Source organism: Myodes glareolus, chromosome 3, assembly GCF_982192425.1.
Source record: "Myodes glareolus chromosome 3, mMyoGla1.1, whole genome shotgun sequence".
Classification (NCBI taxonomy): domain Eukaryota; kingdom Metazoa; phylum Chordata; class Mammalia; order Rodentia; family Cricetidae; genus Myodes; species Myodes glareolus.
In genome coordinates this window covers 2,076,768-2,148,856 of record NC_142028.1, presented here as the reverse complement: position 1 = coordinate 2,148,856, position 72,089 = coordinate 2,076,768, and the positions used below count along the sequence as shown (strand labels likewise).

Below are 72,089 nucleotides of genomic sequence, written 5' to 3'. Positions count from 1 at the left end.
TTGTCCAGGTATATATTGCCCTATCTATTATTGTTGATACATAATTCAACATTTATGCACAGGTTTATGCAGTATATTCTTGTCCCTTTTATAAAATCTTTTAATGCAAATTTAATTTTTTCAAAGCTGAGAGAAGATACACTAATCCAACAAAGTAATACAATGAGTAATAGCAGCATATTGAGATTCCATGATAAAATAATATAAACATATTCACTATTTCTACAATTGAAATATGTTAAGAAAATTAAGTTATTAAAGTTGATATAGAGATCAATATTTTATCACTTTTTTCTTCTTCATTCTGAGAAATATACTTTCTTTCAACTATAAATATAATATGCATGATTGAGACAAATATAGATAAAAGTGAATTCTATTCTAATCAAGGGATAAAAAGCTAATAAAATTAGTTTAATCAAGTATTGAATAATTGAAATAGATTGCTTGTGGTGGAGATTTCATGAAACAAAAAGTATTGCAACTCAATTATAAGAGTTGACTCTTATAATCTTTCCATGCTTTCTTCTGTGACATTCTCTGAACCATAGATGTGGGAGCTTTAATATAGAGTATTCATTTGGATAGGATTTCTTACACTCTGCTGGCCTTCACTTGCTGTACAGAGAGTCCTTTTTGATGGATGATATTTATCTGTAGATATAATGTTAAGATTTAGAATGTATTAAGGAATTATTCTGGTGTAGACAAATGGAAGTAGTATAATATTATATAAATTCATGATTTCACAAGCTCCATGAAGCTGACAAGGTTTCCGGTATTGAGTATAATTTCATTCCTGATAGTTATTACCAATTTGTTTACATCGCTATTGTACATTTATGAGTATCTTTGCCATGCTGGTTATTATTGTGTATCATAGATGTAACAACTATGTTTCTTCCCTCCCTTGGCAGCATGTATAGAACATTTTGGTATTATAGAAGCTAGGCCAGAAGAAGAAAACTTTCAAAACAGATGCAGCTAGTTCTGTGTCCCACGTGTTTGTTATCTTCATCAACAGTAGTTTACCTTCAGATTTATAGAGGTAGTAAAGGGAAAAATAACAGCCTTTATATTTTAAAGAATCTTTTGGAATACTATAACTAAAGGGAGCTTTCTTTTGCCCGGTACTGGCTCATGTGGGAACCATTGTCAGTCAAAGTGACAGTATTTTATGTAGTTTTTTAAATTTTAGATAAATATAGAATAATATGCATTCTTGGGACTTTATCAGAAAACCTTGGTAATATTATTTGACCCTCAACCATTCTTCTTTTTCTTTCTTGATCTACCTTTCCCCCCTTAGTCATATCTACATACCTGTTTTTCAAGATTCCTCTTCACATCTTCTTCATTCTGATATTTTCAAATAGAGAAATGTTGGTCAATCAAATCCACCTTTATTTATTATTGGACAGTCTGTGGATATCTCTGCTTGAATATAATAAATGCAATGTTACTCTGCATATATATATATATATATATATATATATATATATATATATATATATATTATACCCTTGTTTTTCCCTCCTCAGGATTTAAAAGAAGAATGACTTTTGAGAATTGTTCAGTTGTTACTGAGTTCATTCTTTTGGGATTGACTGATTGCACTGATCTGAAAGTGGTGCTCTTTGCCTTATTTCTGGTGATTTATGCTGTTACCTTGGTAGGGAATCTGGGCATGATTATCTTAATCTGAATCACTGCCAAACTCCACACAACTATGTACTTTTTTCTCAGTTGTCTTTAATTTGTAGATGCCTGTTATTCATCAGTCATTGCACCAAAAATGTTGGTTAGTTTCTTGGTAGTGAGAGAAACCATCTCCTTCTCTGGCTGCATAGTACAACATTTGTGTTTTGGAGTTCTTGTTAGCACGGAAGGCTTCTTGCTCTCAGTGATGGCTTTTGACCGCTACATGGCCATTGCCAACACATTGTTATATACCGTGTCCATGTCTAAGGGAAAGTGCACTCTGCTGGTCATTGGATCTGTCATTGGTGGAACTATTAACTCTTTGACACACACCATAAGTTTGGGTAGGTTGTCTTTCTGTGGGCCTAATGTAGTGGGTCACTTCTTCTGTGACACCCCATTGCTGCTGATACCCTCATGTTCTGATACCTCCATGAATGAGTTTTTGCTCTTGATCTTCTCTGGAGTTATTGTCATTGGCACACTCTTGATTGTTGTCATATCCTACTTTTTCATCGCTGTGGCCATTTTGAGAATCCGCTCAGCTTCTGGATGAAAGAAAGCCTTCTCCATCTGTGCCTCTCATCTGACTGCTGTGACTATATTTTATGACACATTAAGCTTTAATTACACTCAACCAGGCTCCCAATATTCTGTAGAACAGGAGAAGGTTGTGTCTGTGTTCTATACACTAGTAATTCCCATGTTAAACCTCATGATTTACAGTCTCAGGAACAAAGAAGTGAAAGAAGCTGCAAAAAGAGCCATAGAAATGAAATTCTCCTCATGCCAATTACACAGTAGAAAAATTTCTGCCACATTTATCATTTAACCTTCACATTAACATTAATTCAGTAAATTCTATTTTTTCTGTTTAAATTATACTCTCAGTACTTATTTTTGACATGAAGAAATGAGATTGAGAGTCAAAAATTTTAATGTGTAATTTCTTTCAAAAAGAAACTTAAATGCATTGTGTTTGAAATACCATCATTATTTGAATTAATCAGTAAATAAATTGTTTAAATGTTTTAAAGTTTGACAATTAAATAAATATCAGAGTGCTTGATGTCATTTGGTGATAAATAACAACTTTTCTAATATAAAAGTAATTCTATATTTATGTTGATTTTGTTTTTATAATGTATATTAATTTTTAAATATTGGTAAAATTTCTATTTAATAAGGTAATCAAAATGTGATATTATTCAACATATTAGACAGGCATTTGTTAACCTAATATCAGTTCTCTTTAGACCAAAAATAATTAGCAACCAAATATAATAGCATAGATGCAAATAATAATGCCTTATTTTCAGCTTTCTAATGAGAGATATATGTGGGATGACAACTCTTTAAAATAAGTGTAATTAGGCATCCTTTTAATCCTTATTTATCTTTAAGAATTGCTTTCATTTATGAATATAAACATACATTCAGAACTTTTCAAATATTTTGCTGGTATATTATTAATGCCAGTGTGTTATAATTACTTGCTTATATAATCACATAAAATCTAATTATTTAAAAGCACATATCATACTACAGATTTTTAAATAATATACACTGTATTTTGTCTTACCTGGAGTCATCCCTAGAATTATGTTTTCCACAAGCCTCTGCAATGTTGGGGCATCCAACTTTTGCTTATATGACTACAGATTTTTAAATAATATACACTGTATTTTGTACATTAAAATACATTACATTATCTATTACTTTCTACTTTTTAAACCACTAATAACATTAAATTCAGAGCTTGGCCTGGTGCTTGGTTGTGAATTTTTGCTTTGGTTCCATCAGATGCTGGATAAAGGCTCTATGATCATAGTTGGGGTATTCACCAATCTGATTACAAGATAAAGCCAGCTCAGGCTCCCTCTCCCTCTCCACTCTTGCTGGGAGTCTTACCTGGAGTCATTTTTAGAACCATGTTTTCCACAAGCCTACAGTAGCTCTCTCTATCAAAATCTCTCTTTCATTGCTCTGGGGATAGAGTGGGAGAGCAAATAACTTTCAAAAATGCAGGAAATTACAGAAACAGCTGGCTTCCTAGATAGTCACCCAGAATTTCTCTGCAATGTTGGGGCATCCAACTTTTGCTTTTATGACTAGATTATCTAACAGACCCTTTTCAGAAGCAGGGAAATTTGAAGGACTGTCCTATCCTGTCTTGGCAAAGTTCAGCAATTGCTTTTCTTTGTGTCCTGTTTGTCCACATTGAACAGCATGCTTACTGTTCTCTATCTTTTGTTGTCTTCTTTGATTTTTTAAAGATGTGAAGCTTTTATCACACAAGCGTTTCACTTGCTTTATTAAAGTTTCTTCAGGTATTTCCCATTACTTGAGTTTTTGTGAAAGGCATTATTGACCTGGTTTGTATTCACAGTAATTGTTTGAGAGCTTCATACAATATGTTTTCATAAAGTTCAGACCCTCTGTCTGCTCCAATTAGATCCATCCACTTCCTTCCTCACCAACTTTGTGTTCTCAGTTTCTAAACCCTGGTGCCCCTGCTGCCTATATAGTCTAGAGTGTGTAGACTTACATTTTAGTTTGTTGACCTACCAGGGATCACACCATTGAAATGCAGTTGGCAAGGACCTTAAGACAATAAACCATCTCAATTACATGGTGATATTATTTTTGTCCAAGAACTTACTAATTTTGTGTTATTTTAATGGATTTCCTTGATTTATGAGTAACAATTTCTAGGTAAGGTATTCCTTCATTATTTCATGTTCTTCTTACTTATTAGTGTTTTTTTTTCCAGTAGAATGCCAATAACATTATTGGTTTCTTTGTATATATATATATATATATATATATATATATATATATATATATTCCTTGAAACTTTAAGAATTCTGTACATTTTATTTTTATATCTTTCTTATAGTATTTATGATTACTTTTCTGCTTTGAATTTAGTAAGTTGTTTCTCAGCTATTTAAAAAGCTTATATATATATATATATATATATATATATATTAGAACCTTATATTCGAAAAATTTAGAATACACACTATTCTGAAGTACAGAAGTAATAGGGATATTATATTATTCAAGTTAGATCATATGGTAAGACACAGAGTAAATTTTAAAATTGTAAAAAATTAAAATTTATTCTTTTTTAAAAATTTCTAACTTTTTAGTTTACATCCTGACCACAGTTTCCCCTCCCTCTTCTTGAAGTCTGTTGCTTCTCCCTCACATTTACACTCCCATCAATTCCTCCTCTTTTTCTATTCAGAAAGAAGCAGGCCTCATGTGGACATCAGAAAACATAATGTATCAAGTTATTTTAAGACCTCCCCTTGAATTGAAGCTGGACAAGGAAACCCAATTTGAAGAATACAGTCCCAAAAGTCAGCAAAAGACTCAGAGACCATCTCTGATCCCATTGTTAGGAGTCCCATAAGAATACCAAGCTATGTAACTGTTAGATATATCCAGAGGGCCTATGACAGTCATAAACAGGGTCCACGATGTTGCAATCTCTGTGAACTCATACGAGCCCAGGTTATTTGATTTCTGGGAGAGAAGAGCCATGGCGTCTGCCTGACTCTGCTTTCTTTCTCCCAGCACTCTGTTCGGTCTACTCTGCCTATATAAGGTGCTGTCCTATCAAAAGACCAAGGCAGTTTCTTTATTTGACCAAAAAGATAAATCAAAGCAAATTGTGTATAAATATGCCTCAATGAAACTTGTTCTTTGTGTGCTAATTAAAATATATTTATGACAATAATGCTAAATGTATTTCAAGTAAAACAGCAATAAGAATACTTATAAACATATTTTATGGAACCAGAATTACCCTAATACCAACAAATATTCTGCAAGAAAGTATACCTGCCTGCTATTTTTGGTGTTCATAGAAAGCTAATTGTCCTACTGACAAGCACATATTTGCAGCACTCAGAGGATTCAGCGGGTTTAGAAAAACATACTTTCTGAAAGAAAAGTGGCAGGGTATGAAAAAAGTTAGAAGGGATTGAGTTGGGGTACATTTGAACTCAAAATATTATATGCTTATATTAAAATTTACATACAGGTAGCATTATACAGATTAAACAACTTATATTTAGGGATATACAGGTATACACATATATGTGCATGCAATAGCAATCAATGAAGAAAAATGGCAATGGATTTTAAGGAAACTGTAAAGATTTATATGTGAGAGTGTGAGGGAAAAAGAGAATAAAGAAATGATGTGATAAAATTAAAATCTCTAAAATAAAACAAATTTTCAAACAATAAAGGTTTAAAAAGAAAATATCATTAAAACACTAACACAAAAATTTTAACAATATTTTAAATGAGATCACAAGGCTTAGTAAGCATAGGAGTAGCCCTCTTAGTGGGATAAAAAGATATTCTTATTGAAATGAGGAGACTCATTTAGACTCATAGAAGATGTGCCACTTGGTGCAACTACTGTGGATATACAGGAGAGAGAATAATTCAATTTATTATTGAATAAATATAATTTAAATATTATATTTAAAAACACACCATAAGCTAGCACTCCTCCTGTGAGTACACAGCCATGAAAGTGATGTCAGTCTCAAAAATAATAATCTAATAAAGATAGCTCCTTCTATATTAACTTAAGCAATGCACATCTATACACTTGCATAATGAATTATTATTCAACTTTCAAATAGAAAGTAGAAACTTCAATTTGTAATAATTATCGTTTAGAAAATCTGCAAATGAAAATAAGATACAGAAGAGAAATACTACATGATGCACACGGAAATTCAATTCAAAATAATAACGAAAAGGTTACTAGAATTGGAGGCAGACAGTGAAGAAAATGCAAGGCATGGTGCAGAGTTTATTGTATAGTGAACATTCTAAAGAGCTAAGATATAGCTTAAATTCTATAGATAACAGAATGCTAAAATTTCACAAAAGAAGTTTTCCTGTACAACGATAGAAGCAACATGGCATGAACTGAATGGGCCATAGTTATGAATATTTGTGTGTATATATATGCATAAATATATGTATGCAATAGCAATTCGTTTAAAAGAGGCAATGAATTTGAAGGAGAATCAGGAGAATTACATGCATGGGTTTTTAAAAGAGAATGGGAAATCTCAAAAATGTTAAAAATAATGGATAGAACAAGAAATAAATGAAAATGTGTGATGGATATAACATATTAAGAATGTGAGAAATATCTAAGTTATCTTAGTGTAATGATTAAACAAAAATTGTAAAAATAGTACTTGTGTTTTTATAATTTATTATGATACATAGTACTGAATATTAGCCATTAATCTTAAATTGATTCTATACTACCCTGTAGAAGGCACTTTTTTACCTCCTTGTTCCTTAAACTGTAGATCAAGGGGTTAATCATGGGGATCACTAAAGTATAAAACACAGAGGCTATTTTATCATTTTCTAAGGAGTGAATAGATTGAGGTTGCAAGTACATAAAGAGCAGAGTCCCGTAGAATACCACAACCACTGTCAGATGGGAACCACAGGTAGAAAAAGCCTTTTTCCTGCCTTCTGCAGAATGCATTCGACATATGGCTATCAGAATCAGAATGTAAGATCCAAGGACTACCAGAAGAGAGGAGATCAAGTTCAATGCTGAAAATAAAATGATCAACAATTGTATTTCTTGAGAATTTGACAACAGCATAGGTAGCAAGAAAACATCATCACAATAGAAATGGTTGATGACGTTAGAGCCACAGAAGCAGAGTGTGAAAATCGTACTAGTGAACAGCAGAGTCTGGAAGAAGCTGTAGAGGTATGGCATGCCCACAAGCACATGGCAAAGTCTCCGAGACATGATCACATTGTACAGCAGAGGGATGCAGATGGCCACATAACGGTCATATGCCATGACGGAGAAAATAGAGAATTCACTGATGATAAACATAAGGAAGAATGACAACTGTATGGCACATGCATTGAAATAAATAGCTTTGTGATCCACAAGAAAATCCACCAGCATCTGGGGACAGATGACTGTGGAATTCCCAAGATGAATGAAAGCCAGGTGTTTGATGAAAAAGTACATAGGTGTGTGTAGGTGAGAGTCCAGCTTGGTCAGAGTGATCATGCCCAGGTTTCCCACCATGGTTACAGCATAAATGATGAAGAAGACTCCAAAGGGGAGTTGAAGCTCAGAGCACTTTGTGATTCCCATCGGGATGAACTCAGGTAGAGAGGTTGTATTCTTTTGCCCCATTTCATCCAATTATATCCTTGGGAAGAAGTAAGCATTGTTTTTAATTTTATTGAATTGTAATGGTAGGATGAGTGGCTATTTTTTAAATACTTGTTACAAACAAAATTTGCACATGACCTTTTAAATAAATGTACATACCATTCTACTTTGCAAATGAGTTTTTTCAGAAGACATATGCTGCCGTATAAAAATTTCCACATATTTATATTTCAGTCATATACCTATGTAAAACATGGATATTAATATGCAAATGATACATTATACAAAGTGCTTGGGTCTTTAAATGAATCTTCATTTTGTCTGATTTGTGTATGGAATTTTGTTTATCTTTGAAGATAGGGAAATTAAAAGGATAAAGCTAAATTTTGACTATTATAGTTACTTAAATTTTTCCAAGTTTGGGGAGACCTATTAGACCAGAAATACATAATTTTATATCTTTATAAATATTCCCAAATAAATGTGTAATTATTTTAATATTCAGTGACAACTTCTCATGATATTCAGGGTAAATTGGTGAATGAAACTGCACTGTTTTCTGGAATTTCATAATGTTGGATTGCAAGAACACTTATAATTCAATAATAACTTCTAGTCTGTTAGCACAATATATGGAATTGTGCTTGATATTGTATAAGTAAAATACCTTGTTAATAAATATGGTGTGTGTGTGCTTCACTATGATTTATATGTTGGTTGCTTGTGTCTCAACTTGCACTTATGCAGTCAAATTTTCTACCACTGAGCTATACCCTCTCAACTTGCACTTATGATTTGATATTTGCTTATTTCAATAGAATGGTCACTTATTTTAAGCTTTCAGATACAATGCTTGGTTACATTACTGTTAAGTATTAGTATTTTGAATTAAGTATTCAAAATTTTTCTTTGTACATTTTTGCATAATTATTTTATGATGCCATGTAGAAAAAAAGACATATTTGCTTAACATTTTGTACATGTTAAAAGATTCATTTTGAAATGTACTCTTTTCAGTAGGAAACTTTTATCCTGTATAAGTTTCTTGTGTTACTATTTAGGGTGTGGATCTATAGCTATTCTTAAATAAAGTCACTTTATTAAATCTAAAAATAGCATTTTTCTGTTTATCATTATATAGGATTCACATGAAAATTTAATCTTTCTTTATGTGTAAACCTAATATAATGTGCCATTCTATTTCGCTTCTGAAAATAATCTTCTGTGTGAGACCAGTGAAGAATTACTGGTATATCTCGCACTGCTCCTCATAAATATAGTAGATCTGGAATACCTGCTCAAATGATAAAATTTAATGTCATAAGGCTACAAAGCAACTACAGGAAACACAAGTTAATGCAGTGTTTTATCATGTAGTTCAAGAACTCAATGAATGTCAATAGCCAGAGACCAGGCATGTTATGAACATACTTGTGTGCTACAGTCTATACCAAACAATAAATTGCTTACCTTTGACAAAGGGAAATTTCTCATATTCTAAATCCATTGTACTTTCTCTTTCAGTTGCAAAATTTATGCTTTTGTTTGTTCTCTCTGTTGTTCCCTGGAGAAATATCATAAATTTGTTCAAATGATCACATCTGGATCATCTTAGAGACCTAAGATATTGTTGTGTCTTTCTAATTGTCTACAACACACTATGTACTCTCCAAGGGGAAGATAGAGGGGACTGTGGAGGAGATAAACAATGTGAACATTCTGTGTGAATTCCACAGGGCCTAGAATAACTTAAATATACTGTATCCATTTATTTAAGGACAGCTAAATACTAAAGTTATCATGGGAAATCATTTGAAATGTGCTTTAACTCTGTAGAAGTGTAACACTTTCAAAAGCATAATATAATTATGCATGCATTATTGTTGCCACATAAGATGACTTTCATTTAGACTATTACTCAGGAAAACATATAAGAGACATTAGCCTTATCCTTCAACCAATATTTGTGAGATATTACAGTTCCTGAGCATCCAGCTATGCCCTTCTGAAATCCACATTATAACAACTAAAATATTTAAAGTGCGTCTTTTGTCTAGAGTTTGAGACACATGTCTATCCTTGCATATGAGAAATCTTTGTAAACCATTGCTGCAATAACTGTTTCAATGAGTACCAAACTATTGGGCACCCTGAATAAAGACATGGGTCCTTAAGAATAATAGTGTCATGATATCAATATTAATTCTGATATGACTTCCATGTGCTTAAGAATTGAGGTGCATTTACATATAATGGAACATAAAGCATACAAATTGATGTGTTAAAAAAACTCTATCCTATTTGAACTTACTGTGAAAAACCTTAATCAATATACAAAATATTTTAAACGTCAAAGAAAATTCCCTCCATGTCCTATTTCAGATCCATTGATTGCAAACTTATTTCATCCTTTAATTTCCAAATATTTTCCTAGATTCAGGTACTGATCAACTTTATATATGTAGCAATACTATTTTATATTAGTAGTGAAAATAAAATATATACTTATTTTTTTCAATAGTATGCTTAATGTTAAAATTACTCCTTTTTAAATTTTGCTTTAGGACACTATTGAACAAATTACTGCAATATTTTACTTTTTCTATTTTGTTGAAAAATAAGATTCTCTTCTTATACAATATATACTCATCACAGTTTCCCCTTCCATGACTTATCCCAGTTTCTCCTCACCTTATAAAGTTCCACTTCCTTTCTGTCTCTCATAAAAATAACATGCTTCTAAGATGTAACAACAAAATATAGCAATATAAAACATAAGTTAAAAACATTACAATGAAGTTGGACAAGGCAAACCAACAGAAGAAAAGAACTCAAGAGAACGCACAAGAATCGCAAACTCCCTTGTTGACATACTCAGGAGTCCCATTAAAAACACTACACTAAAAGCCATAACATCTACACAAAGGGTCTGTAGATCTCCTCAGGCCCCGTGCCTACTGCTTCAGTCTCTGTGAGTTGATATGAGCTGTGCTTAGTTAATTTAGACGGCCATGTTTTTTTTTTTTAAAGTAAATTTTATTAAATTATAAAAGTTTCCATTTCCGCCCCTCTTCCCAACACCCTCCCACTCCCCCCACTCCCTCTCCTCCTCCCTCTTCATCCCTTAGGGCAGTCAGGGTTTCCTGCCCTGTGGGAAGTTCAAGTTCCTCCCCCCTCCCTCCAGGTCCAGGAAGGTGAGTATCCAAACAGACTGGATCCCCAAAATCCAGTATATGCAGAGGAAACAGGTCCCAGTATCATAGTCAATGGCTTTTCAGAAAGACTTCAGGCCAGCCACGTTCAGAGAATCCGGCCAAATTCCGAGAATCTGGTTAGATCACTTCCTCGTTCAGTCCCAGTCCAACTGGCCTTGGTAAACTCTCATTAGATCCGTTCCATTGTATCAGTAGATGATAGCATCCCTCGCAGTACTGATTTTGTTTTTCATGTTCTTCCTCCTTCTGTTCCTCATTTGGATCTCGGGGGTCTCAGTCCGGTGCTCCAATGTGGGTCTCCGACTGTATCGCCATCCTTCGCCAGATGAAGGATCTATGGTGATAAGCAAAATATACATCAGTATGGTTATGGGCCACGGCCGATTCAGGCACCCACTCCTCTGTCCAGAGAACAATCTGGGGGATCTCTCCTTGGACCTGGGATCCCATATATAATCAAGTCTCCTGTAAACCCTAAAATGACTCCCTTAGTTGAAATATATTCTTCCCTGATCCCATATTCATCCTTCCTCCCTCCCCCCCCATCCCAGGCCACCGAGCTTTCCCCATTCCTCCCCTACTCCCTTCTCTCTAACCCTCTCCCCTTCCATCAACCCTCCCACCCCCCCATGCACCCGAGGTTACCTGGGACTCTTGTCTATTTCCTACCTCCTGGTGGATAGGTAAATAATCTTCATCAGGTTCATCTTCTTATTTAGCTTCTCTAGGATCACGAATAATAGGCTCAAAGACCTTTAATTATGGTTAGAATCCACTAATGAGTGAATACATACCGTGTTCCTCTTTTTGGGTCTGGCTTACCTCACTCAGTAAAGCGTTTTCTATTTCCATCCATTTGCATGCAAAATTCAAGATGTCATTGTTTTTTACCGCTGAGTAAAACTCTAATGTGTATATGTTCCACACCGTTTTTAACCATTCTTCTATTGAGGGGCACCTAGGCTGTTTCCAGGTTCTGGCTATTACAAATAGTGCTGCTATGAACATAGTAGAACAAATGCTTTTGTAGTATGTTAAGGAATCTCTAGGGTATATTCCAAGTTGCTCTTATTGTCTGTGCTACTGTGTTTTTGACTTTAGCTATTCTGACAGGTGTAAGATGGTATCTCAAAGTGGTTTTGATTTGCATTTCCCTGATCGCTAAGGAGGTTGAGCATGACCTTAAGTGTCTTCTGGCCATTCGAAGTTCATCTGTTGTGAATTCTCTGTTAAGTTCAGTACCCCATTTTTTAATTGGGTTAATTAGAGTTTTAGTGCCTAGTTTCTTGAGTTCTTTGTATATTTTGGAGATCAGACCTTTGTCTGATGAGGGGTTGGTGAAGATCTTCTCCCAGTCAGAAGGCAGCCTTTTTGTCCTACTGAGAGTGTCCTTTGCTTTACAGAAGCTTCTCAGTTTCAGTAGATCCCATTTATTCATTGTTTCTCTTATTGTCTGTGCTGCTGAGGTCCTACTTAGGAAGAGGCCTCCTGTGCCTATATCTTGTAGACTACTTCCCACTTTCTCTTCTATCAGGTTCAAAGTGGACGGATTAATGTTGATGTCTTTAATCCATTTGGACTTGATTTTTGTGCATGGTGATAGATATGGATCTACTTTCATTTTTTTACAGGTTGACATCCAGTTATGCCAGCACCATTTGTTAAAGATGCTTTCCTTCTTCCATTGTATACCTTTAGCTCCCTTGTCGAAAATTAGGTGTTCATAAGTTTGTGGGGTAATATCTGGGTCTTCTATTCGATTCCATAGGTCGACTTCTCTGTTCTTATGCCAATACCAAGCTGTTTTCAATACTGTAGCTCTATAATAGAGTTTGAAGTCAGGGATGGTAATGCCTCCAGAAGTTCTTTTATTGTATAAGATTGTTTTAGCTATCCTGGGTTTTTTGTTTTGCCATATAAACTTGATTATTGTTCTCTCAAGGTCTGTGAAGAAGTTTGATGGGATTTTGATGGGGATTGCATTGAATCTATAGATTGCTTTTGGTAGAATTGCCATTTTTACTATGTTGATTCTCCCAATCCAAGAGCAGGGGAGGTCTTTCCATTTTCTGGTATCCTCCTCAAATTCTTTCTTCAAAGACTTATAGTTTTTGTCAAATAGGTCTTTCACTTCCTTGGTTAGAGTAACCCCAAGATATTTTATGCTATTTGTGGCTATCATGAAAGGTGATGTTTCTCTGATTTCCCTCTCTGCTTCTTTATCCTTTGTGTAGAGGAGGGCCACTGATTTTTTGGAGTTGATCTTGTATCCTGCCACGTTACTAAAGGTGTTTATCAGCTGTAGGAGTTCTTTGGTAGTGTTTTTGGGGTCACTTATGTAAACTATCATATCGTCAGCAAATAACAAAAGTTTAACTTCATCCTTTCCAATACGAATCCCCTTGATCTCCTTATGTTGTCTTATTGCTATTGCTAGAACTTCAAGCACTATATTGAAGAGGTATGGAGAGAGTGGACAGCCTTGTCGCGTTCCTGATTTTAGTGGAAAGGCTTTGAGTTTCTCTCCATTCAGTTTGATGTTAGCTGTCGGCTTGCTGTATATTGCTTTTATTATATTTAGGTATGATCCTTGTATCCCCAATCTCTCCAACACCTTTATCATAAATGGGTGTTGAATTTTGTCAAATGCTTTTTCAGCATCTAGTGAGATGATCATATGGTTTTTTTCTTTCAGTTTATTTATATGATGGATTACATTGATAGATTTGCGTATGTTGAACCAGCCCTGCATCTCTGGAATGAAGCCGACTTGATCATAATGGATAATTTTTCTAATGTGCTCTTGGATACGGTTTGCCAGTATTTTATTGAGAATTTTCGCGTCGATGTTCATGAGTGAGATTGGCCTGTAATTCTCTTTCTTGGTTGTGTCTTTGTGTGGTTTTGGTATTAGGGTAACTGTAGCTTCATAAAAGGAGTTAGGCAATGACTCTTCTGTTTCTATATTGTGGAATACGTTAAGGAGTATAGATATTAGCTCTTCCTGGAAGTTCTGGTAGAATTCTGCATTGAAACCATCTGGTCCTGGGCTTTTTTTGGTAGGGAGATTTTTGATAACAGCTTCTAATTCTTCGCGACTAACAGGTCTATTTAGATTGTTTACCTGTTCTTGGTTAAACTTTGGTATATGGTACTTATCTAAAAAAATGTCCATTTCTTTTACATTTTCCAACTTTGTGGCATATAAACTTTCGTAGTAAGATCTAATGATTCTCTGAATTTCCTCTGTGTCTGTGGTTATGTCCCCCTTTTCATTTCTGATCCTATTAATTTGCATGTTCTCTCTCTGCCGTTTGATTAGTTTGGATAGGGGTTTGTCAATCTTGTTGATTTTCTCCAAGAACCAGCTTTTTGATTCATTGATTCTTTGGATTGTTTTCTCTGTTTCTATTTTGTTGATTTCAGCCCTCAGTTTGATTATTTCCAGTCTTCTACTCCTCCTGGGTGAATCAGCTTCTTTTTTTTCTAGAGCTTTCAAGTGTGCAGTTAGGTCTCCAATGTGTGCTTTCTCCGTTTTCTTTATTTGGGCACCTATTGCTATGAACTTTCCTCTTAGCACTGCTTTCATAGTGTCCCATAGGTTTGAGTATGTTGTGTCTTTGTTTTCATTAAATTCAAGGAAGTCTTTAATTTCTTTCTTAATTTCGTCCTTGACCCAGGGGTGATTTAGTAGTTGACTGTTCAACTTCCATGAGTTTGTTGACTTCCTGGGGTTAGCATTGTTGTTGAATTCTAATTTTAATCCATGGTGATCTGACAATACACAGGTGGTTACTAATATTTTTTTGTATCTGTGGAAGTTTGCTTTGTTACCGCGTATGTGGTCAATCTTCGAGAAGGTTCCATGAACTTCAGAGAAGAAGGTATATTCTTTCCTATTTGGGTGGAGTGTTCTATAGATGTCTGTTAAGTCCATTTGATTCAATACCTCCAATAAATCTCTTAATTCTCTGTTTGGTTTCTGTCTGATTGACCTGTCCATTGGTGAGAGAGGAGTGTTGAAGTCTCCTACTATTAGCGTGTGTGGTTTGATGACTGCCTTGAGTTCTAGAAGAGTTTCTTTTGCATATGTGGGTGCCTTTACATTAGGGGCATAGATATTCAGGATTGAGACTTCTTCCTGATGAGTTGTTCCTGTTATGAGTATGAAATGTTCATCTCCATCTCTTCTGATTGATTTTAGTTTGAAGTCGATTTTGTTAGATATTAGAATGGCCACACCCACTTGTTTCTTAGGTCCATTTGCTTGGAAGACCTTTTCCCAACCCTTTACTCTGAGTAGGTGTCTGTCTTTGTGGTTGAGGTGTGTTTCTTGTAAACAGCAGAATGTTGGATCCTGTTTTCGTAACCAATCTCTAAGTCTGTGCCTCTTTATAGGTGAATTGAGTCCATTGATATTAAGTGATATTAATGACCATTGGTTGTTGACTCCAGTCATTTTTTTGGGAGGTAATAGAGTGTATGTGTTTTCCTTCTTTGAATGTGCTAGTGAAGGGTTGCTAGATGTCTGAATTATTGTAGTCAGTGTTGGCAATGATGGATTCCTTGGGATGTAATTTTCCTTCTAGTATTCTCTGTAAGGCTGGATTAGTAGTTACATATTGTTTAAATTTGTTTTTATCCTGAAATATTTTGTTTTCTCCGTTGATAGTGAACGAAAGCTTAGCTGGGTAAAGTAGTCTGGGCTTGCATCCATGGTCCCTTAATTTCTGCAGTACCTCTATCCAGGACCTTCTGGCTTTCATGGTTTCTATAGAGAAGTCTGGTGAAAGTCTGATAGGTTTACCTTTATAGGTTACTTGACCTTTTTCCTTTGCAGCTCTTAATATCCTTTCTTTAATCTGACTGCTTTGTGTTTTGATTATTATATGGCGAGGGGATGTTTTTTTCTGATCCAATCTATTCGGTGTTCTGTATGCTTCTTGCACCTTCATAGGAATATCTCTCTTTAGGATGGGAAAGTTTTCTTCTATAATTTTGTTGAATATATCTTCTGGACCTTTGATCTGCAATTCTTCTCCTTCTTCTACTCCTATTATTCTTAGATTTGGTTTTTTTTTTATTATGTCCCAAATTTCCTGAATGTTTTGTGATGAGAATTTGTTGGATTTGCTGTTTTCTTTGGTCAGGGCATTTATTTTCTCTATGGTGTCTTCATAATCTGAGATTCGTTCTTCTATCTCTTGTATTCTATTGGTTAAGCTTGATTCTGTAGTCTCCGTTTGTTTACCTAGGTTTTCCATATCCAGCCGGCCCTCGGATTGTGTTTTCCTCACTGCCTCCATTTCAGTTTTCAATTCTTGAACTGATTCCATTACCTGTTTGATTGCTTTTTCTTGGTTTCCCAGGGTATCATTTACGAATTTACTCATTTCTTCAACCTTTTTGTTATATTTGTCTTCCATTTCTTTACTCATTTCTTCCATCTTTTTGTTATATTTCTCTTCTAATTCTTTGAGTGAGTTATTCATACCCTGTTTAAGAGACTCTATTGCTTTCATAATGACACTGTTTTCCACTTCTTCCGGAATAGGGCGTTCAAGTCCTTCTGTCGTAAGATCGCTGGGATCTGGTGTTTTCATGTTGTTTTTCAGATTGTTGGAGGAATTTTTGCCTTGGCGCCTGCCCATCTCTTCTTTCAGATGCCCTCCAATGGCTCTTCCCTCCGCTGGGTCTTCTTCTACTGGATTAGTGTCCCTTGCTAACCAGGAATCACTTTGCCTGCAGTCTTAGCTCACTGCAGGCAGGCTCTTAGAACCAAGGGACTTCCTTCCCTTTGCACTCACCACCTGTCCCGACCCGCGGTGCCCACCCCGGCTGAGATGGAGGAATTTAAGCCCCGAAAAAGGGAGAGAGGATGGGAGGGGTTCCGGGCCGAAAGCTGGGATGGCGTAGCAGGAGAGAGGGATTAGCTGGGGGAAGCTGCCCCTGTGGAGCAGCCAGGGAGATAAGGATGGCGGGAATGACGGCCATGTTCTTCTGATGACCTCCATCTTCCCTGACTCTTATGCTATTCTTTTTCCTCTTCTGCAAGGTTCCCTCATCTCTGAAAGAGGTATTTTATAAAGACACATCCCATTTAGAGCTAAGAATTCCAAGCTCTCTCTCTCTCTCTCTCTCTCTCTCTCTCTCTCTCTCTCCTGTATATGTGGGGATATCCATATTTATTCCCTCTGCTGCAGGAGGAAGCTTCTCTGATGATGGTTGAATAAAATACGGATCTAGGATTATAGCAGAGCAGAATATCATTAGGTGTCATTTTATCATTACTTTGCTTTGTAATACTAGTTTGATTTTAACTTTTAGGTCTCTGGGCTCTCTAGTCTCAGGTTCTTGGATACCCAAACAGCATTGGGTATGGGCTTCATTTCTGGGAGTGGGTCTTAAGTCAAATTTCTTATCGATTAGTTATTCCCACAAGGTTTGTACTGCCTTGGCTTAGAATATCTTTCAAGCAGGACAGCATTGTAGATCAAAGGGCTTGTGACTGAGTTAGATATGTTTCTCACTGATAGCCTGCAGAGTACCTTCCCATGACAAAAGCTCTAGATTAGAGGGGTGAAGGTTCTATGTAGGCACCAGCTTGACCTCTCTATGTTCAATAAGTTGTGTGGGCGTTGTCTTCAGCAATGGGATTTGCTGTCAGTTTGTGAAGTGCAACCTCCTGTCTGCAACAACATGGGTCATTTTCAGTTTTTTGTGGGGCCCCTTTGGCCAGCAACTCAATTGGATGTAACCCAGTTCTGGTACTGGAAGCTTCGTTTGGTGACAAGTGTTGGCCAGTTGGGACTCTGTCTCCCCAGTTACTTGGAGATTTCATTAGTCTCTCCCCACATTCCCCTTCCCTTCCCACCTGGTTCTCCCATTCCAGTCCTCCCACTCTGAGTCCTTCCATAACATTTATTCTATTGCCCCCTCCCTTAATACTATTTCCATACAGACATAGTACTTTTTATGTTTTTTTTTCTGTTTTGTTTTGTTTTTGAGACAGGGTTTCTCTGTAGCTTTGGAGCCTGCCCTGTAACTAGTTCTTGTAGACCAGGCTGGCCTCGAACTCAGAGAGATCTTTCTGCCTCTGCTTCCTAAGTGCTGGAATTAAAGGCATGTGCTACTTCAGCCCAGACATAGGATGTTTTTGTAAAGTGAAATAGTGGCACTTATATCTTGACAGTAATTAATAGCTCTCTGAGCTTAAGGCTAACTCAACCAGACAGAAATAGTGACCGTAATCACAGCTAATTAACTTTGGTTAGTGAGATCACAGATCTTAGAGGAAACCAATGATTCTTTATTACTTTAAAAAATGGTAATGGGAGTCAGGTGCTGAACATCTTTAATTGCAGTTTTGGTGAGAAAGAGGCATATGGATTTCAGTCGGTTCAAGACAACTCTGGTGTTTGGAGAGAGTTACAGGCAGCCAGGGCCACCCCAACTATAGAATAATAAAATAAAATAAAAATAAAATGTATACAGGCAGCATCTCATTTCCATTTTAGTTCTATTATTTAGTTATTTATTTGGTAACTAATGAAAATTAAACTATTACTTATACTTAGTCATTTCTTTATCAAACTTATGAAGCATCTTAAAAATTTGACAAATTTCAATTAAAATCCCATTTCCATAGTAATTTATTTAGAACAATTAACAATGGTTGAAAACATTCAAAACAATAGATAATATATGTTGGGTGATTTTCTTTGCTTGCTATTAAACTAGAGATGCACATAGAAAAGAAAATACCAATAAATGAGTTTGCAAGATTCATTCATGTATTGCATTCAGAAAAGTTATTACATACACACTTTCCAGAACTTTTGTAGGGCATATTTTACATCTTAGTTTCTTAGACTATAGATCAAAGGATTCAAAATGGGGATCACCATAGTATAAAAGACAGATGCTACCTTATCAGTGTCAAAGGAGTGACTTGACTTGGGATGCACATACATAGATATCAAAGTCCCATAGAAAACAATGACCACTACCAAGCTGTTTTCAATACTGTAGCTCTGTAATAGAGTTTGAAGTCAGGGATGGTAATGCCTCCAGAAGTTCTTTTATTGTATAAGATTGTTTTGGCTATCCTGGGTTTTTTGTTTTGCCATATAAACTTGATTATTGTTCTCTCAAGGTCTGTGAAGAAGTTTGATGGGATTTTGATGGGGATTGCATTGAATCTATAGATTGCTTTTGGTAGAATTGCCATTTTTACTATGTTGATTCTCCCAATCCAAGAGCAGGGGAGGTCTTTCCATTTTCTGGTATCCTCCTCAATTTCTTTCTTCAAAGACTTAAAGTTCTTGTCAAATAGGTCTTTCACTTCCTTGGTTAGAGTAACCCCAAGGTATTTTATGCTATTTGTGGCTATCATGAAAGGTGATGTTTCTCTGATTCCCTCTCTGCTTCTTTATCCTTTGTGTATAGGAGGGCCACTGATTTTTTGGAGTTGATCTTGTATCCTGCCACATTACTAAAGGTGTTTATCAGCTGTAGGAGTTCTTTGGTAGTGTTTTTGGGGTGTCTTATGTATACTATCATATCGTCAGCAAATAACGAAAGTTTAACTGCATCCTTTCCAATACGAATCCCCTTGATGTCCTTATGTTGTCTTATTGCTATTGCTAGAATTTCAAGCACTATATTGAAGAGGTATGGAGAGAGTGGACAGCCTTGTCGCGTTCCTGATTTTAGTGGAAAGGCTTTGAGTTTTTCTCCATTCAGTTTGATGTTAGCTGAAGGTGTAAGTCACAGACAATCCCACACCAGTTTGGAATTATGATTAATAGAATGGTTATTTATTCAAAGGGGAAAAAACTTACAGATTACCGTCCCAGACAACAGCCCCTCCGCGCGAACAGGAAAGGAGTCCAGGGGCCGGAAACGGAGCCGGAAGACAAAGACAGAGTGGAGGACAGTCGTTGCTTTTTTTAAAGGGAGAGAGACCACACCCCAATGGGCTGGTAACTCAGCAGCGATTGGCTGAAGGAGCTGAAGGAACTCCCACAGCATCTCCCCCTTTTGTTTAAGTAAGAGAGTTCTAAGCCTACTACGCAATTATATACAATAAGTACAAACCTACAAAATTATATACAATAAATACAAATATCCTATTCTAACTAGCTTAAGTCTTGTATAACAAATAACTTGGCCAAGTCATGAAAGGAAAGTAACTACATTTATATAATCTTCAATCCCATCGAAGATCTGAGAAGGGAAATAATGTTATCTGAGTAATTAGGAAGTGCAATCAAACAACGTCCAGAACATGTAACAAATCGCAGAGACAACTGGCTACCTGGACAAACACCCAAAGTCACATTTGCAGCGTTGAAGCAACCAACTTTGGCTAAGGCCTGATGTAACTGACATACCATTTTCAAAGGCAAGAAACTTCAAAACTATCTTACCCTGTCTTGGCAGGATATGACAGTCTTGTTTTATCCATTTACGGATATTCTGTAACTCTGTCAGTAGTTGAGGTATGAGCATTTCTTTACCCAAAGGCCAGTTCTGCCAAGAAGAAAGGCTCCAGGTGGAGTGTCTTTGGTGCTCAACATTCTCTCGGGCATAGATCAGTGTTGCCAGGAGTGATTGTGTCTCCCTACCATAGAACTCTGAATTAGATTAAAGGCCATTTTCTACAGCTCTTTGAAGAGGTTGAAGATTATCTATCTATACTGAATATAATCTCTATATATCTAAAGAACCTGATTAGTCTAATTATAAATGACAAACTTAGATGACTGTTGATCTATATAATTCTCAATATCTATCTAACTTAAAAACTGAGATAATAAACAACTGTGCAATAAATGAGGACAATGTGACCTCCAAATATAAACAATGTGCAAGTATACATTGCAATATGGTAAATATATATATCAATACATAAACAATATATAAGTATCTTAATCAGAGGTAGAAGTGTACAATGCAATATGGTAAATATACATATATCAATACAATATATATATATATATACAAATACATAAAAATGTTTTAAACAGAGGTAGAAGCATGAAGCATGCATGCATAAAATAGTCAACATAATTTAACTTTGTATCAATATATAAGAATCGATACCAATATGTTTGTCTAAAAGCAATAACTCACAAGTACAAATCTATTTATCCCATAATCCAATTATCCCTCTTTTTTTTTTTAAGATTCCTGTGCTTATAAAATTCCTCCCCCAACCCTCAACCGTATACTAATTATAACCAACCCCTAAATGATGTCCCTAAACCCAAGGACAAACTTTATTGGGAGAGGGGACGTCGTTCTCTAGAATTACTTCCAGCTGTCATGGGGGTGACGTTCTTTCTGGGGGATCCTGTGAAAGTAAAATGATGGTTAAATTTCAAGATCAATGTCTTTTAAAATTGCAAATAGTCTCTGAGTATTTTGTGGAGGTCTGGCCAGAATGTTGTACAAGATGTGCACCATTTCAGCACGTTGGAACCGTCTTGTGCAGCTGGTACCCAAAACAGGTCTTGTAGTAGCGCTATCAGTATCATGACGTCATATCAACCAGGTGGAGTTGTTGTTATGGGGCCCCATCTTCTTCCTGGAAACTTCAAATGTCACTGTAGGAAAAACTCATTGTTCATTGTGGAAAACTTAAACATTAATTATATAGACATATACATGAATACCTATATTCAATGAGAGACATGATAGATATATTTAATGAAGGTATGATAGATATGAAGAAAAGTAAAGATGTTTTCTAAACTCATATTTCTTTCTGTCCCATATCATGGCTCTTGACATGAGACAGAAACTCCAGAAACTCTGGGTTTTTCTTTAAACAACAGGCTTGGAATTAGAGAGGGACTGAGCCAGAGTCCAACTCTAAAACCAGCTCTATAAATTTAGAAATATGATTTAGTATATGGTACTTACAGAACCTATTCAGTTTTCTTGATAGTCCCTATTGGGCCGTTATTTTCCATCTGTCAGTATTCAAATATCCAGGGTCCCTTGAACTTTTCAAAGATCAGTGTTTTCCTGTGGAGATAAGAACAGAACCCTGCCCCCATTCTATATGCTTTTCTTACCACCTGTATGGTTATCATCATTGTAGATGCTGTCATTTCTCCTTTCCAAGAGGTTTCTCCTCTTCAAATCGAACCTTTATTAATTTTGATGGTATCCACAATTTTTCTTCTCCTGTGGAAACAAGAGCAAAACCCCTTCCCCAACGTAGCACATCTCCTGGCTTCCATTGAGAGGTCAGCACGTCTTTGAAATAAACAGGTTGGTTTAGTTCAGAAGTTTTTTCCATTATCCAATGCCTCTCTGCTGCTGTTGTTCCTTTCTCATTAGCATTAAGAAAATTCAAGGTTAATAAAGCATTATGCAATCTATTTCTGGGGGTATCTTTCGTCCCTTTCTGTTTGTTTAGCATATCCTTTATAGTACGATTTGATCTTTCTATAACTGCCTGACCTGTAGGATTATTTGGTATACCTGTAACGTGTTTTATATTATAATAAGCAAAGAAGCGTTTCATTTTCTTAGATACATATGCTGGACCATTGTCTGTCTTTATTTGTGCAGGTATACCCATGATGGCCATAACTTCCAATAAATGTGTGATTACCAAATCAGCCTTTTCTGAGCTCAGGGCAGTTGCCCATTGAAAACCTGAATACGTGTCTATGGTGTGGTGTACATATTTTAATTTACCAAATTCCATAAAGTGGAACACATCCATCTGCCAGATTTCATTCCTTTGAGTACCCTTTGGGTTACTCCCTGCAGGCAACGGTGTTTGATTATAGAAAGAACAAGTAGGACATCTCTTTATAATGTCCTTAGCTTGTTGCCATGTAATGGAAAACTCTTTCTTTAAGCCTTTACTATTGATATGATGTTTTTTTATGAAATTCTGAGGCCTGCAGAACGCTTCCAATCAATAATTGGTCAATTTCAGTGTTACCTTGTGCTAGAGGCCCAGGCAGACCGGTATGGGACCGGATGTGTGTTATGTACATTGGACAAAGCCTATTCCTAATTATGTCCTGTACCTCGATAAACAATGAAGTCAACTCTGTGTCATCTGGTATGAATTCAGCGGTTTCAATATGCAAGATAACTCTTTCTGCATATTGTGAATCTGTAACTATATTAAGAGGTTCTTTAAAATCCCTTAGCACCATAAGAATGGCATATAATTCTGCCTTCTGGACAGAATTATAAGGGCTTTGTTCCACCTTACTCAATTCTTCCGATTTATAACCTGCTTTCCCTGATTTATTTGCATCGGTATAAAATGTCCGAGCTCCAGTTATTGGAGCATCACGTACAATTCTAGGAAGAATCCAAGAAGTTCTCTTTATGAGGTTAAGTCTATCACTTTTGGGATAGTTGCTGCTAATTTCTCCCAAAAAATTAGCACAAGCTCTTTGCCATGGTTCATTATCTTCCCATAACTTTCTTATTTCCTCAGTAGTAAAAGGCACTATAATTTCTGCTGGGTCTATACCTGCTAGTTGACGAAGTCTCAGTTTACCTTTTATAATTAATTCTGAAACCTTTTCTACATAAGTTTTTAATTTTTTACTTGGTTTATGAGGTATAAATATCCACTCTAAAATAATATCTTCCCTCTGCATTAAAATCCCTGTAGGAGAAATTCTGGAAGGCAGTATGACTAGGATGGAACTAAGATTCGGGTTGACCCTATCCACATGTGCCTCCTGTAATTTTTCCTCGATCATTGTCAGTTCCTTTTCTGCTTCAACTGTCAATTTTCTGGGACTATTCAAATCCTTATCACCATCTAAGGTTTTGTTTAAATGAACTATTAGATCAGGTGTTATCCCAACAGCTGGTCGTAGACTGGAAATATCTCCTAACAATCTTTGGAAGTCATTAAGAGTCCGTAACCGGTCTCTCCTAATTTGTGCCTTTTGTGTTCGAATTTTCTCTAACCCTATTCTGTAGCCTAGGTAATTAATAGAATCTCCTCTTTGAATCTTTTCAGGGGCAATTTGTAATCCCCACCTAGGCAAGACTTTCTTTACTTCTTCAAACATACTTTCCAAAATATCTTTATTTGAATCAGATAATAAAATGTCATCCATGTAATGATAAATTATGGACTTGGGAAATTGCTTACGAATTATTTCCAGTGGCTTATTAACAAAATATTGACACAATGTGGGACTATTGAGCATCCCCTGTGGGAGGACAGTCCATTGATATCTCCTAGTAGGCTGAGAATTATTATAAGTAGGCACTGTGAAGGCAAATTTTTCTCTATCCATTTTTTGCAAAGGTATAGTGAAAAAACAATCTTTCAAATCAATAACTATAAGAGGCCATCCTCTTGGTAATAGAGAAGGCAAAGGAATTCCAGATTGTAGCGGACCCATAGGCTGAATTACCTTATTGACAGCTCTTAGATCTGTCACCATTCTCCATTTACCAGATTTCTTTTTTACAACAAACACAGGAGAATTCCAAGGGCTGGTTGATTCTTCAATATGGTTAGCATCTAGTTGCTCTTGTACCAGCTGTTCCAAAGCCTGAAACTTATCTTCAGCTAGAGGCCACTGCTTGATCCATATTGGCTTCTCAGTTAGCCATTTTAAAGGTAGGGCTGTTGGTACCTCTAAAGGTTTGCTATTGGCTGTGTGTTCTTGTACAGCCTGAATGGCTGGTGACCTTTTTCCATAATACCTCATTATATCCTTCCCAGAATTGTGAGTTCCTGGAACTACAGGAATGTTAATCTGGGTATTCCATTGCTGTAGCAGGTCACGGCCCCATAAATTTATTGCAATATTTGCTATATATGGCCTTAATCTTCCTATTTGCCCTTCAGGCCCTATGCATTCCACCCATTTTGTGCTTTGTTTTACACGAGATAGGGTTCCAATTCCCAGGAACTGAACATCTACCTCATGAAGAGGCCAATTCGGATGCCAGGATTCTGGAGTAATTATACTTACATCCGCACCTGTGTCTAATAAGCCTTCAATAAAAATGCCATTTATACAGACTCTTAGCTTTGGTCTTTGATCGTTAATATACATTTGCCAAAATATACGTTTACTCTGTCCTCCTGAATTTTTTGACTCATTCTCCACATGTAATTCATCATTTAGACCAGTATTACTTTTTACGGCAGACATTGGAGTTTTTAATTTTCTTGGTGAGACACATTTTCGACTGTAACTGGGAATGACTGGGCCACTTTTGGCTTGGGGGCCTGCGAGAGGCCCCTCAAGGAGTTTCCCGATGGTATCGGGTTGCCTTGTCTGTCTGCTGTTGACCTGCATTCGTTGGACCAATGTCGGCCTTTACCGCATCTCCTGCATATACCTGAAGGCTGAGATCTCCTACTTTTGTCATTCCCAGAGGAGATATTATTCCTAGGATTTCTTTGCCTGCAATCCCTTTTCAGATGTCCTAATTTACCACAATTAAAACACCTGGTAGTTTGATGTCTCCTCATAGCTTTGGAAATCGCTTCTCCTACCCAGGATTCATCATTATAGCTAAACATCTCAACATTCATTGTATGCTGTATCCATTCTTCCATTGGTGCTGATCTAGATCTTAAAGGCCCAATTATCTTTTTACATTCAGTATTTGCATTTTCAAAAGCTAGAGATTCAAGAAGTATTCGTCTAGCTTCTGGGTCTGTTACCCCTATGTCCAGAGCCTTAATTAATCTTTGCACAAAGTCAGTAAAGGGTTCTCTCTGTCCCTGCCTAACCCTGGTATATGATTCGACCCTTTTTGCTGGATCTTGTATTCTATTCAAAGCATTCAAGGCTGCTTTGTGACATAAGGACAGCACTTCTTCATCATAAAGAGCTTGGACCTGTGGATCAGCATATGCTCCTACACCAAGAATTTGATCTTGGGAAACCTCCATACCTTTTGCTCTTCCTTGCTGTTCCATATGTTTGGATTCTTCTCTGAAATAAATTCCAAACATCAAGGAAGGCCCATCATCTAAAACTGCAGACACTAGCTGAGAGAAATCATGGGGGGTAGCTCTGACATTAGAAGCCCAAGTCCTTATCATTTCCTTAACAAATGCAGAGTGCAAGCCAAAGTTAACGACAGCTTGCTTAATTTCTTTTAAATCATTCATTGCTATTGGTGTCCATCTAGCTTCTTTAACTCCCTTTGAGCCTTTGGAAGTTAACCCTTTGTCAGAATAAATAACAGGGTATGTTGTTAGGACCCTGGGTAAGCCAGTTCTAACAGCTGGTGGTGGCACTGTATCCTGTCCTTGTGCCTTCTTACTCTGTTCACCAGCTCCAATAGTTTCTTCAATCATTTCTAATCTTTTTATCATTGTATCCCTTAAATCCTGAATCTCCTGACCTACCCGTGTTTCTAGTAATTTCACTAAGGTATCAGTTTTTTGGTTCCCATTCTGAAGGTTCATTCTATCTGTTACCTTATCAAAACTTTGTGGTAACGTCTGAACGTCAAATTCAACAGCCTGTACCCTTTCAGGTAACTTCCTAGTACCCTTGGACATGGAGTCAATTTTGTCTATCATAGTATCCACTTGTTCAGATAACCCCTGATTTTCAATAATTTTAATCCTTTCAACTAGTTGTTCAATATTAGTCCGTAAAAATCGTATCTTTCTTAATGATAAAATATTGAAAAGAAAACTGAAACCTAGTAACAAGTAAATTAATATATTCCCATACTCATATAAACCTTGCATGACATAATCCATTGTATTAATAAAGAAAACAGTAAAATTGGCGTTGGAAACAAAAACTGCCATATTACCTCTTGTCTAGTTGGCGGCGCTGTTGCCAAGTTGCGACTAGAACCACTGCAAAGGTGACTTAAACAGGTCCTGTTTCAGTGTCTGCCTTAGTATTTGTTAAAAACTAGGAAATATAAGTTGCTCAAGAAAGAAAGTTTAATTAAATCAATTCCATACACGGAACCAGAAACCCAGAATCCAGGGGTAGAAAAGAGCAACCCGGAAGCCGCGTATGCCTCCATGTGACCGAGTCGTTCTGATTCACGCCACTAAAGCACCACACTTACAAGGGAAATTTAAAAACAACTCAGAAAAGAGCAAACCAGGCTTGCAGAGATTGTCCCGAGCCTGTGGAGCTTGGGAGGCGTGGGGTTTAATTGAACTGCTGGCTCCACATACAGGGCACAGGCCGCAGCTGAGGGAGGTCTCGTGACTAGCCGAGCTGGTAGCAAGCAGTTGAGTGGGGGGGAAGGAGGGGTTCTACAACCAAACGTGGGGCGCCAGATGAAGGCGTAAGTCACAGACAATCCCACACCAGTTTGGAATTATGATTAATAGAATGGTTATTTATTCAAAGGGGAAAAAACTTACAGATTACCGTCCCAGACAACAGCCCCTCCGCGCGAACAGGAAAGGAGTCCAGGGGCCGGAAACGGAGCCGGAAGACAAAGACAGAGTGGAGGACAGCTGTTGCTTTTTTTAAAGGGAGAGAGACCACGCCCCAATGGGCTGGTAACTCAGCGGCGATTGGCTGAAGGAGCTGAAGGAACTCCCACAGCAGTTAGCTGTCGGCTTGTTGTATATTGCTTTTATTATATTTAGGTATGATCCTTGTATCCCCAGTCTCTCCAACACCTTTATCATAAATGGGTGTTGAATTTTGTCAAATGCTTTTTCAGCATCTAGTGAGATGATCATATGGTTTTTTTCTTTCAGTTTATTTATATGATGGATTACATTGATAGATTTGTGTATGTTGAACCAGCCCTGCATCTCTGGGATGAAGCCGACTTGATCACGAGAACGTGATCTAACCAGATTCTCTGAATGTGACCGGATTCTCTGAATGTGGCTGGCCCGAAGTCTTTCTGAAAAGCCATTGACAATGACACTGGGACTTGTTTCCTCTGCATATACTGGATTTTGGGGATCCAGTCTGTTTGGATACTCACCTTCCTGGACCTGGAGGGAGTGGGGGAGGAACTTGAACTTCCCACAGGGCAGGAAACCCTGACTGCCCTAAGGGACGAAGAGGGAGGAGGAGAGGGAGTGGGGGGGAGTGGCAGGTTGTTGAGAAGAGGGGCGAAAATGGAAACTTTTATAATTTTAATAAAATTACTTTCAAAAAAAAGAAAACAATGACCACTGTCAAGTGAGACCCACAAGTAGACAAAGCTTTCTGTCTTCCTTCAGGTGAATTCATCCTAAAAATGACAATAAGAATGAGTAGGTAAGAAAAGAGGAGGACCACTAGAGAGGAAACCAAATTAAACCCTACTGAAATGAGAATTATAATTTCAATTTCGGGTTTATTTGAGCAGAGCAGTAATGTTATAGGGAAACTGTCGCAGAAATGACTAATGATCCTGTAGCCACAAAAAGATAAAGCAAAAATTTTTATAGTGATTAGAAGAGAAATAATGACACTGTAGAGATAAGGAACGGCCACCAGCATCCAACACACTCTTTGTGACATGATGACAATGTAGAGCAGAGGCTTACAGACAGCCACATAGCAGTCATAGGACATTGCAGACAGAACAAAAAGTTCACAAATGATGAACACAAGAAAGAAAGTTACCTGTGTTGCACAAAGATGATTACTGATTTTATTTTGATCCATAACAAAATTCACTAGCATTTTTGGTCCAACAGCTGAGGAATAACCAGGATCAGGGATAGAGAGGTGTCTGAGAAAAAAGTACATGGGGGTTTGCAACTGTGAGTCCACCATGGTCAGGCTGATTATGCCCATGTTGCTCATCAGTGAGATCAAGTAGATGATGAGGAAGAGTCCAAACAATGGGACCTGCAGCTCAGGTGGTCAGTGATGCCCATCAGGATGAATTCAGTCACCACTGTGAGACTGTGTTTTTCCATCTTGGATTGTAGCAAACTCTGTTCTGGATTGATACATCAGTTCACCCAGTAACTTTTCTGCATTATCTCCTGGGAGAATTTGTAACATGCAAAACAAATGTAAATTAGATACCTGTGCACATTGCAATTATGCTATTTGCAAAGAAAAGTATTTTTACTAATAAAATTATAAAACACATAGAAATTGTTATGTAAAGGAAAACATTGTGAAGCCTTTATCCCAGAATATCTTGTATCCTGGATATGCTGGATAAATGTTGAATGACGTCTGGCTGAATAAAGAAACAGCAGTGGCTGAATGATAGCTCAGCAATTAGGGGCAATTGGTTCAGGTTTTCCTCACAGCACCCATAGGGCAGCTTACTTATCTCCTGTTGTAGGGATTCTCATCCCTCTTCTTGCCTCTTAAGACATCAGGCAGGCACATCCATGCAGTCAATTATTTAGTTGTACATAATAAATAAACAAATAGATAAATGAAAATATAAATTAAGAAAACAGATTATATTTAAGATTAAGCATCAGAATGGATATTAAGAATTTTTATGTGGAAATATGTCTCATGTTTTGAATTTTAATAACTGTTTTGACTAGGAAACTTTAGAACTTCTATGTACACAATGTGTGGAATGTTTATACATCAGTATTTTCAGTGCTATCCCTTAAGTTATAGTTCTAACAAAAGGTTATTGTGACAAAATGCTGGTTTCTGAAGCTCCATATGCTTATGAATATATAAACAACAGTCCTTGCCAGAGGAAGAAGGTATATGCTACCTACAAACTAGAGTTAATTTTAAAGATATTGTGAGTACCAACATCACCTTAAGAAAAAAATAAGCAATACACAGAAATAATAATTTTTATATAATAATGATAGAGAAAACTCTCTAAGTTAACTGTGAAAAAAATCAAAGCATACACTTTATATTACTGTAAACATACAGCTCATTAATCAACTTGCAAGTACACTGATTAAAATATGCTTTTGATATTGAGACCTTATCTCTTACCAGTCTGAAGTCATATTTCTTTTGTGTATGAGAAGTACAGAAATTTAAATCAGATTAAATTATCAGACAGGCACAGTAAATATCATAAGGCATAAATTCATTCTTGTTTTTCATCTTTTTCTACAATCATTAAGTATAATAAGGCATATTGTGTTTGCTAATAAAATTGCCTATTTATCAAATAATGAAAGATATTCTTTTTGAGTTCTATTCAAAGGAAAATATTTATCCTTATACTATTATCTTTTCCACTTATTATTGTTTTAAAGTTTATTCTGGAGCTAGTCAGGTTCTACAGAGAATGGACGCTCATTCTTGACACTGTATCACTGACATATGTCTGACTACTTCAATACATGTGTTTTCCTAATCATGTTTTTTATGATGGAGTATAAAATGCCCATTTTGATTTAAAAAAATGTGAAAGAATTGCACCTGTACATCCACTTATACAATAAAATTCTGGAGTATTTATCAAAAGATCAAAAATAAAATCTAAGGAAATCCAATGTCTAAATATTTACATTGAAAAACAAGCTTGAATCTATGCTGCTGTATAATTATGCCATTGAAAATACTAACAAGGTATCTTTTAAGCTGTGATTCATTTGGTCGGTTTCTTTGTTGTTAGAGACAAAGTGCTTCGATAAAACATAATAATCAAAAGGAATATCATGATTTTTAAGATTATTATGGACATGTATCTTTGCTGATTCACACTATAAGTTTAAATTATAAATGTAACAAAACATGGGGAGCTATTTATATGCAAGCATTACAGAGTGATAGAAAGCGTTGCATGCATCATTGAAAGAATCATGAATGGATCTAGCATTAGACCTCACAGAAACATTCTTCTTATTACCAGCAATGACATCTATGAAGTTTCTATCTGGCTCAACACTGCTTTGAACAATATGAGTTTATTTATTTTAATCTTTGGAGACTTGATGAAATTTTCTAAGGAAATGCCATGCAATTAGTTTCTTGTCCCTAAAGTATTTGAGAGTTTGACAATGCTTGTTTTGCTCAATAGTTGTCAATTAGGAACATTAATTACAGGTGGATCATTGAAAGTTCTTCAGCAAATAGGATTAAAATTAACTCTCTCCTTATGTGTCTCTCTGCCTCTCTGAGTCTTTGTGTCTATGTCCAAGTTTTTAGATGTGTGTCATATGGAGTATAAGAAATTCCTCAGGATGATTGTAAAGTACAAGTGTGTCCAGTCTTCGACTGAAGGCCTGACAACCATGATGGTCACAGTTTCATGGCAAGTCAAGAGGTTCCACAGTAATCATGTGTGGGTGTGCATATGTGGATATGTATTTGTATGTGTGTGTGCGCGCGTGCGTATGGGCGTGTGTGTGCCAGGAGCCATGTAAATTCTTTTGAGAACAAGGCCTGAGAATAGCATGAACAAGTTCTCCTTGTGGCAAAGATGGGGAGATTTTTAACCCATTTTGGCAAGGCTGATGGATAGTTTGCTCTATAATTCTGGTAATGACCTGAGGAGTATATATGCTACCTGCTCTCCTTGCTTTCCTTACACAAATCGTATTGCTGGCTCACTTTCTTATGGTCATATATGAGGTTGCTGCTGAGTTAGGAAAACTTTCCCCTAATAATTCTCCTCTCAGTGAGCCAGAGAGCATGTTGGTGAAAATATACAGTGAATATGATTCAGCCCCTAAAGCTTTTCATGTTTCAGATGTGACCATAAATTCAGCCTTCTCAAGAACAGGAGGCTGCCTTTCTCACATCTTTTGACTATCCTGAAAGAGTCACAGTAGTTCATGACATTACAAATCTGCACAACTGCTTTGGAGAGAATGCTTTTAACCTCAAGAGTCTAGGAGAAATAGTAATAGTAGACAGTATCAAGAGTTAATGGGAACAGTCTAGGAACAGGGAATGAAGCAGAATCATAGGAACCCACAATGCTCTCGTTTCTAACAGCAGTGCCAATACTGTAGGAAGCTAAGAGTAAGGGGATATGAGAACAAGGAATAAACGTTGCCAACTATTAAGAGAAGCTTTTAAATTATATTATTTACAGGATGATAGGAAAAAACCTGATATATTTCCCATAGTAGTTAGAGTAATATAAAATGAAGAGTGGATTGATTCAGCTTTGGTTGATGAGCTGATTGTGAAAATTGACTCCACCAGAGGTAAAGATTAACCATTAGAAGTGAAACTTTCTTTCACTTTGCATGACGTTATAAGATGCAAATGGTGTGAAGTCAGCTCAACGAGGAAACTCTGACCACCTGTTTTAGGTAAGTGGCCCACTGGTAGCCATTACCTACTTGACTCATAGTTTTAATGTGAAAATCATAAGCAGAATTGCAAGCAACAAAGAAAGTTTTCTAACTAGGCTACCAGTGGGAAAATTGGGAGATGGAAGGAAAATAAAATAAACTAACAAACTGGCAATTATTATAATTATTTCTAGAAACTTAAGGAAATAAATTTTATTGTTAAACTATTCATGAAAACTGTTGTAATTATATAAATAGAAACCATTCATGCTATCCTGGGCCACTTCTCTGAAACAGGTGTTCAGAGTTTCCTCACTGAGCTGACTTCACACATCTGTCCTAGGTCATTGGACCTGTTGGGAATTTGGAGTTAGTTTCCCAACACTGTGTGTGTGTGTGTGTGTGTGTGTGTGTGTGTGTGTGTGTGTGTGTGTGTGTGAGAGAGAGAGAGAGAGAGAGAGAGAGAGAGAGAGAGAGTGTGTGTCTGTGTGTGTGTGTGTGTGTGTGTGTGTGTGTGTGTGTGTAACTACAGTATTACAGTATACTCAACCTGACCCGAATGATGTTTCTTGTATACATGTGATTAAATGACTGGCCATTTGTTATTGGAAAATCAGTCAGGGAGGTCTATCCTGTGAAGACTGTCTCTTCAGCTCTCAGAATACCTTAATTGCCTGAAGCTCTATGTACATTGTTGAGATTTCTCTATGCCTATTTGATTTTTACAAGCCCTCATCAATCAACCTATTTGAGCACTAATATCTTCTAGCAATCCAGAACATGAACAAAGAAATAACAGTTACTGACTATTAAGACATTCTTTAGATCTGTTAAGTTTATATGTAAAATTAAATGTTACAAGTTAAACTATTACTTACTGAGAATTATATCCAAATTCTTAAACTATGTTTTTTATTACAAATGGAGGTAATATAAGGTTATAGTTCTGGCTCCTGTAATTCATCCAATGAATGAATGGAAACACACTGCCTCTTTTACAGTTGAAAAGGAAGACATTAAGTGATATGTCCTCCACTGATACTCTATACACAAGACTATACATTAAACTAAACTTAATACTGGGACATTTTATTATATTTCTTCTTTGCAGTTTTATAGAGTCAAAGAGAGTGTCTTATTTAGAAGAAAACATTTTGATCATTCTTATTTTTTAACTATACTATGCCATTTAATTAAAGAAATCAATATATTTATATTTATGGTACCTCTTTTTTCTATTTTTTTTCAACTTTCATTTTACACTCCAACCACAGTTCTTCCCTCCTCCCACTCTTTCTTTGTCTTCCCCCCAGTCCACCCTCCATCTATTCCTTCCAACAGGTAAGGGTTCCCATGGGAAATCAAAAAAGTCTGCCACATTAAATTGGGGTAGACCAAACCTTCACCCTCCTGCATTAAGCTTGAGCATGGCATTCCACCCTGAAAATGGGCTCCAATAAGCTAGTTCATGCACCAGGATAGATTCTGATCCAACTGCTAGATGCCTCAGAGATAGTTCAAGCTTTACTATGGTCACCCACATACAGAGCGCGTAATTTGGTTCCATGGAAGCTCAAGACCTGTTGGGCTAGAGTTCATGTGTTTAAAAGAGCTTGGTTCAGCTGTCTCTGTAGATTTTTCCATCATAATCTTGACCTTTCTTGGCCATATATTCTTTCCTCCCTCTTTCGATTTGATTCCTGGAGCTCAGCTTGGTGCTTGTTTGTATGTCTATGTGTCTGGTTCTTTCGGTTGCTTGATGAAGGCTCTATGATGATAGTTGGGATATTCACCAGTCTAATTACATGGGAAGGCCAGTTCAGGCACCCTCTCCACTATTGCTAGGAGAATTAGCTGAGGTCACCTTGTGGATTATTGGGAAATTCCCTAGCAATAATTTTCTCTCAATAGGTAATGTGCAACTAAGTTTATCTTGTCATGTTTTCTAATTTTATTATTTTTCTTTTTGTTTACTCTTATAAAGTCTTTGAATCAGCTGAAGACCATTTGAACCGTTTCTGTTTTCTAGCTTCTTTTGTGTCTAGAACTACAATGAAGCTGGCTATGCAAGAATCTGTGCAGTGGGTTGTTGAATTCTTTGTGCTAATAGCAAAGAGTGGTACAGTTGGGAAAAGTTATTTTATATTATTTTCCATAACTATAGTCATTTATGTTACATACTAGTGCCATAAAAGCAGAAATGCAGACATTGGAATAAAAATGAAGACTCAAGCATGAGTGCAAATGATTCCAATGATTTAATATTTCACAAAGATTGCAACAAAAACAAACAAATAAAAAATCTTGAGAAAATAAAGCATTTTCAACATAATGATGGGAAATGGATGTACACATGTAGAAGAATGAGAGTATATCTGTCTCTTTTGTCTGAGGTTTTCTGTTCTTCCCAGGTCCCTGCAGCCATTAAGTTCCCAAGAAATCACACAGAGGTCTACATTAGTTATAAACTGATTGGCCTAGTAGCTCAGACTTGTTATTAACTTTTATAACATATATTAGTCCATTATTCTTGTCTATGTTAGCCATGTGGCTTGGTACCTTGTTCGGCAAAGCAGTCACATCTTGTTTCTTCTGTGGCTGGGTCACAACTGTGGAAAGAAGAATCCTCTTCCCAGAATTCTCCTATTCTTGTAGCCCTGCCTCTACTTCTATAGGTGTTGTCCCACCTATACTTTCTGACTGGCTACTGGTCAATCAGCATTTTATTATGATTTAGGAGAGTTTTTTGTATTTTTGTTGCTTTCATTGGCTAATTAATAAAAAACTGCTTGGCCTGATAGGTCAGAACATAGGTAGGTGGAGTAGACAAGACAGAATACTGGGAAGAAGGCAGTGAGGCAATTGCCATGACTCTCCCCTCCAAGAAAGACACAGGTTAGGATCTTTCCTGGTTACTAAATATGGGTTCAAGCAAGATGTAAGAGTTAACCAATAAGAGGCTACAGATAATGGGCCAGGCAGTGTTTAAAAGAATACAGTTTCCATGTAATTATTTCAGGGGTAAGTTATCCGGGAGCTGGGCAATGGGAACGTGGCCCACCGCTCCTTTTTACCACATTATTAAAATACAATTGACAGGGTAAAGACCATTGTCCCACAGCATGTATCCCTATACAAATGATAACTCCAATTGCAACAAAGATCTAATGTGACAGGAGAAGAGCAAGTCCATAGAATAAGCAAAAATCTTTATAAGCTATACAAGGTAAAGGAGATTAATATACAGAGTATATAAAGAACTAAAGCAAACAAATAAAAACAAAAAGGCAAATGTCTTATTAAAAATTGAGTTTGGGGCCTGAACAAAGAGTACTAAAAAGAAGGAAATGATGGTTACCCTAACTGTCATCATAGAACCTATGCCCAGTAAATGATGGAGGCAGATACAATGACCCACAGCCAAACACCGGGCTCAGTTCCTGGATTTCAGATAAAGAGAGGGAGGAAGGGTCACATGAGAAAGTGAGGTCAAGATTATGATGGGGAAAACCAGATGTAGTGGGAGCTCAGTGATCCTGGATTGACAGATGGAGAACCTTCTGTCATTGACCCTCCTAATGAGTAAGATATGTATGTGGTTTGATCTGTTGTGGGTAGACCCTGGCAGTGGGACAAGAACTTAGCCCATATGCATGAACTGGCTTTTTGGAGCCCATTGTCTATGTTTGAATGTCTTGCTTGTTCAGCCTTGATACAGAGTGGAGGGGCTTGGTCCTGCCTCAAGCTGGTAGTCCAGATATTGTTGACTCCCCAAAAGAGACCTAACCCCTCTGAGGAGTGGATAGGTGGTGGGAAGGGAAAAATGGGGGGCAGAAAATGGGAAGGAAAAGGTAAGGAAATTGGGGTTGGTATGTAAAATAAAAAATAAAAAAAATGATGATTGAAAAATAAATGTCAAAAGATGTTCATCATCCCTACCAATTAGAGAAATGTAAGTCAAAACAACTTTGAGATGAACAAAACTAGCAATGACATGTGTTGCAGTGCATGTTAGGAAAAAGGAACACCCCTGTTCACCCTTGGTGCAATTGCAAACTCTTCTAGACACTGTGCAAATTCTTTTTTTAAAACAATCTTTTCTCATTTTACATACCAATATCAGCTCCCCTTCCCTACTCTCAACTCACCCCACCCCCATCAACTCCTCAGCGGGTGATATTTCCCATGGGGAGTCAACAAATTCTGGCACATTGCTTTTAGGCAGGACCAAGGCCCTCCCGACTATGTCTAGGCTGAGCAATGTATCGCTCCAAAAGGAATGATCTCAAAAAGCCAGTTTAAGCACTATAGAAAAATCCTGGTTTCACTGCCAGTGACTTCACAGACTGCCAAAGGTACACAACTGTCACCAACATTTAGAGAGCCTAGATTGGTGCTATGCAGATTCCTTTTCTATCAGTCTGGAGTCAGTGAGCTCACACTAGCTCAGGTCAGCTGTTCCTATGGATATCCCCACCATGATCTAGACCCCTTTGCTCATATTATCGCTCCTCCCTCTCTTCTTCTGGTCTCCAGAAGCTCCACCAGGTGCTTACCTGTGGATCTCTGTGTCTGCTTCCATCAGATGAAATGAAGGTTCTATAATGACAAGGTAGTACTCAATCTATTTACAGGGGAAGGTCAGTTCAGGCACCCGCTCCACTATTGCTTAGGGTCTTAGCTGGGATCATCCTTGTGAATTCGTGGTCCTTTCCCTGGTGCCAGGTTTTATAGTAGGCCCAAATGTATGGCTCCCTTAATCAAAGTATCTCTTTCCTTGTTCTCCCTTTCAGTCCTTCCCCATTCTGACCATGCTGTTCTCTCATGTTCTCCTCTTCCTTCCCATTCTTCCCCCCTCCATTCTTTCCCTCTCCCAACACACTCCCAATTTTCTCAGCAGATATTGTCTATTTCTCTTTGCCAGGGAGATCCATGCATGTCTCTCTTAGGGTTGTCCTTGTTACCTCGCTTCTCTGGGGTCATGGACTATAGGCTGGTTATTCTTTGCTAAAGCATAAATGTCCAATATCCACTTATGAGTGAGTACATACTGTGTTTGTCTTTCTGGGTCTAGGTTACCTTACTCCGGGTGGTTTTTGCTAGTTCTTTCCATTTGCCTGCAAATTTCAAGATGTCATTGGTTTTTTACCACTGAGTAATACTCCACTGTGTTAATGAATAAAAGACCTCAACATAAGTCTAGCCACACTGAACCTCATAGAAGAGAAAGTTGGAATTAACCTTGAACACTTGGGCACAGAAGACCACTTGCAAAATATAACACCAGTAGCATAGACATTGAGATAAGCAATAAATAAATGGGACCTCCTAAAACTGAGAAGCTTCTATAAGGCAATTTTTTTTCTTTTTTAAGGAAGTATTTTGCTCTTCTATTCCTGATTATATTTACAACAATTTGATTGTGATAATGCATGCCAAGAGAATTTTAAATATGTGTAGAGGCCTTAATGGGCTTGCTCCTATTTATGAGACTCATAAACAAAACAGTGACATCTATATGATGACTTAGTAGAGTCACATTGCTCATCAACTTTAAGAAAATATTGGACAAAATTTCCATGTAGTTTGTAGGGATTATTTTAAATCTTGGTTTCTCAAGCTATAGATCAAGGCATTCAGCAATGGGGATGCCAAGGTGTAAAACAAAGAAGTTATTTTCTCATTGCATAGAAGTGATGAGACTGTGAGTACGGCATATAAATATCAGACTCCAATAGAAGACAGTCAGCACTTGCTGAGAGTGGTTAGATTCCACAGTCACAGATTATTCTTTGTCTCATTACTTTCCATTTTATTTCTCAGGGACAGAAATAGTAATCCTTGCTCCTCTAGTCTTTCATTATCTGAGATCTCTAGCAGAATTTTATATGAACTCGGGTGATTATGTAAATATACAAGCTTCATATTTTACAGTGTTAGAGCACTGGGAATGAAGCGCACAATGAAGGGATCGTAATTTTCGCTTAACTGGTTTATTGAAAGGGAACAAGAAACAGACTATATTGCATGATTTTTGGAAATAGAATTCAAATAGGACTTTACATTGCAATACATACAAATATATGTCATATAAAAGTGATCAATATGAATTAATCAAAGTTTTTCTCTATATATGGACTTATTATGTAGATCCATCGCTATTCCACAAGAGACTATTACCCAGATAAAGAAATATTAGTCATAGTACAAATAAGCTACCATGTATTTTCTTTTTCTTATATCCTATACTTTTACAGTTTAAGTAGAATATTCAAACACATTTCCCATTTCCTATGAATGCCCTGCTTCACCTCTTTGTTCCTCAAACTATAGATAATGGGATTCAGCATGGGAATAACCAGTGTATAGAACACAGAGGCCATTTGACCAGTTTCAAAGGAGTGAGTGGACTTTGGCTGCGCATACATAAAAAATAGAGTCCCATAGAATATAACTATCACTGTCAGGTGTGAGCCACAGGTAGAGAAGGCCTTGTATCTGCCTTCTGAGGAGTTCATTCTAATAATGGCTACAAGTATCAGGATGTAGGATATGGAGATCACCAAAAGAGAAGAAACCAAATTAAAAGTTGCGAAGATTAAAATTATCAGTTTGATTTCTTGTGTGTCTGAGCACAGCAATGATATCAATGGCAGACTGTCACAATAGAAATGTCTGATGATATTTTGGCCACAAAATGATGAAATGAAAATCTTGATAACTGTCAACAAAGTTATGAAAATACTATAGAGGTAAGGTATTGCCACCAGCACATGGCATAATCTTGGTGACATGGTGATTGTGTATAGTAGAGGATGACAAATGGCTACATAGCGGTCATAAGCCATGGCTGACAGGACAAAAACCTCAGCAGTGATAAACATACTGAAGAAGGTCAGCTGAATTGAGCACCAATTATAGGAAATGGTTGGTTGATCAACAACAAAGTTGCTTAACATTTTGGGCCCCACGGCAGTTGAATATCCAAGGTCAGTGAAAGACAGCTGCCTGAGGAAGAAGTACATAGGTGTCTGAAGCCTGGAGTCTATTTTGGTGAGGATGATCAAGCCCAAATTACCCACAACAGAGATCATGTATACAATGAGGAAGAGTCCGAATAAGGGGGCCTCCAGCTCTGGAAGATCTGTGATTCCAGTTAGAACAAAATACTTCAGCACTGTAAGATTGTATGTATCCATGTTGACTACTCAGGAAACCAATACTGGTAAGAAATATAAAGACAATCATTAAATACATTAGACTCCAACAGTAATACCTTTGTATTTTATGTTTATATTCAATATATTTTATACTATATAAAATGAATGTGCATTTTATATGATGGTTATATAATAACACATATGCATAATATTACTGTGCATTTTGATCATTCACATTTTAATAGAAGTCTTGAAAGCTAAAACAATGAAAAAATTGTTTTATAAGTTAATAACACAGATATAAATTATGAAGCTTCTGACATAGGTCATTTCATTCTTATATAAGATAACTGCAAAATAAAACTAAAAATCCAGCTTGATTGTATGTGCTTCAGTGAACAATCTTTTATCAGTGAGAGAAAATTTGCTAACACTGTTTTATGAATAGTAAGCTGAAATACATGCCACTTATTAATTAGGAAACAGACATTATTCTTTGAAACTTCACTTATAGATCTATAACGAAGTACAAAACATTGATGAAATAAAGAAAAATATTCAATGAGTGAAAATGTTATTTATTTATTTATTGGACAACTGTTTTAACTCATGTTAATATGAAGTTTATCTAGAAATCTAACCAGCTTATCAATTCTCTATGGCAGATATAAAAGGAGCAAAAAAAGTCAATAATAAAATTTACATGGAATAAAAGAAGTCTCCAAGGAAGTCAAAATAAGCAAATAAGAAAAATTAAGAAGTTAGAAGACTCACATATTCTAAATTCAGCACTTAATTTTAAACAGCTTAATAAAACAAGTATAGTGTTTCCCAAAGAGCAGACACCTAAATTACAGACTACAATAAGTACATGGGCTAAGTTCATACTTGTGTGTCCAAACCATGTCAAAGCCACCCAGTATACAATAAATGGTTCTCTGAAGTAGATATAAAAGAATAATAAAGATGGACTCCTTTCTCTCTATAGCTTGTGCAGAATTAATCCAAAATTGTTGTTTTTTACTTACCTTCCAGAGTAGATTGTTGAAACACCATAAACTCCAGATTTCAGAAACCTCTACAGACTAACACTTGGACTCCAGGAGGTATTTTAAGAAACACATATAGGCTACTCACCTCTAATGAAGAATCTTTCCTACATTCTCCCTGTGTGTTCTTAGCTCCATTAAAAGGATTTTATGAGTTTTCATCCCCTCTTGGGAATCTTCCTGAGGCAAAGGCAAGGGATTTGCTAATTCTGTCTAGGCATTGGAAAGCTTCAAGCAGAGCCCATGAGACACTTGATAATTATATAATCGACACCTATTTTCCCATGTAAGGAGAGTTGTAAGAGATTTCTTTCTACCACTCTTCATTATTAACTCTACTCAACTATATCTCAGCTATTTAGAACCAAATCGTTGTATGTACAAGATATATGGATGGTATTCTAATGAGGATGCATTTTATGGCTTTGCTAGCAACAGCATAACTTTAATAAAAGATTATTCTTACACAGATTATTTTAAAGAATGTTTATATTTTTCTATATTGCAGACACTTTAATTACTGATGTGAAAGATATGTATAAAAATCCACACATCATAACTTTTTTTTTACACACAAAACCAGTTCTATATAACTATAATCAAGATTATATGGCAACAATTAGAAAAAATATCCTCAGAAAAAAAATTTAAAGCATTTTCTACCATGAATAGCTCCACATCTTATAAAAATATTAATAACATGTTATTTCCAACATCTTTATATTAATCTCTTTATTTTAAAATATATATTATTATAATGATAATTTGATATAGAAGCAACATTAGTAGTAATCAAGGAAAGTAGATATTTTAGTCTCTGTATATATTTATATAACTAATAACAATATACTCTAAGTACATTCATTTTCCAAAAAATAGAGGACATCATGGTTTTTGGTTGATTATTATTCTCATTCTTTTTCTATCTTTCTGTTTCTCTGTCTCTCTATCAACTGAGGATATCTAAATTAATTTCATGTCTCACCTTTACAAATACTTTACAGTAAATATACATTCAAATATCTCCTTGATTATCTAATTTTTATTTTTATGTAAATCTGTGACAACTGTTGTAAGATAAAAATATAAATTTTTCAGATATGACATGTGTAAAATATATGCTGATAAAGTGGAGTTAATTAAGATTTTCATATTCTCAGATGAACTTCAATGTTTAATTCATTTTTATAAATTTTATTGAAAAATGGTTTTATCTCTTTAAGCCTCTGTGAATCCTGGTTAATTGACTCTGTGAGCTATGTTCTCTTGGTGTTCGTGAGCCCCCTGATTCCTCCTATCCCCCCTCCTCCTCATATTCATAAGTTACTGGAGCTTCCCCTATTGTTTGGCTGTGAGACTCTGTATCTGCTCCCAACAGTTGCTTAATGAGATCTCTCTGTTTTTTTTTTTATGAGAATTTTCCTAGGCTCCTGTCCCAGATCACTCTGTCGGCAGGAAAAACTATAGGTTTGGGGGCTGGGTTGGTATCTTAATCTTTCTGTTTGAGATCTTGCCTGGTTCCAGAAGATGGACCATTCAGGCTCCATGCTTAGTACTCTTTGCTAGGGGTTATGGTGATAGATTCCATGGAGTTTCCATTGCTTTAGAGGGTTCTACCTCATGCTGGAAATGCTCCCCCCGCATTCCAATCATTTCTCTCAATATTTTCTCCCCACACAGCTGATCCCTCTTGTTCCCAATAACACCCACCACCACTTCACCTGTGAAATATATTCTATTTTGTTGTAGGAGATGCTTGCTGGTTCCTGGCTGTTCAGCTCTTAAAAAATCACACTAAAACTATATTATTTAAATCACTGCTTGGCCCATTAGCTCTAGCTTCTTATTTTCTAACTATTACAACTTAGTTTAACCCATCTCCATTAATTTGTGCATCACCACGAGATCGTGGCTGACCAGCAAAGTCCCAGCAAATCTGTGTCCGGCAACGGCTCCTTGGCTTCTCCCTGACTCCATCCTTTTTTCTCAGCATTCAGTTTAGTTTTCCCTGCCTACCTAAATGCTGTCTTGCTATAGGGTCAAGACAGCTTTTTTTATTCATTAAGGGTAATCACAGCATACAGAGGGGAATCCCACGCCACTATTGTCACTATTTCCCCTTTCTAGGTAGATATTTGTTTCAAGCCCTTCTTGTTACTTAGCCTCTCTCGGTCTGTGGATATTAGCATGATTATATTTTACTTTACAGTTAATATCCACTTACTAGTGAGTACATAACATGTTTGTCTTTGTGGGTCTGGGTTACTTCAATCTTGATGATCTTTATTAGTTACATCCATTTGCCTACAAATTTCATAATGTCATTGTTGGGTAATACTCCATTGTGTAAATGTATCACTTTTTCTTTATCCATACTTCAGTTGAAGAACATCTAGGTTGTTTCCAGTTTCTAGTTGTTATGAGTGAAATGCTATAAATATAGTTGAGCAAGTGTCCTTATAATAGGATAAGGTATCCTTTTGGTATATTCCCAACAGAGGTATGGCTTGGTCCTGAGGTAGATTGAGTCTCATTTTTCTGAGAAACAGCTATACTTATTTTCGAAGTGGCTGTACAAATTTGTACTCCCAACAAAGTACATCCCAACAAAGCGGATGATTATTCCACTTACTCTACTTCCTTGCTAACTTGAGTTGTCATTTGTGGTTTTGAACTTAACCATTTTGACAGGTGTAAGATGAAATATAAAAGTTGTTTTGATTTGTATTTCCCTGATATCTGAGGATGTTCCACATTTCTTTTAAGTGTTTCTCATCTTTTTAAGATTTGTCTGTTGAGAATTCTCTTTTTATGTTTGTATCTCTTTTTTAATTGAATTATTTGGCTTTTGATGTCTAGTTTCCGGAGTTCTTTCTGTATTTCGGAGATAGCCCTTTGTTATATGTGGGAATGGTGAGGATCTTTTCTCGTTTTCTTCTATTCTTTTTGGTCCTATGGACAGTGTCTTTTGCCTTATAGAAGCTTTTCAGCGTCATTAGGTAACATTTATGCTTTTTTTTTTTTGATCCTATTGCCTGTGCTATTGGTGCTCTGTTCAGAAAGTTGTCACTTGTGCCATTGTTTTCAAGGCTATTCCCACTTTCTCTTTTATCAGATTGTTTATCTGGTTTCATGTTGAAGTCTTTGATCCGTTTGGACTTGAGTATTATGCAGGGATAGATATGGATCTATTTGCATTTTTCTACATGACAGCAGACAACCAGTTAGAGCAGCACTATTTGCTAAGGATCCTTTCTTTATCATATATTTCTGTCTTTACAAAAAATCAAGTATCCATAGGTCTGTGGATTTACTTCTGGATCTTCTATTCAATTTCATTGATCAATGTATCTGCTTTTATGCCAATACTACGTTGTTTTGAATACTATAGCTCTGTAGTACAGCTTGAAATCAAGGGCAATAATACCTCAGAAAGTTCTTTTATTTTATGGGATTGTTTTAGCTATCCTAAATTTTTTTGCTTTACCACACAAAGTTGAATATTGTTCTGTCCATGTCTATAAAATTGTGTTGTAATTTTGATGGGAATTATGTTGAACTTGTAGATTGTTTTTGGTAGGGTGACCAGTTTTTTTTTAATGTTACTGCTACTAATTATGAGCATGGGAGATCTTTATCTTCCAAGTCTTCAGTTTCTTCCTTCAAAGACAGGAAGATTTTATCATTTAGGTATTTCACTTGTTTATTTTTAGTTACCACAAGATATCTTGTATTATCTGTGGCTATTGTGAAGGGGGTTATATCCCTGATTTTTTTCTTGTCCCTGAGACCAGGTTTCTCTGAGCTTTAGAGCCTGTCCTGGAACTAGCTCTTGTAGACCAGGCTGGCCCCAAACATATAGAGTCCCTGATTTCTTTCTTAGTCTCTTTGCTGTTTGTACATAGGAAGTCTATTTTTTTTAGTTAATCTTGTCTCTGGCCACTTTGAGGAAGATGTTTGTCAACTGTAGGAGTTTCCCGATAAAATTTTGGGGGTTACTTATTTATGCTATCATATCATATACAAATAATGCTTTGGTTGCTTCCTTTCCAATTTGGATCCCCTTGATCTCCTTTAGTGGTCTTATTGCTCTAGCTAGAACTTCAAGTATTGTATTGAATAGACATAGAGAGAGTCAGCAACCTTGTCTTCTTCCTGATTTCAGTGGAACTTCTTTGAGTTTTACTTGAAATAACTTGATGTTTGCTATTAATTGCCTTTTTATGCTTTGATTTGTCTCTTGTATCCTTGATCTCTCCAAGACTTTTATCTGAAAAGGTATTGAATTTTATCAAAGCTTTTCATCATCTAATGAGATAACCAGATGGCTATTTTGTATCAGTTTGTTTATATGGTGAATCACATTGACAGATTTTTGTTTGTTGAACTATCTCTGAACCTTTGAGTTGAGGCCTAATATAAATGCGACAAGGTTTTAATATAGGTACCATTCACTTTGATTTGCTGTCTGCACAGTATCTATGAGAAAATAATGCTTAAAATAATCTGACACTGTTTAACCATTCATCTATTTATGTGCATTAGGTGGCAAAAAATCTGTATAATCATGGGTATATCAGTAGTTCTTGGATATGATTATTTTTTATTTTATTTTCTTTGTATGGACACCTTGGATTGAAATAACTGGGTCATATGACACATAACCTAGTCCTCCTTTTTGTTTCTTTTGATGGTAGGCACTTCAAATGTTCTCCATGATGATTGCATTACCAGTTGCCTGAGGTGTTTCATTTTATGTTTTTGTTCAGTTCAGAATGAATTTGCTAATAAGAAAAATGTAACTCTTTTTTTTCACTCTTTTTTTAAGAGTAAATAGCTCTTAGCTTATGGTATTAGCTCCAGCATTGTCAATATCATGAGTGTGGGCCCTGTGTGTCAGCAGCGAGTCCATAGTTCTAAGTTTACTGTGTGGCATCTTCAATATTCAGTCTGCATCTACTAGGTCTCATATATTTTCTGTGATGATTCTTATGGGATATGGCACTTTTTTCCGTTCTTAAGCTTATCTTTCTTCAGCCCCAAGGTCATGTCTTTCACCTTCATAGCATGTTTATAGTTGTTTGTATTCTCTGCTCTTCACACTTGTCTGAAGTCCTCACACATTGCCTCAGATCTCTTGTTGATTTTAAGAATTATTAGTTCTTTACGATTTTAATACAATGTATTCTGATTAAATTTGTTTTGTCCCTCTCAGATCTTCTCTAACTCAGTGCTCTTTTTTGAATTATTAATCTACCATCTATATATTTTCTACCGTGTTTGGGGCTAACACACATGAATGGTGCGAACCAGTTCAGCCCACTCTACTTGTCATCAAGAAAGACAAATCACAAGTAGTAAGAAATATAACTTCACAGGTTGGCTTTAGTGAGGTATACCTGACATTTTAATGGCTATTTAATGAGGTTGGCTCCTCAAAGATAATCAGCTTTGTTGAATGAGCTTTGTTTATATAAAAATCACTCATGAATGCTAGCTATCATGGATGTGGGAGATACAGAGAATGCCAGTATGTTAGGATCATATGGCAGTCGTCTGAAGCTGGCTTGCCTTCAGCAAATATTCGGGAACAAAGCTGTGCTTGAGGCTCTCGCCATGGCAGATACAGTGGTTTCCAGAACTAAAATGAAGTCTGTTTGTGATATGTGTGGATAATTTATCTTTGCTATTCTTAACATATTCTATGTGTGTAGTAAACTTTATTTACATTTAAAATTTTAATTGATAATTACTTTGATAGCTTATGAACAATCTTGCTTTATATATCATTCATTTTTCTTTTATTTTGAAACAATAATATTCTTAGAACATTTCTCATTTTCCTTCCACCCTCTAAAACTTCTCATATATTCCTCCTTTTTCTCTTTCACATGCATTACCTCTTTTTATTAATTGCTTCATGCATACATATCTATGTGTATACACACATATTTCTAAAAAGAACCTTCTGAGTCTATAAAATAACATTTTTATGTATGTTTTCAGGGCTGACCATTTGATGTTAGATAACCATTTGCTAAGCTCTTCCCTGAGAACTTCTCTTTTCCTATGCTTGAGAACTTGTGGTTTTCCCCAGTTCTCTTTGGCATGTCTATTATTGTCTTTGTTCAACTAATGTTTAAGCAGTATCTGTTTGCACTTGAATTTTTGCTTCCTGAATCCAATCATGTATGTCGTTGTTTAAATTGTAAATACTATGCTTAATGGAAATAAAGGGGACAATTATTCATAAGAGACATAGTAGACCATCAAGTTTACTAATTATTGATACATTTATTGATTTTGTTAATATATGTGAATTTTTACAAAACAATATTTTTCATTATATTTTCAGACACACTACACAATGTATGTGAGTGTGGCGTACATACACATACACACATATACATGTATATATATGTATTTGATGTTATTTACTTACTATCACATAACCCACCCTCATCCACCTTCCCTGCCCACTGTTCAACTTGCTATTTCCTAATGATCTCGTTTCTACTTTTATAAGTTTTAAAAAATTCTACATAAGATGAATTATGCAATACTCATCTTTATGAGTTTGGCTTATTTTGCTTAAAATGATGATCTCAAGTGCTGTAAATGTTCATTTCTGACATAATTCCCCTCTTCTTCATGCCCGAGATAATTGTGTATATGGGTCACATGTCTTTATTCATCCAGCTGCTGTTAGGAACTGACACTGATTTCTTGTTCTGGCTACTGTAAAAATGTGAGCGCAAACACTGATATTCCGGTGCCTGTTGTTTGATTTCTCTGTGAAAATATTCAAGAATCATATAAATGGATCAGATCTCGTTTATACTTTTTGTATTTAGTATTATATCAATACTCTTTGCTAAGCATATATGTAGAACATAGTGCGGGGATATTTTTACATATCAGCACGTCAGTACATGTTATGTACTTCTATATGGATGTCCCATAGAAAAGAAAAACTGCACGTTTCAATACATTAAGATCTCTTTAGCCACATGAAAGTCTAAGGTGAGGTACATTCGTGAATATGTCCTTTCCATTTCACGAGGTGCAGAGTCAATGTAAGGAGAGTGGCAGAATTCAGGCACTAGCACGGAATGTGTGAAAACAAGTTTAATACCAAAATGAGAGCCAGTATTTATACACTGCATATTGAAAACAAGAGAAACATTTCAATTCACTCTGCTTTTACAGTCCAGTGCATTTACAAATCTTACATGTTATATGCACTAGTATATAATAGAATTTATTAAACTCACAGTTTGGCTCTAATTTTGTTTTATTTATTTAATTCTTGTCGGACTCCAGATTTTAAGCATGGATGTGCACGTTAGGCAGGCTTTCTGCTGGTAGGCCACCTCCACTTTCTTTTTTTTTTTTTAGGTAATTTTATTAAATTATAAAAGTTTCCATTTACGCCCCTCTTCCCAACACCCTCCCACTCCCCCCTCCCCTCCTCCTCCCTCTTTGTCCCTAAGGGCAGTCAGGGTTTCCAGCCCTGTGGGAAGTTCAAGTTCGTCCCCCCTCCCTCCAGGTCCAGGAAGGTGAGTATCCAAACAGACTGGATCCCCAAAATCCAGTATATGCAGAGGAAACGAGTCCCAGTGTCATTGTCAATGGCTTCTCAGAAAGACTCCGGGCCAGCCACATCCAGAGAATCCGGCCACATTCAGAGAATCTGGTTGGATCACGGGCTCGTTCAGTCGCAGTCCAACTGCCCTTGGTAAACTTTCATTAGATTCGACCCCTTGTATCAGTGGGTGATAGCATCCCTCGCAGTCCTTCGTCATTTTCTCCGTCCTTCTGCTCCTCATTTGGACCTTGGGGGGCTCAGTCTGGTGCTCCAATGTGGGTCTCCGTCTGTATCGCCATCCATCACCAGATGAAGGATCTATGGTGATAAGCAAAATATTCATCAGTATGGTTATGGGCCAAGGCCGGTTCAGGCACCCTCTCCTCTGTCCAGAGAACAATCTGGGGATCTCTCCTTGGACCTGGGATCCCATATATAATCAAGTTTCCTATAAACCCTAAAATGACTCCCTTAGTTGAAATATATTCTTCCCTGATCCCATATTCATCCTTCCTCCCTTCCCCCCATCCCGGTCAACCGAGCTTTCTCCATTCCTCCCCTACTCCCTTCTCTCTAACCCTCTCCCCTTCCAACAACCCTCCCTCCCCCCCCCCCCCCGTGCACCCAAGGTTACCTGGGACTCATTTCAAGTACAAGCTTTACGCATGTTTTTTCCATGGCTTCTGAAGGGCATTTTTTACCTCTTTGTTTCTCAAGCTGTAGATAAAGGGATTCAGCATGGGGATTACCAAGGTGTAGAACACAGAGGCCATTTTATCAGTCTCAAAAGAGTGGCTAGATTTGGGCTGTACATATATAAAAAACAGAGTATCATATAAAATAACTACCACCGTCAGGTGAGAGCCATAGGTAGAGAAAGCCTTGTGCCTACCCTCTGCAGAGTTCATCCTGATAATGGCCACCAGGATCAATATGTAGGACACAAGTACCACAGAAAGGGATGAAACCAAATTAAATGCTGAGAAGATCAATATTATGAGTTCAATGTCACGTGTGCCCAAACAGATCAAGGTTAACAAAGGAAGACTGTCGCAGTAGAAGTGACTGATGACATTACGGCCACAGAAAGATGAGATAAAAATTTTGATGGTGGTGATAAGAGAGAGAAAGGCACTGAAGAGATAGGGAATTATCACTAATACCCAGCACCCTTTCTGAGACATAATGACTGTATAGAGCAGGGGGCTTCAGATGGCCACATGGCGGTCATGGGCCATTGCTATCAGAATGAATAACTCACTAATGATGAAGAAGATGAACAAAGATAACTGAATGGCACACCAGTTGTAGGGGATAGTATTTTCTCTTGTTACAAAGCTTACCAACATTTTGGGTCCCACAGCTGTTGAATAACCAAAATCAATGAAAGCTAGATGTCTGAGAAAAAAGTGCATAGATGTTTGTAGCCTGTTATCCAACTTGGTGAGGATGATCATGCCCAAATTTCCCACCATGGAGGCAACGTATATGAGAAAGAGCAGTACAAAAAAAGGAGCCTGTAGTTCAGGGAGTTCTGTGACACCCATGAGAATGAATTCATTCAGCACAGAGAGGTTCTGCTTCTCCATCTAGACTGCTAAGGAAATGTTTACTTGGAGGGATCTTCAAAGACCACTGTGATTCTGGAAGTTGCCTGTTAAAAATTCAGAATTTGTCACATTGTATAAGAGAGTCCTGTGTTTTTATGTTCTTCTTTTGTTAGATTTTAACAGGAAGTAATAGTGTTATGCCTTCTGGACATGACATGCCCATCATACTTTTGAGATCTCAGCAACTGTTTTTACCTGTATTTATAACAGCAAGACCTGCATAGAATCAAACCATCAGAAATCCAGGCACAGAGAGGTAGCACTCTCCTCCAGGCCCTTCCAGTTTCTGAAGAACTACTGGGAACTGTATTTCTTTCCTAGGGGAAAATAATAAATCAATGAAAACAATTTGAAGCTTGAAGAAAAATGTTACAGATTCCCATTGAACAATTGTCCAAGAAACATGACTTCACTTCAAACTCAATGTGATGTGCGTAACCAGAGTTTAGGTAGCTGGTTTTCTATGGTCATGCCTACCATAATACCAAGAAATGAGACCATTTTTGTAGGAAACCTGAATATGTGGCTCTCAGGCATTTGAAGCAGGTTTATAACAAGAATATGAAAGATTTTGAAATTTTAAGCTGGAAAATATTTACAAAGCTTAAGTAGAATTTGATGAACATTTTTGGTGAGAGTCTGGAAGACTAGAATGCCTAGAGAATTCAAACAGTTTTGGAGGAGCAAAGAGATTTATCAAGAACCAGGCTAGAGGTCATTTTTTTTACTTCTTTGTTTTTATTTTTTAAAATTTATTCATTAAAAATTTCCACCTCCTCCCACTTCCCTCCCCCTCCCCCTCCATTTCCCTCTCTGGTCCTAAGAGAAGTAAGAGTGCCCTGTCCTGTGGGAAGTCCAGGCCCTCCCCCCTCCATCCAGGTCTAGGAAGGTGAGCATCCAAACAGACTAGGCTCCCAAAAAGCCAGTACATGTAGGAGAATAAAAACCCAGTGCCATTATTATTGGCTTCTCAGTCAGCCCTCATTGTCAGCCACATTCAGAGAGTCTGGTTTGATCACATGCTCGTTCAGTCCCAGTCCATCTGGCCTTGGTGAGCTCTCAATAGATCAGCCCCACCGTCTCAGTGGGTGGACCAACCCCTCATGGTCCTGACTTCCTTGCTCATGTTCTCCCTCCTTCTGCTCTTCATCTGGACTTTGGGAGCTCAGTCCAATGCTCCAGTGTGGGTCCCTGTCTCTATCTCCATCCATTGCCGGATGAAGAGGTCATTCTTACGACATCTAGGAAACAATCAGATCAGTCTGCATCTCACCCTACTTGATAACTTTAGTAAAACCAAATTAAAAATTTATGGCTCTGTTTTTTTCATAAGCCACTTGAATGGAGATAACCTTTCATTGACTGGGGAATAATACTTCTTCCTAAAGACAGTGACCATGAAACAAAAATAATTAATTGCAGGTGTGTTATATCAATTTATCCATTAATCAGAGGGTTTCACAGAGATTTCCCAAACTGATATAGATGTCTTTCACCACTCTTTCATCATTCTTGCCCATGGAATGTGATGTAAGACCCTACACACATGTTCATATAAAGAAGGAAGGTTCATGATGTTAGATGAGTGTATGTGTGGGTATTTGGGAAGATTCATAGGGACTGGGGGAGTATGATTTTATCACACCACACATATATATGAAGTTAACAGAACATTTAAACTATATTATTTAAATCACTGCTTGGCCAACCAGTTAAGCATATTGCTAGCGAGCTCTTATATTTTAAATTAAGTGATTTCTATTAATCTGTATATCACCATGTGGCTGTGGCTTACTGGGTAAAGTTCCATCCAGTGTCTGTCTCTTGAGACTCCACCTTCTTTCTTTCAGCTTTTAGCTTAGTTTTCCTACCTAACTAAACTCTGCCCTATCACAGTCCAAAGCATCTTCTTTACCATTAACCAACAAAAGCAGCACATATACAAAATGACTTCCCACATTCCTCACTATGCTTTGTTTCCTACCTTTTTTTTTAAAACAGTAATATATATTCTGTACTATTACATGTTGGAAGTATGATTTTTTTATTTTGAAATTATATAAAGAGTTGCAGTTAAGGACTTGTGTGAATCTCAAAATATATAAAATTGTATACTATATAATTTGGCCAACAGCTTAAGCATATTGCTAGCTAGCTCTTACATCTAGAATTAACCCATTTCCATTATTTTATATTTTACCATAAAAGTTGTGGCCTACCGGCAAGGTTCCAGTTGGCAGCTCCTATCTTTCCCCTCTAGCAGAAGGGTGTCCCTGTGACTCCACCTTCTTTATCCCAGAATACAGTTTAGTTTTCCCTGCCTAGCTCTGTTCTGCTCTATCACACAGGCCAAGCAAGCTCCTTTATTCATTAATCAATAAAAACAACATGTATATAGAAGGACTTCCCACACCAGTCTGTTGAAGGCCGTATAGCTTTTCAAAGTCATTTCTGACAAAACAAAAATCTCACTAATGATGAAGAAGATGAACAAAACGACCTCAATGGCACACTTATGGTATTTTCATTCCCTTCAAATTTCCCAACATTTTTTTGGGCCCCAATGCAGTTGAGAAATCAAAAGTAGTGAATGCTGGATGCCTAAGAAAAAAAAGTTCATAGGTATTTGTTGCATGTTGTTTGTTGGTTAGCATGATTGTGCCCAGATTTCACTCAAAGGAAATGACATAGATGAGAAAAAACCACACAAATAAAGGAGCCTGCAGTTCAGGATTCTCAGCAGTACCCACGAGAATGGAAACATTCAAGATGGAGGGATTCTCTTACTCCATTTAGGATCCTGAGAATATATGTTGTGAAAACAGTCACCAGATATAAGAATCTGTCACCCATTAAAATTGCTGTGTTTAAGTCATAAATGTAAATCACTATTAATTCATTACATGAGGAAGTTTAAAAGGGTGAACCTCAAATGCGGAACATAGAACTAAGTTTATGCATTGTAATAGTGTACACAGCATAAAATAGACATTTTTCTTCTTGTCATGTACTGACTGAAAATGAAAAATTAATATCTTGTGTTTAATGTCATTCAAAACATTCATTAGAGGTAAATATTTAGCTTAGAGTAAAAATACTGATCTTCTAAGATGATTTTCAAAGGGCTAAAGAGATTTCACAGTGGTTAAGAGCACTGACTGCTCTCCCAAAGGACCAGAGTTCAAATCCCAGCACTCACATGGCAGCTTACAATTACCTGTAACCTTCACACTGACATACATGCAGAAAAAACATCAATGTGCATAAAAATAAAAAATTAAAACAGGTTATTTTCACCTGAAAATACAATTTTTGAAATATACTTGTTATGAAAGAACATATTATAATGAAATATATCATCCAATTCTTTCTCAGACTTAAAGCTTTAGTTCTAATTTAGAAGGTAGGCCTTTATTTCAGTTAAAAGTTTTGATTATAATTCTCACTGTTGCATTATATTTCAAATGGCAGTGCCTTTTTCTTATTCCTTTGATTTTTTTAAAAATTATATTCTTATTTTATTTTGCATTTAAAAATTTTAAATGTTTAAGAGAACTTCATTTGACAAAATTGTAATTTAGATTTGTTGTGGGTCTCCTCTATCTAATTAAACACACATGCATTATATTAGGGTCCTCCATAATATCTCATCTAAAAATTTAGTACCAAGTATGATTGTTTTGATTATTTTGTTTTAGTATTTATGAAGTATGTCCTATAAAAATTGACTAAGAATGAAGTTGAGGGGAAGTCTCACATGTGGTTTAAGATTCACAGCACCATGGATAAAATGTCCATTTTATATCTTAAGCTGTCAAAGTCCTACAGCATCCTTCTCACAGTATATATTTTCTCCATCGACTGGTTTTGTTCTCAATGGTTCTATAGGTTATTTTCAGTTTGGAAGCTCAAATTTTTCACTTCTTAAATAAATGTTGGAAAAATTTGACATGTGAAGTAATCAATCAGAAAAATGATCACACATGCAGAATAGATAGTACACAGAAGGAACAATATTTTTATATCTTAAAAAAATTTTCTCAGTTTTATGATTCATAAATCACTTTACAGACATCATGTAATAAAATATGTAAATACCACTAATGAATTATCATTTCTTTTGTACAGATTACTTTATTATCAATTAATTTTATTTTACCTTTATTATGGACACTATATCCATAGTTTGCAGAATCTTTAATCACTAGAAAAACCTATTTGACCGCTGTAGTTCACTATCCCTTGGCTGATAAAATGTTATTTTGAATTTAATGAGAAAATGGGAAGTGTCAGGAAAGGGTGGTGCTGACAGGAGTGAGGGAAAAATTGGCTAGTAGGAAGAATAGCTTCTTGAATTCACTGTATATGTAAATGAAATTGTAAAGAATGCATTCAATAAAGTTTTAAAACAGGAGAGAGAAATGATAAAAAGATCCTTTAAAATGTCTATCCACATATTCCTTAGATCTCCTTATGCTGCCTATTATCTATCTATAAGGATATTTATGATACACAATACCTAATTTCTTCAAAAAAATATTCTTGAAGGATATTGACTTCTATGAAATAATAGTCCTGTTTAATCTCAGGTAAGAAAAATGCATGGGTTAGAAATAGAAATGTAATGACGGCAGCAGGGAAAGATGGGTTAGAGAGAGACTCCATTGGTATTAGTTTAATGTCAGCAAATTTTCAAGATTGCTACATATTCATCAGGCATAATGCAGGGTTCTCATCCATGCTATAGAATATATTAGTTGATATTAATTGAAATAGCTGTTACTATAAACCTCCATCATGGTGACATATTCATTACGTTGATTGTATTCTGGTGTCATAAGAAACAGGATATTACTATTACTGAAGAATATCTTTGTGTCATTTTTGTGACTTCTATCTTCTCTTACCACCTCAATTATTTTCCCAAATTCCTAATGAAATGAATTTTTCCAAATGTTCCTTTGAATGTTAAAGTACAATATTTGTCTGTCTGTACCTTGCTTATCTGTAATGATCATTTGAATAATTACAAATGACATGATCTCATGTTTTTAGTGGCTAATATAGTTAATATATAACTATGCATTTTCCATCTGCTAATCTGCAGATGAACGTGTAAGCTATTTATATGCTAGCTGCTGTGACAAATATTTTTACACTCAAGAAAGTGTAAGAAAGTTTCCAACAAATTGGCAAACTTTTGTTTGCTTGAACACACAGTAGTGGAATTATAGAGTTGGTAGCGGTTCTTTATTTTTCATTTATATTTGCATCACTATAGGTTTAACTCAGATTAGTATGCATGGTATACAATTGCTATACTGCTAAGCTCTATTACAAGCCTTTCTTTAATTTTTGAGGAACCATCACATTGTCAAAATTAATAGATGTTATTAATTTATTATACACTATTTGACATTGATGATTACAGTGTTTGAATTCTCTTTCTCTAGAGTCTCACAAGAAGTTTGTCCTTTTGAAAATAGTCATTATCGCTGCAATTAACTGCATTTTATTGTGGTCTGAATGTCCATTTTTTTTTTTGCCCCCGCCCCCCGAATGTCCATTTTTTTAAGAATTAAGAATATTGAGAGTATTTTACGTATATTATTTTTAATTTGTAAACCAAATTTTGAGAAATGAGTATTCAGAACCCTAATGAAGGTCTAAATATTTTGAGCTTCTCTTTCTTACTATAGTTAGCTATGATTTCCTTACATATTCTCAACATTGAATCCTTGTTACATGTATGTTTTTGCAATATTTCATGCATTTCTTTGCTGTTTCTCTTTTATGTATTTCGTTTATATATTCATAACGAGATCATTAATTTCAATGTCAATTTATTGTCTATGTGTTTGAGTTAATTTCTGAATTTTCTATTGAATTTCTAGAGTTCTTCAGCAATTTCTCTTTTTTTATTAGTTTCACTGGACTCAACTAGCAAAAAAGCCTTTGAATTTACAAAGATGACATTAGTTTCTCAATTAATGATATTCACATAATTAAAGGGCAATCAAAACAATTATAAGTCTTAAGTTTCTAATTTAAAATTAATTAGGTAGTTATTTTGTTAGTGTAATAAAATTACTGAGGCTCAATGATCTGAGTTATGAAAATGAAAACAGAGTCATATAAACACACACACACTTTGTTATACAAATTTGTAGGGTTCAAAATCAAATATATACACTTAAAGAAAAGAATTGCCTTATATGATTAACTGTTTTATAATTAAACAATTGCCTCCATCTTTACAAGCAAAGTACCATGTATACTAAGCAAAGAGCCTCTCCAAGCAATGAGTCCCCAAACAACAGGGTAGAAATCAATAATACAGTACAAAGTGTCTGGAAGCTCTGTAAAGCAGCTGGTGTGACCCAATATTGAAAAGGTAAAGAGAAGCCGGAGTCCGATGTCAAAATATAACGGAGACACATTTGGGTGAATGGACCATGAATACAGTGACTGTTTCCTCTTTTTCCAGTTTCATTTTATGGTGGTCTTCATTACTTCATGGAATGCTCACATTAAATAAACAGTTTTCTGAAAAGTTGCTATGTTACATTTAAAACATTTCATAGACAAACATAAAAGTTTCTTTTTACTAATAATGGGAATCTCCTTCACTCAAGTGAGGAATAAAGATTATCTGTTAGAATATTGCTTTGCTAAAAAATAACCATTATAAATGTTATTTTACGTGGAAAAAATTTATTGGTATAAGTACCTTTATGTGAGGAGGTTCTTTTGATGACTAGTTATTTTTTCATAGTAATCACAAAGAAAAAGAAGAATGAAAAAGTGTCTGGATCAGAGCAGCCTTGGCAGTAGAAACAGTATTTGGAATTCATATTTACAATCTTGAAAAGAATGAAAGTGAATGATTATGAATGAGTTCCAGGAGTTGAGAAATTAAAAGGAGGAGACAACGGTGTTCGGTTTCTAGAAGGAATACCAAGGAAACACGAATAAATAAAATAATATAAAAATATAAACATCACAGGCAACAGCAATAGTCTCTGTAAGCAAGAAATTCCCATAGTGTGAAGTGAACTTTCCTTTCACCGGTTCTTACTTAGTTTCAACCCAGACTGAGGATTGCTGATCTGAAGTCTGTGTATTCTGAACTCTTTGATTTCTGATGTTCCTGGAAATGCAGTTTCTTCCTAGATACTGGTTATGCTTCTCATGTCTTCCAATCTGTCTTGGTACCAATGCATGCTTACATATTCAGTACACAGCAGCTATTAACTTTTAGAGTACTTTTGGTTTTAAGAACCTTCATGAGTTTGTGATAAAAATGAAATTTGTCATTACTCTGAATAGTCCTGAAAAGTTAAATTGAAGTCATATTTCATGCAATTCTAGTACCACAAAAGTAACCATATGTAATATTTTATTCAGATTCGTAGTTATACGCTTATGTTAGATTGAACCGTTGGCATGGATTTTTGAGGAAATCTTTCAAGGCACACTTTACATCCTTATTCCTAAAGCTGTAGATGACAGGGTTCAGCATCGGTATTACCAGCGTGTAGAACACAGAAGCCATCTTATCAGTGTCTAGCGAGTGGTTGGTCCATGGTTGCAGATACATGAAGAGAAGTGTGCCATAGAACACCGTGACCGCCATCATGTGGGAAGCACAGGTGGAGAAGGCTTTCTTTCTTCCTTCAGAGGAACGGATTCTCAGAATTGCAAGGATGATGTTGAAGTAGGATATAAGAACAATAGTCATAGAGAAAAACAAGTTTGTCCCCGAGAAGAAAAATACTACAGTTTCTGGGAAGTAGGTGTCCGAACAGGACAGTGCCAACAGAGGGACATTGTCACAGTAAAAGTGGTTGATTACATTGGAAGAGCAATAGCTCACAGAGAAGACACAGGGAGTCACAACGATGGCCGTGAAAAAGCTGAAGAAGTATGTGAGGGAGACCAGCAGAAGGCACACTTGCCGAGACACCACCACCATGTAGAGCAGGGGGTTGCAGATGGCCACATAGCGGCCATAGGCCATCACAGCCAGAATGAAGATCTCGGCTACAATGAAAACCAGAAATCCTCCCAGCTGGGTGGCACATTCATAGTACAAGGTGGTTTTCTTACTGACTAAGAAGTTGACCAGCATTTTAGGAGCAATGACAGTGGAGTTGCCAAGGTTGATGACAGCCAGGTGTCTGAGGAAGAAGTACATGGGAGTTTGAAGTCGTGAGTCCACGGTGGTGAGGGTGATGATGCCCAGGTTTCCTGCTGCTGTCAGCGTGTAGATGACCAGGAAGACAAGGAAAAGTGGGACCTGCAGGTCTGGACGATCAGATATCCCCATGAGTATGAACTCTCTGACATGAGTGAGATACCCAGGAGCCATTTATATTGTTATTTCAACTTTCAGTGTGGAAAAGAATATTAACAGATTATCATTTTTCTGCTTTACATAATAAATTGCTAAATATTTCATTCATAGTTATTTCATTTAGAATGAAAATCCTTTAAGCCTGTTAAATTGTAGTTACTTTTTTTTTAACTGCGCATAAGTATTAAAAAATATCAGAGACTGTTGCCTTGAAAGAGTCTTGGACAACAGTTTGTCCACATTGATATGATTATATAAATCACAACAAGCCACCTGTGAGGACTTGTGTCTGTACCTTTCTGTCATTTGATTATTAACTTTCATTCCTCTTACTTTTCTGGCTGCTTCCCACAAACACTTCTACTCCTTTATATACTTCATCTTAGTGTCTTACTACAAATTTCAATCTTCTTTAATAATAATTCATTTCTTCTCTCAATTCATCCAGTCCTGCTATGTTCGTCTGACTTCTACTTACTAAAATTCTATCATTTTCTTCTTGCAGCCCATGCAGAAAATTCCATTATAGCTTAATCACATTATCTTTATATCGTTTTTAAGGATCTTAATGTATTTTAATACATCATTAGCAGTATCTTTAAGACTGGTTCTCATTATATAGCTCATTCTGCCCAATACTCACAAACATCCCTCCAACTTCATTCTGTACGCTTGATTACCAGCATGTGGAATCATGATTGATTTTATTATGTAGCCTCTGCTAAATTTTGATTTCTCTGATTTAGACTGGTATTACACTGTATGAGAAGATTAGTCATATTTTATACCTCATAATCTCTCTATGAAATTATCATTGGGATTTTAAATAAATATCATACTATTCTACAATCTCATTTTGGAATATGGATGTAAGTATTTTTATATCTAGTGGTCAATGAAGTAAATTTATCTAAAATTTATGTAATATATTAATGTCATTCTTAAACAGCTTGATTGTGATTTTGCTAACTGTAACTGACATGTTGCTCAGTCAGTTTTTATGAGTTTTTAAAATAACTGGGTTTTTATATTTTTGTAATTGTGTTATAATTCAAATATAAAAGTTGTATGTATAACTGATTTCATTAGCAGTTAGTAGTTAGTACTATTCTTCTGTTTTGAATATCTTGTTGAATTTTCTGAATTAATTCTTAATTGTCAATTCCATCTTTTTACCTTTCTAAGGACTTTCAACTTTGAGACACATATAGTAAATATGTTATAATTTTATGTAATGTAAACTTAGGGGAAATAGAGAAGATTGTTAAATAATTAAAAAAAGTTAAGTAGAAAGTATTGTAATATATGAAATAACTATGTAGGATATGTTGTTTCATTCGAATGCAAATCGTTATATGCAGAATTTATTTCACACTGTACTTCATAAATATATGCAAATATTACATGTCAGTAAAAAAGTATGTGTTTTTGGAATTAGGGCATCTGCTATCAAACAATACATGTAGTAACAAATCATAATCTAAACCTGGTGTGAATGATTGAATATAAAATGTTTCTACAATGCATCAAATGTGAATTTGTAGGTTTGATGCATATGTGTTTTATCAATTGTCCCTCATATTTTGTGTCATGTTGTGATAGAAATGCTTGTTTTGTTAGAAGGCCAGCTTATGGTGTATAGCACTGTGATAAAATTTATTTTAATGGTATTATTTCCTCTCTAATTGTTACATATAAAATTCTGGGTATCATGCACTTTGACATAGTGTTTTCTGTAATTGTATCATTAGCTTAAGAATCAATGTCATCATCAGCAAATTTTGGCTAAATATTTGTGGAAATACCTTTGGAAGCAAGAGTTTCTTCATTCATTTTATATATTTATCTATGCAAATATTTCATGCGCTAAACTATTAGCAATAAAGACAATGACATTACAATTCCTGTTACTTAACATCACTGAAATAGCAATGCTGTAGAACCGCTAGCTTTTGTTCTTGTTAAAATATTATTGAAATCATCTCTTATCCTTTTATCTTTAGTAGATACTTGACTTCATGTTATTCAAACATTATCTTTAGGACAGAACCTGAATTTCTCTGGATGTCTCTCTACTCAACTGTGAACAAAAACACTCGACCCTAAGCATCAGTGACTCTTTCTTCCCTCTGTTAGACAAAAATAAAAAAAAGAAGGAAAAACTCACCTTTTACTTTTAGGAATTGTATAAGAAATTTTTAGAAGCACAGAATTATGTATGTCAAAGTTTCATCAGGTGTTCCTGTGTTGTGCCAGTTCTAAAGCAGATTAAAAGCCTCTCTAAAGTCTATGGGGAATACACTTCTTTACTGACTATTACTTCCTCTAAATAAAGAGCTCAGACTAATTAATCAGTAGAGATTCTGGGTATAATTAAGCACAATTTTTGTACCTTGATACAACAATCTTAGATCAGAAGCTTGAATATAGAAAAAGAATTTCAGTGTTGACCAAAGTTTTGATAAATTGATTTAAAAGACACTTGGATTTTGAATTCAGATCAATGAAATATTTGGCATGACTTACCTATAAAAACCTTCTACTATAAGCTATCACCAGTGTGACCTCATGAAGGTATTGAAAAGTTACCTTTAAATATGTCTGTCCCTAAAGATTTTCTCATTGAGCTGTATTTACTTGTTTGCTGAAGTCCCTGAACATGAGAAAAATTTTCTATGTAAATGGTTGATTCCAGAGGGAAAGGTAGACGAATGGCAGGCTCATTAGTAAGTCCCCAGTCAACTTTTCAGACGGTGAAACATAAATGCTGCCCACTGCTTCATCTGAATGATCACATTAGCGGGTGGATGCAATGATTTCATCACCTTATTCATTCTTTGTTTATTTTGTGGTGTTTCATTGCACAACATATTAAGTTGGAAGTAGTGAGAATCTCCCTGGGAAGGAGATTTCTCTTAGTTATGGTTTTTATTGATGTGAAGAGACATCATGACTACAATAAGTCAAAGAAAACATGTAATTGGGGTGGCTCACTTACAGTTGCAGAGGCTCATTCTATTATCACAATGTGGGGGAGCATTAGTGGCATTCGGGCAGATGTGGTGCTGGCTATCTTGATATGCGGCCACAGGAAGTGGACTGACACACTGAGAAGTTTCCCGAGCATGGACATCCTTAAATCCTGCCCTCAGAGTCATTTCCTTTAAGGAGTCCATCTCCACTCCAACAAAGCCACACCTTCTAATAGTGTCACTCTCTCTGAGCTTAAGGGAAACAAATACTACAACAAGATTCAATTGGTAAAACAACAGAATGTGGCATAGGGGTTTAATTTTAAATGTAGATATAAAGTGAATTTAAAGTTACTATTTTCCTCCAAGATGATGTGAGACTTTGAACCCATTTGCTATACAGTATGTATACACTAAGGAATTGTATACTTGTACCATGCAGTAGTAATTTGTTTAATTCTACTAAAAGTTCAAAAAATACACAATTTTTAGTTTAGCAAAAAATTATAGGCCTAGATTATTACATTTTCTAAATCAATTGGTATATTTTCTCTGCCAGTCAGGTCACATACACTTCATTTGGGCAGAGGTGGAGTGATTTTTATTGAGGAAAACTTGATTTATTATTTTTCTATTATAAATATATTTAAAGATTTTTTTTATTTTTTCAGGAATTGTCATTCCTGAAAACAATTTTAAATTTAAATGCGTTATACTACTGCTCCTCCAAGCTTTTTCAGATAATTTCCCTCTCCCTAACCACTGAAATTAATTCCTTTTTCAAAAAGAAACCAAAACAGTATTACAATAAAACCAAGACAACAAAATAAAACCAAACATCAAAAGAAAAGGCAACAACAAAACTGTACTGTAATGAAATAAAAGTGCACAATAAAATTGTGATGCCCATTATGTGTTGGTTGAATAGTTCCACAACCAAAAATAATATTTTTTTAATAATGTGGATGCATGCACCTGTGTGTAGATGTGTGCATGAGTGCAGGGCATCTGCAGAGGATGGAGAGAGGCACTTGTTTCCAGAAATCTGCAACTAAATCCAGTTGTAATCAGCCTGACGTGAGTGCTTGAAACAACTCAGATGCTGTGCAAGAACATTATGCATTTTAACTGCTGAACCGTCTTTCCAGCCCCTATAATTATTTTTACAAATATTTTGCAAATATTTTCTTTTACTCAGCATCACCATGTGTGTTTATGTCTACACATGTGCCAGTGTGTATACACAAAGGTCAGAATACAGCTTTCTGGAATCAGCGCTCTCATTCAAGATTTGGTGAGTCCTGGTTACTAAACTGGTGTCCTCACGTGAGGCAAGTGCATTTAATGACCGAGCCATCTTACACATAATCTACTGCACATGTTATAATCTCTAGGAATGAAAACCTATTGCATCACTACTATGTCCTCAACTCAGGCTGTGTTTTCATGGATACTCTGTTTTTCTCATTTATTTTAAGGTTCTTGTTCTAACCAGCATTTTATACTTTAGATGGCCTTTATAAAGAATATTAGATTCAGCGAAACAAATTTTCTTGGTAATTGTTTCATCTAATTCTATTTTTTGTAAAAATTGTATGCTATAGGAAAATATATGAAACATTTTGAGATTCTTGTGACTTTGCATAAAAATAAAATGCAAAATATATTTACACATAATTGATATGAACAATTGCAAACGTCATCACACTTTATTCTTTTATGATCTGTCATTTGATGTGGAATCAAAAGTGACATTGTTTATATTAGAAATGTACTATTTAGGCTCATTCATTTCAGAATGTTTCTTCAAATGTGGATGTCAGTGAATTTTTATCTCTCTCGGGAATAAAATTTATACCTCTTCACTGAAATTGTTTGATGGAGAGAAAATATGTTAAAATTGCAGTAATTTAAATATTTTATTAATTGATGGATACAAACAACAAATGGTGTCATTTTACCTTTTTGTGTTGAACTTTCTGTTATTAAATTACAGTATTTTCAAAATATAAAACTTATGTATTTTTGTGATTTAACTATATAATTTTTTTCTAAGAAATTCAATTGTATGATTGATCTTTCCTAACTCTTCACTTACAGATTTCCATCTGACTATTCATACCCTTTTAATAACCCAAAGAGATCTTACTTAGCGATTGATTGGTGGCACAGATTGATTGGTGGTACATTATGCAAATAAAATGACATGAAACCTAAGGAGGAAATACTTTTCTGAGCCTTGAGGGATTAGGAAGAATATATATGAGGAATTGAAACAGTACACAAAGATGTATTTCTAAACAGTTATTGCTGAACTATTGTAAGAAATATAGCACGTTCTTGTTTGTGATAATATGCTTGTTGTAACAAATAATATAACTATCATATTTTTAGATATATATCAATTATTATAATTAATATAATATAATAGTTTTATTTTCTTATGTTTGTTACCATCAGCAAACATACTGAATCCAATAGCACACTCAGTGTTGTGTGGGTCAAATAAAAGGTTGTACTCTCATCAGAGAAGAACAAGAAATACATTCATACATTCAAGTATTATATGCAAGAATAAAGACAATATGACATTTACAATAATTTTATTATTTTGAGTTAGAAAATTAAATAATATACAAAGAACAGGCAATAAAAATAAAGATTGAGCCACTGAATAATAAATAAAAGGAACATTTATACAAACTTTTGCAGCAGAACTTAAACATTTATTTGAAGTGATATATTCACTTAGAGGCACATATACACCGAATTATATATATAAAAAAAGGACACCACAAAGAAACTACAGGTTATTTGAGAGGCAGAATATACCAAATTAACCAGAACTATGGGCACCATAAATGACATTAATTTTGTTATGAGAAAAAGAAAAGAGTCATAGATGCCCTTCTCGGGATCGGGCAATTAAACAAGGTCTATGGTGATTTACAAGCCAAGTGGGGGAACACACTTCAGATCAATTTAGATTTTCACACAACTCATAGAAATGAATGAATCCCAAAAGGTAAATTATGTTTCCATAAAAATTGCAATACATTACAAAACTTGATGAATGTATCAAGAATACGAGCATTTAACCCGCTCTACCGCTCCTGTTCTTGTATCTAAGTTGTGTAAAGTGCTACCAACAAATCATGTGATCTTTATATTCTAAAACTATTTTATGTGATAACATTTTCCCATTATTATAATTAGAATCCAACTCTCTTCAGTAAAATGGGATAAAATCTATTGTATTCCTCATGAATTCATTTATAGCATTTAGATATTTGACTACCAGGACGAATGTTAACATTTAATTTTATGTTGATCCTTTGTACTTGCTAAGTATTTTTGTGGAAAACAAAGATGGAAAGGCTCCACTCCTCAATGTGTTTCAAACAAAAGCACTGTGGATTTTTTTTCCCTGTCCTATAAAGGGCATCTATTACATCTTTGTTCCTCAAACTGTAGATCAAGGGATTCAACATAGGGATGATGAGGATGTAAAAGATTGAAGCCACTTTGTCAGTGTCAAAGGAGTGATTGGATTTGGGCTGCAACGTAAATAAATGTCAAAGTCCCATAGAATACAGTGACCACTGTCAGGTGGGACCCACAAGTGGAGAAAGCCTTGCGTCTGCTCTCAGCAGAGTTCATCTTGAGAATGGCTATCAGGATGAGCAGGTAGGACACAAGAACGACCAGAAGAGAAGAAATCAAATTAAAAGCTGCCAGGAACAACATTATCACTTCAATTTCCTGTGTATTTGAGCAGACCAAGGATTACAAGGGGAGACTGTCACAGTAAAAATGGCTGATGACATTGTAGCCATAGAAAGACAGAGTGAAAATCTTAATTGTAATCAGTAGAGCCACAGTTGTACAGTAAACATAAGGAATTACTACCAGCACCCAGCAAACTCTTTTAGACATGATGACCATATAAAGCAGAGGCTTACAGATGGCCACATAGCGGTCATAGGACATTGCTGACAGAATAAAAAGTTCACAAGCGATGAACAGAAGAAAGAAGGCTAACTGTGTAGCACAAAGGTTAAAGGAGATTTTGTTTTGATCAACAATAAAATTTGATAACATTTTTGACCCCACAGCTGTTGAATAGCCAAGATCTGTAGTAGCCAGGTGACTGAGAAAGAAGTACATAGGTGTTTGCAGTCTGAAATCCACCATAGTGAGGTTGATCATACCCAAGTTGCCAACCAGTGATATCAGATAGATGATGAGGAAGAGTACGAACAATGATGCCTGAAGTTCAGGGCGGTCAGTGACTACCATCAGGATGAACTCAGTCACACTGTGAGGTTGTGCATCTTCATCCTAGCTTATAAGGAAGCCTGTTCTGATTAGAGAAATCAGCATCATAAGTACTGTTTTTTATTGTTAATTGGAGAAACTTTTATAAACTATTATAGGTAAAACAAACCCAATTCTTTTGATTCTCAATATTTAAAATCACATCTTTAATATGCAGCTATAACATACCCCCATATGCCTTTAAAATAGAAACAGATGAAGATTTCAAGAATGGTGCTAAAGAAGATTTGTGTTATTAAATAATATAATTAAATGTATACAAATATCTAGGTGTCCTTTTTTAAACTTTTACAGCTGGATTAGATACTTAATTGAAGAGCAATGTGAAATCTAAAATGATTTTAGCATTATTTAAATTTGTAGGGCTTTGTTTCATGTGGGTTTGCAAGGGCAAACAAAATCTATTCTTCCCTAAGAAACTCTCAAAAGTTAAATGTGGGTACTGTGGCATTTTTAACCAGGCGTAAACTTACCAAAAATAGATTGTGTTCACTAGATTTTTTGCACATCCCACTGGTCAGTACTGAACTCTTTATGGATCTGAAATGATAGTGATTTGGGAAATTAAGTCAACATCTTGTTTTTCACTGAACCTATTTTGGACTTTGTCCTCACTATGCCAAGAGTAAATAATATAGAATTGTGTGCTGTGTTTCAGTTGCTTCCTGAATATTTGTATAATCCTTAAATAAATAATATGTGTATGTGACATAAATATATGGTCTTATAAATTTTGATTTAATTAATGTTTCAATATAATTTTGATAAATTTATTTGTATATTACAGTAAAGTATTTACAATCATATTAAGATGTCTAAGCAAACTGGGAAGAATGATTTTCAGTATTGATTAAATACCGAAGACTCAAAATTTTCCTTTTACAAATAAATAAGAAGTGTATGGTCTTTAATAATAATAATAATATTTAATACTTCATGTTACACATATCTTATATTTTAAGCACCACTATATAGATAAAATTAAATAAAGCTTCAATTGCACAGATAATTTGATATGATTTGAAATCTTTCTGGAAATCTTCTTGTGTATTATGTACACATTTTTTGGCAAATACAATCCAGAACACATAGGAGGTAATTTCTAAAAATCTCTAAATATATTTTTATTATATATTATATAATCTCTAAATATATATAATTTTTATAAAAATATAAAAAAATTTCTAAAATATATATATGCATCCCACATATCATAGCTTATCGATTAAAAATACATAGGAGTAGAAATTATCAATTTTGTTGAATATTTGAAGCATTAGCATTGACTGAATAAGAAGAGATTACAATTAATTTAGTTCTTTGTGAAAATGCTGAGTATAACTGTTTATATAATCTCTAAATTAGTAGTAAGGACAAATATTTTTACAGTGTTATATGAAAACATATTTAATTTGTTTTCCTCACTTAATTTTTGGTTGGAGTTTATAGCCCTAGATACCTTCCATAAATAAAAGCATATAATACATTACAACAAGCAAATGCCTTAAACAAAAGGTTTGTTTCTATTTTATTGTTTTATTTTGGTACTTTTACGGCAATGCTTAAAAAAGAAGCTACAAAACATAACACATTTCAAAAGTGATAGTTAAAGCTGTTTTCTGTTTGCAAATTTAAGACTCAACACAAGAACCAAATGTCTTTTTAAGAGTGACTATCTTTACTGAGTACTGGAAGATTGCTTTAAAACTCTAAACGAATCAGTAATAAAATGTAAAACAAAGTTTTCATAATCATAAAACTGAAAAACACATCATCTCATGCTCAAATTATTTTAGGAACACCTTTGATGACTTGAACATTTCATTTACTCTTGAGTAATTTAGACTCTGATTACATGAAACAATAACAAGTGAATGTTATTGCTTCAGAGGTCTTGTAGCAAAAATAACTGAAAATTAGAAAGGCAAAGAATGTGATATGGATTCCTAGTTTTTCAGATTTATTCATTAAAATAACAAGAAAGTAAATTCATATTTAGATCATATAAAAATCCAACTCATCATTATATATGGCGTATTATGTGAATATAATTATATATATGGCATATTTTCATATACTGTATACAAACATAAATTTGACAAATAATTCACCCAAATCTATGATTAGCATATACAAAACCAGCATGTCTTATACTTGATTTGTGAAAGAAAAATGAATAATATTCCAATATCCCTATGACATATACACACATTAAAACTCTTGATATGATAATATTACTTGAGTAATTTTCAAAGATGCTTAAATGAATTGACATTCTTTAGATATAAGTATTTAAAATTATCATGAAGAGAAACCGAGAGCATCCTAAAGAATTTAGAAAGCACATTACTGATGGTAGAAATGGACACTTAGAGATTGCTGGGAAAGGCTAAAATTTTAAAATATTCCAAATCCTTGCTGACATAAATGGCTAGGTCACACTCTGTTACCTCTATGAAACCACTGTCTTGAATGGCCAATGTGGTTCTTAAAATGGATTTTTAGGTCAATTTATGCTTTATTTGAAAGCACAGAATTCCCTCTCCCTATGGATCTTCTAAGCAGATCAGTGATCACATTTAAATAATTTGAGAGTCTAATTAGATGTCTAGAGGTTATTAACTAATTATTAGGAATGCTGTTATTCAACTATGATATTATTCATTTATTTATACATCTATCTATTCTATAATCCAAAAAATATACTTATGTACATTTCTCAATATATGTTTGAATGAATATATGGTTCATTAGGTATGGGTGTTGAAAACATTATACTAGTTAAACGTAGTCAAGAAATTAAAGTCATCTTTACCATGAATTATTCACAAAAAATAAACACAACATAAATAGACAGGGTTAGAAAAATTATTTCTATTTACCTGAGAAAGTGAGGAATTGGAGAAGAATGTTTATCAAATATCTTTGCAGTGGGAAAGCTTCTTTTGTTTGGGCATTTTTGTCTTATTTGATTTTTTTTGGCTTGTTTGTCCTAATTTTTTCTGTTGTTGCTTGGTTTGTTTTTGCTTTTATTTTTGAGAAGAGGGTGAGGGAGGGAGGAAGATAAGGATAAGGAGAAGGGCAGAGAGAGGAAGAACCTAGATTGTTGGGTGTGTGGAGGTGAGGTGAGGTTCTGGGAGGGTTTGAGGGATGTAAAAAAATGTGATAAAAATATATTGCATGAAAAAATTAATAAAAATAGAGTGTAATATCTGAAGCTTCACAATAAAGTCTGGTCGATGTGACTGAGCAAATGTGAAGTGTGCAAAGATGCCAGCAATGATCATGGCAAACGGGATGGAGAAGAGCGCAATAGGCCTTCTACACAAAGAGCTATAAATAAGAGAATAAAGCTGGGGAAAGCAGAGATAACTTCCTCCGGGAAGAACACAATGATTGGTTGTTTAGTGACAAACCATTAGCTCTGTAAATTTACATGTATGTAACATTATATGGACTTGAGAAGGTTAGATTTAGGAATTTATATGCATATCCTTATACCTATATTCTTGCATTAACAAATAGTGAAAAAAGAGACCATGGATTTGAAGGGAAGAAGGAAGGGGTATATGGGAGAATTTGGAGAAAGTAATAGAAAGGGAGAAATATTTTCTTCAAATTAGCATCTCAAAAATTTCAAAGACAGAATTTTATTTAGATAGAGAGAGCTGATTGGTGCATAATGTTAAAAAGTAATGATCACCACTAAGATTGTTTATGGCATGTGAATTCATCTCACTAAATTATTTTCCCTTCAAGTAGTATACTATTTCACAAATTACTTGTTTAACTTTTTGGAGACATGGCTAGCTTATGTTGAACCCTAATAACTTGTTGACTTTCCCCCAAATAAGTTCACACTTTTCAGTATATCATTCACTCTGTTGTTGGAGATAAGTACTAGAAGGTATCATTCAAATGCAATGTGTCATAAGTGATCACAAACCTATGCTCTCATCAATAAGAGCTAATGGGTTAAATATATTTAGTGTAACATTGTGCTATTCATCTTAATCTCATATACAAATCCATAGCTCTTTGGAAGGTGGATGCTTTCAAACCCATTCAATTTCCATTGATTTATCTAAAACGTCTTCTGTGGAGAAATATAATGCTGTTAAACATTTTACTCTTTTCTTTCTTACTTTTTTATCAGTTGAATGAAAGTGTCTACTATATTTAATCCTGAACCTTTTCTTTCTGAAGTGACCAACATATAAATTTTGTCAATTTAATAACTATAACATTATTACTATGTTATTAAAGTAATATACAGTAATATAATATTACATATTACTCATGTATTATATATTAAACATGGTATTTAATATATAATATATAGTAGAAGTTACAATAATTATATATTATAATTGTGTTATGAGTTAATTACATATTATAGCCGTAATATTATGCTATAATATTATTACATCAAAATTATAGATCATGATAAAATATGCATATTACCTAAAATGTTTCTCTTTTGTGAGTATACATGTGTTTGTGTATTTCACACAGTTTCCTAAGATTAATAGACTATTATTACCTCAAGAGAAGAGCCTACGTTATCAGTGATTTAAAGCCAAGGAAGATATCCCAGAGGGAATATACCTCTTTTATCTTCTAGTTAAAAAGTAACAATGCAACAATTCCCTTCCTGCCAGGTAATAAAGAAGAAGCTATGGGAAAAGGGCTGGTTTGTTTCTCTTCACTGAGAGAATGGTTTTTGCCCAACTATTGAAATGCTTACTCCATAGAGAGCTGGCTAAGCTCTAAAGATTGCATGGTGCTCTTGTCAAGGATCTGAAATGATACCTAGCTCCCACAGCATGGGGCTTACGAACACCTACCACTCCATTTTCAGGGGACCTGAAATTTTCTGACCTCTTTGGACACCCCTATTCACATGAACATACCACCATAAAAATGAAAATTAAAGCCAGGTGGTGGCAGTGCACACCTTTAATCCCAGCATTCGGGAGGAAGACACAGGTGGATTTCTGAGTTTGAGGCCAGCCTGGTCTACAGAGTCAGTTTCAAGACAACCAAGGTTATAGAGAAAAACCAAACTAAATTAGTTAATTAATTAAAACTAAAATTAAATATTTAAATGAAGAAATCCATGGTGGATTCTGTTGCCAGACAGTGTTTCAAATATGTCATCTTTTTGTCTTACAAGCAAAGGAATATTCAAACTATTCGTCACGTTTTAAAAATTAGCTTTTTTTGTAAGTTGTAATATTTTTACTTTGATGAAGATACTCTTTGCCACAGATATATTTTACTTCAATTAAACATGGCTTACATGATGTATCTATTTGGTTTTGAGGGTACAGCCATGGTTTAGTGTAAAGCAACACTTAAAGCAATTGCTTTATGCATGCTACTTGTGTTTCATTTTAAAGTCATCTTTTATATCCCAGATTGGCCTCGGCTATGTAGCAAAGGCTGGCCTTGAAGTTCTGCTCTTAGCGCCATCACATTGTGTGGTAGGCTTCTCATTCCATAGTCACTTTAGACTGTGACTTTTAAACAAATCTATTTTCTGTATGTAAAGAATAAAAACCTTATCCATAAGAGAAATGGGTAGTAAGGAATTAATAAGAGGCCATTAATAAGAGGAAAGAACCATAATAGATGCTTTCTTAGAGAACTCAATCTGTGTACCACAATTAGTCTCTTCACGTACATATACATATGCTCAGAATTAGACAAAATTAAATGATGGATTGAAATTAATTCCTGTATAATCAATATGTATACTGAACTAGTAAGCACCATTGGACCCTTATGTGAAAATAATGCAGCAATGAGAGATGGGAGCATTGTATCTGGCTGTAATATGAAAGATGAGTACATTGATATGAATGAGACCTTAATATCTAAGCAATATATTTCACCTCCTGGTAAACTGATAAAGTTTGACTTTTTTCAGTCAACTCATTTATTTTTTGAGACTGGGTTTCTCTGTAGCTTTGGAGCCTGTACTGGAACTTGCTCTTGTAGACCAGGTTGGTCTCAAACTCACAGAGATCTACCTGCTTTTGCCTCCCATGTGCTGGGATTAAAGGCATGTGCCACCACCTTTAATCCCAGCAATTGGGAGGCAGAGACATTTGGATGTCCATGAGTTTGAGGCCGGCCTAGTTTACAACAGCTAGTTCCAGGACAGCTACAACTGTTATACAGAAAAACCCTGTCTTGAAAAATCAGTGGGAGAGAGAGAGCAAGAGAGAGAAAGAGAGAAAGAGAGAGAGAGAGAGAGAGAGAGAGAGAGAGAGACAGAGAGAGAGAGAATGCACTTATAGGAAGTAAAACTGACACATGTTAACACTGAATGATTTATTACAATATCCAATATATAATATCCAATAAAATCCTCTAGCAACTCATATTGTCCTCCCACACATGCACACTTTTACACTGGTATTTCTTCTATTGTCCTTTCATACTAAAGCAATGCTTCTGTGCTATGTTAATTCTTCCATATATATGTATTACATGTACACATACATACATATATACACAAATAATCTGACTGTGGAGACCAATATAGGTGAGCCTGTCCAACCTCGACTGGAGATCAGACAGTTTGAGCTTATTTTTGCTTGCTCAAAGTTGTTGACAACAGGTGTGGCTACAAGGAGAGATTCTGATCTAGAGTATGGTTAATTAGTATTTTGAGTATAGAGGTGGATCTACTCCACCTGGATCAAAGGTCAGGGAATTCAAATCTACTCCTTATATCATGTT

At 35.5% G+C, this 72,089-nt stretch overlaps 2 protein-coding genes and 5 pseudogenes across 2 annotated transcripts; 1 reads left to right on the top strand and 6 right to left on the bottom strand.

Annotated features, from left to right (window-relative positions):
• Nucleotides 1–1,555: 1,555 nt before the first annotated feature.
• LOC148122511 (olfactory receptor 5J3-like) lies at nt 1,556–2,533 on the top strand (annotated as a pseudogene).
• Nucleotides 2,534–7,005: 4,472 nt separating this feature from the next.
• On the bottom strand, nt 7,006–7,921 carry LOC125406870 (olfactory receptor 8K5-like; annotated as a pseudogene).
• Nucleotides 7,922–18,929: 11,008 nt separating this feature from the next.
• On the bottom strand, nt 18,930–28,993 carry LOC148122510 (olfactory receptor 8K3-like; annotated as a pseudogene).
• A 9,524-nt stretch (nt 28,994–38,517) lies between these two features.
• LOC148122509 (olfactory receptor 8K3-like) lies at nt 38,518–39,465 on the bottom strand. The gene has a single exon (XM_087903843.1). It carries the CDS (start codon nt 39,463–39,465, stop codon nt 38,518–38,520), a length of 948 nt encoding a protein of 315 aa, XP_087759969.1.
• Nucleotides 39,466–48,722: 9,257 nt separating this feature from the next.
• Nucleotides 48,723–49,652, bottom strand: LOC148122508 (olfactory receptor 8K3-like; annotated as a pseudogene).
• A 7,444-nt stretch (nt 49,653–57,096) lies between these two features.
• Nucleotides 57,097–58,044, bottom strand: LOC148122507 (olfactory receptor 8J3-like). The gene has a single exon (XM_087903903.1). It carries the CDS (start codon nt 58,042–58,044, stop codon nt 57,097–57,099), a length of 948 nt encoding a protein of 315 aa, XP_087760029.1.
• A 6,301-nt stretch (nt 58,045–64,345) lies between these two features.
• On the bottom strand, nt 64,346–65,341 carry LOC148122506 (olfactory receptor 8K3-like; annotated as a pseudogene).
• Nucleotides 65,342–72,089: the final 6,748 nt, after the last annotated feature.

Excerpts from the sequence above, each read along its gene's own strand:
- LOC148122509 (XM_087903843.1), bottom strand. The coding sequence starts at position 39,465 with ATGGATACATACAATCTTACAGTGCTGAAGTATTTTGTTCTAACTGGA.
- LOC148122507 (XM_087903903.1), bottom strand. The coding sequence starts at position 58,044 with ATGGCTCCTGGGTATCTCACTCATGTCAGAGAGTTCATACTCATGGGG.